Below are 72,089 nucleotides of genomic sequence, written 5' to 3'. Positions count from 1 at the left end.
CAGTGTAATAAGGATCAGGTAGGAATAAGTTATGAAGCCAAACAGATCATACAGTCACGTTGTGAAGACAGAAGATATGGCAAGCATGCAATGACTTCACAATGAGTAACAGTAAGTAAAAGGAAGTGAAGATGAAACCAGTGACTCATTGAAGACAATGATTTGTTGGACCAGTTACAGTTGCTGTGACAATTGTACGTCTGGTTAGGGCGGCTAGGTATTTAAACCAAAGGACACACAGTCCCGGACACCTAGTCCTGAACACGCAGCTCAGGACACCCAGTCCTCACCGTATTCCCCTTGAGCTAAGGTCACACAGACCTCGCCCAATCACTCTGGTAAGTCTTCAAGGTAGACTCCCAAACCTTCACAGACTTCGTTCACTGGCAATCCACAATGCCTCTTGGATGCTCAGAACGCGATGCCTAACCGGCTGGAGGATGCACAGTCCTCAAGTGTAATAAGTCTTCATATCACTCAGACAAGAAGACTTAAGTGATGCCCAATTCTCTCTGGCTCTGGGTGGTTAGGGCTTTTCTCCTCGCTAGGAATTTTCTCTCAAAGGCTTCGAGGTGGGTTGCTCTCAAACGACAAAAGCCGTGCACTGAAATCTGAGCAGCCAACCATTTATGGTTGTGGGGGTGGGCTATTTATAGCCACTTGGCAACCCGACCTGATTTGTCCGAAATGACCCTGGGTCACTAAGGAACTGACACGTGTTCCAATGGTCAGATTTCAAACTCACACGGCAACTTTACTTGGGCTACAAGCAAAGCTGACTTGTCCGACTCTGGACAAGATTTGCTCTCATAGTCTTCGCTCGAAGACATAGGATTTTGAATTAGGCATCACATCAGTCATTCTGACTGGTTCTCTTGGACCCCACTTAACAGTACGGTGGTTCCTATGACTCAGCACAAATGAAAGAAAACTACGAAAGATCTAAGTCTTCGAGTTCCATAGGCTTCACGTGGTGTCTTCTCTTGTCATAGTCTTCAATGTGAATATCTTCATATACCACCATTGACTTCAATGTCTTCGTACATTTTTAGGGGTCATCTCTGGTAGTAAAACCGAATCAATGAGGGACTTCTACCTGTGTTATCCTGCAATTCTCACAAACACATTAGTCCCTCAACTAGGTTTGTCGTCAATACTCCAAAACCAACTAGGGGTGGCACTAGATGCACTTACAGCGTCGCAGCCCCAAACCTTTTAACAAATGACAGCTTAGGTTTCTCTAAACCATAGTTCATACGGTGTCATCTCATCGGAATTATGTGGTGCCCTATTTAAAGTGAATGTGGTTGTTTCTAATGCCTAACCCATAAACTATCATGGTAATTCGATAAGAGACATCATGGTATGCATCATATCCAATAGGGTGCAGTTATGATGTTCGGACACACCATCACACTATGGTGTTCCAGGCTGTATTAGTTGTGAAACAATTTCCACAATGTCTTAATTCTGTGCCAAACTCGTAATTAAGATATTCATCTCTATGATCATATCATAGATATTTTATCCTCTTGTCACGACGATCTCTCACCTTCACCCTGAAATTACTTGAACCTTTCAATAATTCAGACTCGTGATTCCTCAAGTAAATATACGCAACATCTACTCAAATCATCTGTGAAGTAAGAACATAATGATATCCACTACACGCCTCAGCACTCATTGGACTGCACACATCAAAATGTATTACTTCCAACAAGTTGCTTTCTAGTTCCATTTTACTGAAAACGAGGCTTTCAGTCATCTTGCCCATGTGGTATGATTTGCATGTCTCAAGTGATTCAAAATCAAGTGAGTCCAAACGGTCCATTTGCATGGAGTTTCTTCATGCATATACACCAATAGGCATGGTTCGCATGTCTCAAACTTTTCAAAAATGAGTGAGCCCAAAGATCCATCAACATGGAGCTTCTTCATGCGTTTTATACCGATATGACTTATGTGGCAGTGCCACAAGTAGGTGGTACTATCATTACTATCTTATATCTTTTGGCATGAACATGTGTATCACTACGATCGAGATTCAATAAACCATTCATTTTAGGTGCAAGACCATTGAAGGTATTTTTCAAATAAACAAAGTAACCATTATTCTCCTTAAATGAATAATCGTATTGCGATAGACATAATCTAATCATGTCTATGCTGAACGCAAACACCAATCTCGATGGTAGAGGGAGCGTGCGATGCTTGATCACATCAAGCTTGGGAAAAACTTCCAACACATATCGCCAGCTCACCTTTAGCTAGTCTCCGTTTACTCCGCAGCCTTTTATTTCGAGTTTACTAACACTTAGCAGCCGAACCGGTATCTAATACCATGGTGCTACTAGGAGTACTAGTAAAGTACACATTAACACAATGTATATCCAATATACTTCTATCAACCTTGCCAGCCTTCTCATCTACCAAGTATCTAGGGTAATTCTGCTCCAGTGGCTGTTCCCCTTATTACAAAAGCACTTAGTCTCGGGTTTGGGTTCAACCTTGGGTTTCTTCACTAGAGCAGCAGCTGATTTGCCATTTCATGAAGTATCCCTTCTTGCCCTTGCCCTTCTTGAAACTAGTGGTTTCACCAACCATCAACAATTGATGCTCCTTCTTGATTTCTACTTTTGTGGTGTCAAACATCGCGAATATCTCAAGGATCATCATATATGTCCCTGATATATCATAGTTCATCACGAAGCTCTAGCATCTTGGTGGTAATGACTTCGGAGAAACATCACTATCTCATCTGGAAGATCAACTCCCACTCGATTCAAATGATTGTTGTACTCAGACAATCTGAGCACAAGCTCAACAATTGAGCTTTTCTCCCTTAGTTTGCAGGCTAAGAAAATCGTCGGAGGTCTTATACCTCTTGACGTGGGCACGAGCCTGAAATCCCAATTTCAGTCCTCAAAACATCTCACATGTTTCGCGACGTTTCAAAACGTCTTTGGTGCCTCAACTCTAAACCGTTTAACTGAACTATCACGTAGTTATCAAAATGTGTATGTCAGATGTTCGCAACATCCATAGACGACGTTCGAGGTTCAGCACACTGAGCGGTGCATTAAGGTCATAAGCCTTCTATGAAGCAATGAGGGAAATCCTCAGTTTACGGACCTAGTCCGCATAATTGCTACTATCAACTTTCAACTAAATTTTCTCTAGGAACATATCTAGACAGTAGAACTAAAGCGTGAGCCACGACATAATTTGCGAAGACCTTTTGACTATGTTCAGGATAATTAAGTTCATCTTATGAACTCCCACTCAGATAGACATCCCTCTAGTCATCTAAGTGATTACATGATCCGAGTCAACTAGGTCGTGTCCGATCATCACGTGAGACGGACTAGTCATCATCGGTGAACATCTTCATGTTGATCGTATCTACCATACGACTCATGCTCGACCTTTCGGTCCTCCGTGTTCCGAGGCCTTGTCTGTACATGCTAGGCTCGTCAAGTCAACCTAAGTGTTTCGGATGTGTCCCGAGGCCATGTCTGTACATGCTAGGCTCGTCAACACCCGTTGTATTCGAACATTAGAATCTATCACACCCGATCATCACGTGGTGCTTTGAAACAACGAACCTTCGCAACGGTGCACAGTTAGGGGGAACACTTTCTTGAAATTTTAATGAGGGATCATCTTATTTACTACCGTCGTTCTAAGCAAATAAGATGCAAAAACATGATAAACATCACATGCAATCAAAAAGTGACATGATATGGCCAATATCATTTTGCTCCTTTTGATCTCCATCTTCGGGGCTCCATGATCATCGTTGTCACCGGCATGACACCATGATCTCCATTGTCATGATCTCCATCATCGTGTCTTCATGAAGTTGTCTCACCAACTATTACTTCTACTACTACAGCTAACGGTTAGCAATAAAGTAAAGTAATTACATGACGTTTATATTGACACGCAGGTCATAAATAAATTAAGACAACTCCTATGGCTCCTGCCGGTTGTCATACTCATCGACATGCAAGTCGTGATTCCTATTACAAGAACATGATCATATCATACATCACATATATCATTCATCACATCCTTTTGGCCATATCACATCACAAAACACTTGCTGCAAAAACAAGTTAGACATCCTCTAATTGTTGTTGCAAGTTTTTACGTGGCTGCTATAGGTTTCTAGCAAGAACGTTTCTTACCTACGCCAAAACCACAACGTGAATTGCCAATTTCTATTTACCCTTCATAAGGACCCTGTTCATCGAATCCGATCCGACTAAAGTGGGAGAGACAGACACCCACCAGCCACCTTATGCAACTAGTGCATGTCAGTCGGTGGAACCGGTCTCACGTAAGCGTACGTGTAAGGTTGGTCCGGGCCGCTTCATCCCACGATGCCGCCGAATCAAGATAAGACTAGTAACGGCAAGATAATTGACAATATCGACGCCCACAACTATTTTGTGTTCTACTCGTGCGTAGTAACTACGCATAGACCTAGCTCTGATACCACTATTGGGCAACGTAGTAGAAATTCAAAATTTTCTACGCATCACCAAGATCAATCTATGGAGTAATCTAGCAACGAGGGAAGGAGAGTGCATCTACATACCCTTGTAGATCGCTAAGCGGAAGCGTTCAAGTGAACGGGGTTGATGGAGTTGTACTCGTCGTGATCCAAATCACCGATGATCCTAGTGCCGAACGGACGGCACCTCCGTGTTCAACAGACGTACAGCCCGGTGACGTCTCCTACGCCTTGATCCAGCAAGGGGAGAAGGAGAGGTTGGGGAAGACTCCATCCAGCAGCAGCACGACAGCGTGGTGGTGGTGGAGGAGCGCGGGACTCCAGCAGGGCTTCGCCAAGCACTACGAGAGACGAGGAGGGAGAGGGGTAGGGCTGCACCAACAGGAGATTGAATCGCGTGTCTTGGGCAGCCCCAAACCTCAAGTATATATAGGGGGAGGGGAGGGGCTGCGCCCCCACCTAGGGTTCCCTCCCTAGGGGTGGCGGCAGCCCCCAGATCCCATCTGGGTGGTGGCCACAAGGGGGAGAAGGGGAGGCGCACCTAGGGTGGGCCTTAGGGCCCATCTACTCTAGGGTTTGCCCCTTCCCCTCTTGGAGGCGCCTTGGGCCTTGGTGGGAGGCGCCCCAGCCCACCTAGGGACTGGTCCCTTCCCACTATTGGCCCATGTAGGCCTCCTGGGCTGGTGGCCCCACCTGGTGGACCCCCGGACCCCTCCGGTGGTCCCGGTACACTACCGGTGATGCCCCGAACACTTCCGGTGGCCAAAACCATACTCCCTGTATATCAATCTTTACCTCCGGACCATTCCGGAACTCCTTGTGACGTTCGGGATCTCATCCGGGACTCCGAACAACATTCGGTAACCGCGTACATACTTTCCCTATAACCCTAGCGTCATCAAACCTTAAGTGTGTAGACCCTATGGGTTCGGGAAACATGCAGACATGACCGAGACACCTCTCCGGTCAATAACCAACAGCGGGATCTGGATACCCATGTTGGCTCCCACATGCTCCACGATGATCTCATCGGATGAACCACGATGTCAAGGACTTAATCAATCCTGTATACAATTCCCTTTGTCTAGCGGTATGATACTTGCCCGAGATTCGATCGTCGGTATCCCGATACCTTGTTCAATCTCGTTACCGGCAAGTCTCTTTACTCGTTCCGTAACACATCATCCCGTGATCAACTCCTTGATCACATTGTGCACATTATGATGATGTCCTACCGAGTGGGCCCAGAGATACCTCTCCGTTTACACGGAGTGAAAAATCCCAGTCTCGATTCGTGCCAACCCAACAGACACTTTCGGAGATACCTGTAGTGTACCTTTATAGCCACCCAGTTACGTTGTGACGTTTGGCACAACCAAAGCACTCCTACGGTATCCGGGAGTTGCACAATCTCATGGTCTAAGGAAATGATACTTGACATTAGAAAAGCTTTAGCATACGAACTACATGATCTTGTGCTAGGCTTAGGATTGGGTCTTGTCCATCACATCATTCTCCTAATGATGTGATCCCGTTATCAACGACATCCAATGTCCATGGTCAGGAAACTGTAACCATCTATTGATCAACGAGCTAGTCAACTAGAGGCTTACTAGGGACATGGTGTTGTCTATGTATCCACACATGTATCTGAGTTTCCTATCAATACAATTCTAGCATGGATAATAAACGATTATCATGAACAAGGAAATATAATAATAACCAATTTATTATTGCCTCTAGGGCATATTTCCAACACCCAGGTCGTCTACATCCCCTTCCCCAAGTAGCCATCAACATCATCACCTTTCTCCTTCCCCGCGATCCCCACGAGAGGCTACACCGTCCCCCTCCCTTCCGTGCATGTGCTCCGCCAAGGACACCGTCGGAGAACAAGACAGTGCGGGTCTCTTCCTCCTTTTCCTTGCGCCGGAACTAAGGCGTGTGGCCATGGAGGCGAGCCTCTCCGGTGGCGGCGGCAAAGGGCGACCACATGGATCAGGGAGGTGTCGGCAGTTATAGTAGGTCAATGGAGATTGGATAGAGAATGGGAAACTGAAGGTGCCCAGGACTCGCGAGATATTTTTCCACTCCATCTCCTCTCTCCAACCCGCAGACGGAGGTGAGGCACGCACGCCGCGCATAGATGCATCGGTCAGCCAGGGACCCACGCGCACATGCGCTAGCCAACCCGGCGCAGTCCTCGCAACTAACCGCCGGGCCACACGACCATGCAGCCGACAAGCGGACCAGCAGCAGGACCGGCCCACCTGTCATCGCAATAGGAAAGACGCGGGTGCATAAGCCGGGTAAACACGCACCAGCCGAGCCCTGCATAGCTGCTCCCCATAACGCACAACATGGGCAACGTGCAAGGAGCGCCCCCCAGGCATGTTTGACCCGAGAAAAACACCATGGGATGGGAAGCCAGTTCAACTGACGAGCAGGACCTGAAGCAACACTGGCCCACTTGTCATCGGGCCAGCATAGGCGTGGGCGGAAAACCAAGGTATATATGCATTAGCCAAACCTCCACAACGAGCCCACGACACGAGCACGCGGCTGCGCGCGCACCCAAAAATTGGCTACCCAGCCAACCAGAGTCGGCCCGACCCCATAAGTCATTGCCCACTCAAAACTGACCGCGCGGTGAAAACGACAACCCTTATTTTCACCAATGATCCAATGGCCAGCAGCGAAAAAGGACAACGTTGACCAGGATCGAACGGCAATCGAAGGAAGCGATTGGGGGAGCCTTCTCCATGCGAGTTGCCCAGCCTCATTATTGTTTTAAATGATTCCACTATTTCGGAAGAGGTTCCAATTGATTATGAGAACAAAGTTGCTATCTATGATGATTATTGTGATGACTTCTATGTTATAAAGAATAATGATATCCATGAAACTTGTCATCATGGTTTTAATTTTCAATTGGATTATGCCTCACATGATAGTTATTTCGTTAAGTTTGTTCCCACTACTATTGATGAGAAGAAATTCTCTTATGTGGAGAGTAATAAAAATTCTATGCTTGTGCATCATGGAAAGAGTGCTTTATGTGATGGTTATATTGTTGAATTGATTCATGATGCTACTGAAATTTATTATGAGGAAGGAATATATGCTTGTATGAATTGCAATAATATCAAGTTTCATCTCTATGTGCTTAAAGTTTTGAAGTTATGCTTGTTTTGCCTTCCTATACTAGTTGATTATTGTTCCCATAAGTTGTTTTCTCACAGAATCCCTATGCATAGGAAGTGGGTTAGACTTAAATGTGCTAGTAATATTCTTCATGATGCTCTCTTTATGATTCAATTCTTATCTTTTACGTGAGCATCATTGAAATTATCATGCCTAGCTAGGGGCGTTAAACGATAGCGCTTGTTGGGAGGCAACCCAATTTTATTTTTCTTTCTTGCTTTTCGTTCCTGTTTAGTAATAAATTAATCATCTATCCTCTTTTATGATTGTGTTTTTTATGTTTTAATCAGTGTTTGTGCCAAGTAAAGCCTTTTGGATCTTCTTGGGTGATTGCTATTTGATCTTGCTGTAAGAAAACAAAAAGTATGCGCTCACGAGAATAATTTTCATTTTTACCAGAGAGCGATAAAATACCAATTCCACTTGCAGTAGATTAATAAAAAAATTGCCTAGGACTTCCTAATTTCTCAGGATTTTTGGAGTTACAGAAGTATTCGAAACCTACATATTACTACAGACTGTTTTGTTTTTGACAGATTCTGTTTTCTATGTGTTGTTTGCTTATTTTGATGAATCTATGAGTAGTATCGGAGGGTATGAACCACAGAGAAGTTGGAATACAATAGATATTACACCAATATTAATTTGGAATGAGTTCACAACAATACCTAAGTGGTGGTTTTATTTTCTTATACTAACGGAGCTTACGAGTTTTCTGTTAAGTTTTGTGTTGTGAAGTTTTCAAGTTTTGGGTAAAGATTCGATGGACCATGGAATAAGGAGTGGAAAGAGCCTAAGCTTGGGGATGCCCAAGGCACCCCAAGGTAATATTCAAGTACAACTGTCGATGTCAAAACCGCAGATCTCGGGTAGGGGGTCCCGAACTGTGCGTCTAAGGCGGATGGTAACAGGAGGCAGGGGACACGATGTTTACCCAGGTTCGGGCCCTCTTGATGGAGGTAATACCCTACGTCCTGCTTGATTGTTCTTGATGATATGAGTATTACAAGAGTTGATCTACCACGAGATCGTAGAGGCTAAACCCTATAAGCTAGCCTATGGTATGATTATATGTTGTCCTACGGACAAAACCCTCCGGTTTATATAGACACTGGAGGGGGCTAGGGTTACACAGAGTCGGTTACAAGGGAGGAGATCTACATATCCGTATTGCCTAGCTTGCCTTCCACGCCAAGGAGAGTCCCCATCCAGACACGGGACAAAGTCTTCAATCTTGTATCTTCATAGTCCAACAGTCCGACCAAAGGATATAGTCCGGCTGTCCGGAGACCCCCTAATCCAGGACTCCCTCAGTAGCCCCTGAACCAGGCTTCAATGACGATGAGTCCGGTGCGCAGTATTGTCTTCAACATTGCAAGGCTAGTTCCTCCTTCGAATACTTCATGGAAGATTTTGAACACAAGGATAGTGTCCGGCTCTGCAAAACAAGTTCCACATACCACCGTAGAGAGAATAATATTTCCACAAATTTAATCCGCTAACACGTTTTGACAGCATGGCATCACGCCATGGCCCGGTTATTATTCGAACCGATTTTCTCAACCAGCACCGCACATATCGCGAGGTGGTTTTCTTGACACGTCTTGTCAAAGCAGAGATCGTGTTCCCCTTATTACGGGATTCTCATCAATACGGACGTGGGTAACCGAACCGCACCATCAATTACGGCGCTTGGGGAATAAGAGATTTTACCAGGAAAGTGGGGAGGTGCATCTCCTCTTCCACCCTTATAAAGGGATTATGATTCACTCTTTTCACCCACACCTTCTTCCTCCTTGCTTACCCATTCTCGCACACTCGAGCTCCAGCGCCCAAGTTCGTGTCTTTCTTCTCAAACCACTCCAAGCATGTCCGGAGCGGGAGGCAAGTGGATGGTCTCCTCCGTCACGGAGGAGAACATCACAAAGTTACGGGAAGCCGGATATCTGGCCGCGGATATCGCGCACCGGCTGCCAGATGCAGGGCAGATCATCCCTACGCCCGAACCCCATGAGAGGGTAGTTTTTCTTACCCACTTCGTCCGCGGACTGGGATTTCCTCTCCACCCGTTTGTCCGCGGGCTCATGTTCTACTATGGGCTGGATTTTCATGATCTGGCCCCCAATTTCATCCTCAACATTCAGTGTTTATCGTCGTGTGCGAGGCCTTCCTCCGCATCAGGCCCCATTTCAGCCTGTGGCTGGAAACCTTCAGTGTCAAACCGAAGGTGGTGGTTGGCCAGCAAGCAGAGTGCGGAGGTGCCTTGGTGGGCAAAATGCCTAACGTCACCTGGCTCGAAGGCTCCTACGTGGAGACCATAAAGGGCTGGCAATCGGGGTGGTTCTACATCACCGAGCCACGTGACACCAACTGGGTGGCGGCCCCCAAATTTCGACCCGGAATCCCTACGCAACTCACTTATTGGAAAGAGAAGGGCCTGTCCTGGGGTTCTTCGGTAGAGCTGACCGGACTCCAGACCTGCATCAGGAACATGATGAGCAAGAAAATCAAGCTCGTCAACATGGTCCAGGTCATGCTCTTCCGCCGGATTCTCCCGTGTCAACGACGGGCATTCAATTTGTGGGAGTTCGACCCGGCCCAGCACCAGACGCTGCGAGAGCTCTATGACACGACGCACAAGGACATCTGGAGGGTGCTGTTCAAGGGCGCCGAGGTACCTCCTTCCCTCACCGAGGACCGCGGACTCAGCGCAAAGCGCCGTGCCAATCCAGTAAGTTTTGATATCTCACAGGGTATTTATTTGCCCTAGTTAAATCATGTGCGGGATCTAAGCTTCCATGCCATTAACAGGACTGGATAAAGACATCAGAGGAGCTCGATTGCCCAGCCCCCCTTCCTGAAGATCCTGCAGATGCTCTCCTAACAGAGATGCTGGCTCCGACAGCTTACGAGGTGCCGGCGAAGAAAACCAAGAAGAAGGCCACGGGGACCCGAAAGGGTCTCCGGCGCAAGGTTGTATCGGACTCGTCGTCCGATGACTCTGACACGCCCTCCTCCCATGAAAACGAGGAGGGGGACGAGGAAAGTTCTCCCCCCCAGCTGGGGGAGACAAGAAAAGGAAGGCCGACCCAACCGGGAAGGCCGAAGGGTCCAAGAAGGGAAGGACCCTCCCTCTGGACTGCTCCACTACGGCCGCCTACAGCGGCGATGAGTGGCTACCCATGGTCAAGCCCTGGCGAAGTCATAAGTATCCGGACACCATAGTAATTCATGGTATGTTTTATTGCACTGCTTCTCCTCATGCCGAACATGATTATGCAGTCCGTCCCGAGATCATCTCGACGTATCTTCGTCGAGCGGTTCATTGGACTCGTCGGATATGAACAACGGTTCTCTTCCGACCACCTCCATCCCTCGCCCTATCGACAACGTTGAGGTGTTGTCTCGAAAGGCACCGAGCCAAGGGGAGGTGGTCCTGGGGGCGCCTCGAGGTGACCTCCTGGACCCTGGGCGCAAAGGGAGCAAAACTCCCACGGGCTCCGAGTTCGGCCCCCAGCCGAACACTACGCCGGAACCTTCGATGGTTCCGGACTCCGGCAGGCGATCCCTCGTTAAGGGGGGCCAGCCGCCCGCGCCGTTGTCTTCTGTCCATCCAGAGGCACCGGACAACTTGCTGGAAGCGCTTCGCGGCGCTTCCATCGACGAAGAGCACCGCACTATCATGAGTGTGGTGATCGAGAAAGTTTAGTCTGCCAAAAACGAACTGACCGAAGCTTGCGCCAGCATCCTAATAGGCTTTGAGGTAAGCAATCAAAATATAAGAAAATATTACCGCATAGATAGTAGCCCCTGATGCTATGTTCGGCGTTCGAGAAGAAAGGCCAAATAGAGGATCAAATGATGACTCAGGAGTCTAATCAGAATATATCTATGTGTATGTGCATGCTTCACTGCTGGCTGCTGCCGCACGTACTGCGGAGGTCTCTGCACTGAAACAGGACCTGGAGCGGTCCGAGAATGAGCTCAGCCTTACCAGGAGGCAGCTCGAGGAGAGCAAAGGTAAGCAATACCTTGTCTACGCTTTTAAAAAGAAGTTCGGTTTTAAAATAATAGGATCATCATGAATTTGCCAGGGGCCACGACCGAGGTGGCGACCCTAAAGAAGGCGCTGTCCGAGGCCGAAGACAAAGCGGCCAAGGAGCGCATCGAGCGGGAGAAGCAAGAAGCCTGAGTGGGCGAGGTGCAGCAAGAGCTCAAGGCTCTCGCCAAAAAACACGAGTCCTTGGAGCTTGACTTTAAGACACGAGAGTCCGAGATCACGCAGGCGCTTGAAAGTGCCCGGAGCGCCAAGGCTGAAGCCCACAAGGCCCTCCAGGAGATTGATGCGGTGAAGAAGATAGCAACGGGTAAGGCATTCATTATGCAAAGCAAGCATGTGAAGGAAACTTCCCTTTTTCTTACCTGAGTTCGGAGCTCTTCAGGAGCGTTCGCAGATCTTCCCCGCAGTGTACTGGATGCCGCGGAGTATTATCGAGCTGAGGAGGGGAGCTTGACGGAAAAGTTGTTCTGGTCTCAGTATACTGGTACCGAACACCCAATGCCCTTGAGCGACCAGCTGAAGCAACTGGTCGAGCTTCACAAGGTGGCCGAACAGGCCATGAGGGGCCTTATAGTCCGGATGTGGCCTGGCGAGCCCCTGCCCGGCAGCTACTTCGGTCTGGTGAGGCGGTTTGTGGAGGCCTGCCCACAGCTTGAAGTCATAAAGCGGTCCGTCTGCATCGAGGGTGCGCGCAGGGCTTTTGCCCGGGCGAAGGTGCACTGGGCGAAGCTTGACACCGTGAAGCTGGTGAAGGAGGGGCCACCGGAGGGCAAGCAACATCGCTTCCCCGAGATGTATTATGAGAGTGTCCTGAAGGGTTCCCGCCTTGTAGCGGATGAATGTGCCAGGGATGTAATTTTTGAATGAACATGCTTATGTGATCCTGTAATGTGAAACAAGTTCACCTGCGCTATGCAATGCTTTTTTTGAATTTAAAATATTACCTTCTGTGTGTCCGTTTATAAAATCTGAGAGTTGGCCAGTCGTCGGCTTCTGCCCCCATGTAACTAGTACTGGGGTGTTCGGGATAAACTTGAGCACTCTTTACCCCAATTTTGGGTCCTTCAAGGGAGGTTTTCAGCGCAACGAACCAAGCAATCAGACTATAAGGCATTATCACTCTCACTTAGCCATAGAAGTCTACAATTTAAATTTTGGCGAAGCCCCTAGTATTCGGAAGGCCGAATTTGGGCCGCTATACACGCCTAAGCCGGGCAAGGCCGACTCCTCGCCCGAAGTGGAAAAAGTCTTTAAGGACTTGAGACCTCTCGAACAGTGACCAGTCTCTCGACTTATCATGACAGTCAGTTTTCAGCTTTCTCTACTGAGGTGCTCGTCCGAAAGAACCGGGACACAATCGCAGTAGTTCTCCCACCACTACCTTAGCCGATATAGAGGAACATAAGGTACCAAAGCATGGGAGCTAGGCAAACCCAACTATTGACCCAAGACATGATTCGGAGCTGATGCATATAATGCTATAAGTTCGGGGTGCCGCACTGTCAAAAGTGTTCGGACTTCTCGCGTCGTATTATGGGGTAAACGAAAGCCCCTGGCGTACTGACCGTACCCGAATATGCGGGTGCGGATTGTCGCGAATGGACATATAAGAAAAAAGGGGATGAATAATGCAATAATAGACTAATGTTGTACATTGTTATTTAAATAATACGTCGAAGCGTATTGGTACAAGTAGTGCAGTAAGCAGAAAGTGGGACTATTTGACATGTCCTATCCAAGGGCAAGTTGTGTATGGATAGTAGAAAGCGGGTATATCGATTAATATTAGAGACCACCTGAGGGTTCCCGTGTACATCTTAGCTTCTTGCCGCCTTGGTTGTTCCTTCCCATAATGTGTCCGGCAATCGTACTGCCGGAAAGGGTTTCCAGAGAGTTAGGTCCTGAAAGAGAAAAGAAAATGATAAAGGTATACAGCCCCTAGGGCGGTTAAGCCGCATTGCAGGACGTGCCCTGATCGTGCCCCCGCCTATGTCCATGGTATTTTCAGTGCGTAATTATGTACACGCGGCATGGATTTCATCGCTTGACTGGGACTAGGACGGGGGCCGAAATGCTAGGCGAGCTCTGAACGCGCCATGCGATCCTGTTGCAGTTTACTTCGGACTCGCTTGAAGGTGTCGGGGGCTGTATCGCCGAATTAGTGGTTTGCCTTAAAAGGCTGCTTTGTGCTTCTGCTGCAAGGGCCATAGTGTGCTCTTCCATGCGGAGCAAGCGTTCTGTGTTTCCATTTACTGTTATGACCCCCTAGGTCCTGGCATCTTGATCTTGATGTATGCGTAATGCGGTACTGCATTAAATTTTGCAAATGTTGTTCGTCCGAGCAGTGCGTGATAGCCACTGCGAAACGGGACGATATCCAAGATTAACTCCTTGCTTCGGAAGTTGTCCGATGATCCGAAGACCACTTCCAGTGTGATTGAGCCCGTGCAATGGGCCTCTACACCTGGGATGACGCCCTAAAAGGTGGTTTTGGTGGGTTTGATCCTCGAGGGATCGATACCCATTTTTCGCACTGTGTCCTAATAGAGCAGGTTCAGGCTGCTGCCGCTGTCCATAAGGACTCGAGTGAGGGGAAATCCGTCGATGATGGGGTCTAGGACCAGTGCGGCGGATCCGCCATGACGGATACTGGTGGGGTGGTCCCTGCGATCAAAGGTGATTGGACAAGCGGACCATGGCTTGAACTTTGGGGCGACGGGCTCCATCGCGTAGACGTCCCTTAGTGCACGCTTCCACTCCCTCTTGGGAATGTGGGTTGCGTATATCATGCTCACCGTCTTCATTTGTGGGGGGAACCCCTTCTGTCCTCCCGTGTTCGGCGGCCGGGGCTCCTCCTTGTCATCACTATGCAGCCTCTTGTCCTTGTTTTCGGCATTTAACTTGCCGACCTGCTTGAACACCCAGCATTCTTTGTTGGTGTGATTGGCTGGCTTGTCGAGGGTGCCGTGGATTTGACCTGAGCGATCCAGTATGCGATCCAAACTGGATGGAGCCGGAGTACTTCTTTTGAATGGCTTTTCCACTGACCAGATCTAGAGCCTCTGAATCCGGCATTAACTGTCGTATCATCGTTGTTATCACCGTTGTTGCGGCGCTTTGGTCTGTTACGATGTGGTCTGCCGTTGGCATCTTTGGTATCCGAAGTGCCCGGATTCCTTGATGTGTTGTTGCTGCGAGCCAGCCAGCTATCCTCGCCCGCGCAAAAGCGGGTCATGAGTGTCGTGAGGGCTGCCATAGACTTTGGCTTCTCCTGGACAAGGTGGCGGGCAAGCCACTCATCGTGTTTGTTATGCTTGAATGCCGCTAGGGCCTCTGCATCCGGACAGTTGACAATTTGGTTTTTCTTCGTCAGGAACCATGTCCAGAATTGCCTGGCCGATTCCCCTGGCTACTGAGTTATATGGCTCAAGTCATCTGCATCCGGTGGTCGCACATAAGTGCCCTAGAAGTTGTCAAGGAATGCGTCTTCCAAATCCTCCCAACTGCCGACGGAGTCTGCTGGCAAGCTATTCAGCCAATGCCGAGCTGGTTCTTTGAGTTTTAGTGGGAGGTACTTGATGGCATGTATATCGTCACCGCAAGCCATGTGGATGTGAAGGAGGAAATCCTCGATCTATACAGCGGGATCTGTTGTACCATCATACGATTCGATATTAACGGGTTTAAAACCCTCCGGGAATTCGTGATCCATAACTTCATCAGTGAAGCATAGGGGGTGTGCGGCGCCTCTGTGCTGGGCTATATCACGACGTAGTTCATATGAGTCTTGTCTGCTGTATTCGGCCCGGCCGGATATGCATTTGGTGTATCCGGCGCGACGATCATCGTCCCGTGTTGGCGCGCGTGCACGTGACCCGTATATTGACCTTGCAAGTTTTGCCCTGCTGTCCAATACGTCTCACAGGTCCCGTCTGTTGCCCCGGGCCTTGGTATTTTTGATTGAGTGGCGGCGGGGTGCAGGCTGAACTTTAGGCTGAAACGCCTCTCTGGCTCGGCCACGCGGTGGCCGGCCAGCCGCATCATACACTGGTGATGGAGGTTTCAATGCTTCCTCCTTGAGGTGAGGTAGCAACCTGCGTTTTGGGTAACTCTTGGAGGGGCGCTCGAGTTCGTATTCCTCGGCCGCAAGGACTTCGATCCATCTGTCTGCTAGCAAGTCTTGATCAGCTTGAAGCTGTTGTTGCTTTTTCTTCAGGCTATTTGCTGTGGCCATAAGCCGGCGGTTGAAGCGCTCCTGCTCGACGGGATCCTCAGGTATGACAAATTCATCGTCGCCGAGGCTCACCTCCTCTTCGGAGAGGGGCATATAATTTCCTATTCTGGTTTTCCATTTGTTGCCTACTCTGGAGGGCTAGCGTGTTCATCTTCCCGCTCTACATCGTGCTGGAGGGGATTGTGGTTGTCTTCGGCACTATCTGGAGTATTATTATCTCCTGTGCCGGTATCACTACTTTTGTTGTGGCGGGACTTAGAGCGGCGCCGCTGACGTCGGCGCTTGAGTTGCTTCTAGGAGGGGTTATCATCCACTGTCTCGTTGCCATTGCCTTCTTTGGGGGTGTCCACCATGTATATATATCATATGATGAGGTGGCGGTCCAGCGCCCTGTGGGCGGTGGTTCCTGTTCGTCTCCTGCATCGTCGTCCATACCGTCGATGTCTTCGGAGTCGAAGTTGAGCATGTCAGTTAAATCGTCGACAGTGGCTACCAAGTGGGTGGAGGGTGGGCAGCAAATTTCTTCATCGTCTGCATCCCATTCTAGCCGGACATAGTTTGGCCAAGGCTCCCCCGACAAGGAGAGAGACCTTAACAAATTTAGCACATCGCCGAAAGGCGAGTGCCGAAAGATATCCGCGGAGGTGAACTCCATGATCGGCGCCCAGTCGGATTCGATGGGCACGGATGCAGGCGGCTCGGAGTCTGTGGCCGAAGACGAGTCCAGTGGTTTGGCGACACGGCTCTCGTAAGGGGTGAAGTCAGTATCCGGCTCCATCGCCACTGAGAGTGCGACCTCCATGGCGGGGTCTATCCCTCCGCTCTCGGATGGCGCAATTTGCTCCGAATTGACGGCCGGAGTAGCAGATGCGATCTCCCGAACACTGTCCGATGGCAGAGTTACGTCGTGCTCGTCGTGACTATGCGGTGCCCCTGACACGGGCTCGAATCCATCGAAGATCAAGTCTCCGCGGCTGTCGGCAGTGTAGTTTAAGTTTCCGAATCTGACCTGATGGCCAGGGGCGTAGCTCTCGATCTGCTCCAGATGGCCAAGCGAATTGGCCCGAGGTGCGAAGCCATTGAACACAAAGATCGGTCCGTGGAGGAAAACCTCACCCTGGACCGCATCGCTACCGATGATTGAAAGAGCCATCAAGCCTTACGGTGACGACACAGTGGAACTCTCAATGAAAGCACCAATGTCGGTGTCAAAACCGGCGGATCTCGGGTAGGGGGCCTCAAACTATGCGTCTAAGGCGGATGGTAACAGGAGGCAGGGGACACGATGTTTACCCAGGTTCAGGCCCTCTTGATGGAGGTAATACCCTACGTCCTTCTTGATTGTTCTTGATGATATGAGTATTACAAGAGTTGATCTACCACGAGATCGTAGAGGCTACACCCTAGAAGCTACCCTATGGTATGATTGTATGTTGTCCTATGGACTAAATCCTCCAGTTTATATAGACACCGGAGGGGGCTAGGGTTACACAGAGTCGGTTACAAGGGAGGAGATCTACATATCCGTATTGCCTAGCTTGCCTTCCACGCCAAGGAGAGTCCCATCTGGACACAGGACGAAGTCTTCAATCTTGTATCTTCATAGTCCAATAGTCCGGCCAAAGGATATAGTCCGGCTGTCCGGAGACCCCCTAATCCAGGACTCCTTCAACAACCAAGAGCCTAAGCTTGGGGATGCCCCGGAAGGCATCCCCTCTTTCGTCTTCGTTCATCGGTAACTTTACTTGGAGCTGTTCTTCTTTAGGTTCCTGTTTTTCTTTTTTTCTTTTCCTCATCTTGGGGAAGCATTGTTTTGTTCCTGCTTTTTTATTTAATAAAATGTTGTGGGGTGTAAGCCCTGCAGTCTTCAAGGTTCAAAAAACTTTACTTCGAGCTATATTTTTATTCGCTACATGATGTGTGTTTTACTTGGAGCGTCATTTTATTTTATTTAGTTTTGCTTGCTGTTTGAATAAAATACCAAGATCTGAAATTATTAAATGTTAGAGAGTCTTCACATAGTTGCATAATTATTCGACTACTCACCTTCACTTATATCTTTTGGAGTAGTTTGTCATTTGCTCTAGTGCTTCACTTACATCTTTCTAGAGCACGGCGGTGGTTTTATTTTAAAGAAATAGATCAACTCTCGTGCTTCACTTATATTATTTTGAGAGTCTTTAGAACAGCATGGTAGTTTGCTTTGGTTATGAAACTAGTCCTAATATGATGGGCATCCAAGATGGGTATAATAAAAACTTTCATATAAAGTGCATTGAATACTAAGATAAGTTTGATACTTGATGATTGTTTTGAGATATGAAGATGGTGATATTAGAGTCATGCTAGTTGAGTAGTTGTGAATTTGAGAAATACTTGTGTTAAAGTTTGTGATTCGCGTAGCATGCACGTATGGTGAACCGTTATGCGATGAAGTCGGAGCATGATTTATTTATTGATTGTCTTCCTTATGAGTGGCGGTCGGGGACGAGCGATGGTCTTTTCCTACCAAACTATCCCCCTAGGAGCACGCGCATAGTACTTTGTTTCGATAACTAATAGATTTTTGCAATTAGTATGTGAGTTCTTTATGACTAATGTTGAGTCCATGGATTATACGCACTCTCACCCTTCCACCATTGTTAGCCTCTCTAGTACCGCGCAACTTTCGCCGGTACCATAAACCCACCATATACCTTCCTCAAAACAGCCACCATACCTACCTATTATGGCATTTCCATAGCCATTCCGAGATATATTGCCATGTAACTTTCCACCGTTCTGTTTTCTATGACACGCTTCATCATTGTCATATTGCTTTGCATGATCATGTAGTTGACATCGTATTTGTGGCAAATCCACCGTTCATAATTTTTTTCATACATGTCACTCTTGATTCATTGCATATCCCGGTACACCGCCGGAGGCATTCACATAGAGTCATATTTTGTTCTACGTATCGACTTGTAATTCTTGAGTTGTAAGTAAATAAAAGTGTGATGATCATCATTATTAGAGCATTGTCCCAGTGAGGAAAGGATGATGGAGACTATGATTCCCCCACAAGTCGGGATGAGACTCTAGATGAAAAAAAGAGAAAGGCCATAAAAAGGAGAAGGCCCAAAAAAATGAGAGAAAAAGGGAGAAGGGACAATGCTACTATCCTTTTTCCACACTTGTGCTTCAAAGTAGCACCATGATCTTCATGATAGGGTCTCCTATGTTGTCACCTTCATAAACTAGTGGGAATTTTACATTATAGAACTTGGCTTGTATATTCCAATGATGGGCTTCCTCAAAATTGCCCTAGGTCTTCATGAGCAAGCAAGTTGGATGCACACCCACTTAGTTTGTTTTGTTGAGCTTTCATACACTTATAGCTCTAGTGCATCCGTTGCATTGCAATCCCTACTCACTCACATTGATATCTATTGATGGGCATCTCCATCGCCCGTTGATACGCCTAGTTGATGTGAGACTATCTTCTCCTTTTTGTCTTCTCCACAACCACCATTCTATTCCACCATAGTGCTATATCCATGGTTCACGCTCATATATTGAGTGAAGATTGAAAAAGTTTGAGAACGTCAAAAGTATGAAACAATTGCTTGGCTTGTCATCGGGGTTGTGCATGATTTAAATATTTTGTGTGATGAAGATAGAGCATAGCCAGACTATATGATTTTGTAGGGATAACTCTTTTTGGCCATGTTATTTTGAGAAGACATAATTGCTTTGTTAGTATGCTTGAAGTATTATTATTTTTATGTCAATATTAAACTTTTGTTTTGAATCTTATGGATCAGAATATTCTTGCCACAATAAAGAGAACTACATGGATAAATATGTTAGGTAGCATTCCACATCAAAAATTCTGTTTTTATCATTTACCTATTCAAGGACGAGTAGGAATTAAGCTTGGGGATGCTTGATACATCTCCAACGTATCTATAATTTTTTATTGTTCCATGATATTATATTATCAACCTTGGATATTTCATATGCATTTATATGCTATTTTATATGATTTTTGGGACTAACCTATTAACCTAGAGCCTAGTGTCAGTTTCTGTTTTTTCCTTGTTTTGAGTACCGCAGAAAAGGAAAATCAAACAGAGTCTAATTGACCTGAAACTTCACAGAACTTATTTTTGGAACGAAAGCAATCCAGGAGACTTGGAGTAGACGTTAGGGATGCTTCGAGGGAGGCACTAGGCAGGGTGGTGCGCCCTACCCCCTGGGCGCGCCCCCCACCCTCGTGGCCCCTCGTGGCTCCCCTGACTGACTTCTTTCGCCTATATATGTCCATATACCCTAAAAACATCGAGGAGCAGAATAGATTGGGAGTTCCGCCGCCAGAAGCCTCAGTAGCCACCGAAAACTAATCTAGACTCCTTCTGGCACCCTGCCTGAGGGGTGCCGGGGTGCTGATCCACGGGCACCTATGGGACCGGCGGACCGGGTCCCTTTCGGTTCGGCGGGGGCGGAGGTCGCGCAAAGAGCAGATCGAGGCGGGGCACGCGAGCGATTTACCCAGGTTCGGGCCGCACGGATGCGTAAAACCCTACTCCTGCTTTGTGGTCTTGTATTGATTTCTTGCTTGGGAGCGCGGAGTGCTATAGTACACACCAGCGGCTAGCAGGACCGAGCGTGAGTGTTCGAACTGGCTAACCCCCCCTCTACGTTGCACACGGGCCTCCTTTTATATGCTCAAGGGGTCACCGACAGGTGGCAACGGAGGTAAAGGGTAAAAATGGAAAGGTGCTGCGGTAGGTACAGCTACCTGCTATAGTGTATCATACCTAACCCTGACGGCAGGGGACAAGGGCATTAATTGCCTGTCTGTGTCGCCTAAACAGTACCGAAAAGGACCGCTAGGGACGCCACCGTTTGCCACGATGGTTATCTTGTCAGCGCCCGCTTGCCACCTCGCACCCCTAGCTGCACGGCCTCCTGCCACGTGTGCTTGGGAGGGTCCTAGAGCGACACGTTGGCGGGTGTGCTAGAGCGCGGGCACGAAGTGGGGGTTTCCCGCGGCAAGCTCCTTGCCGCGGTTGTCGTCTTGTCGTGTTCGGGAGCTTGTCGCTCACCGGGCCTTGCCGGGACGCGCGGCGCGTCGCGGCAAGTTTTCTTGGTATGCCTTGGTGGCCTTCCCGGCAAGCTCCTCTTGCCGGGGTCTTGTCTTCTTCCCGGCCAGCTTGCCGGGGCCTTGGTTTGAGTACTTTGTTCTTGAATGGTCTTCAAAGGAACCACGGAGGATCTTGGCGGTCACCCGGCAAGCCTTGCCGCGGGATGCTGCGACTGCCCGTGCACAAGTTCGGGATACTAGGGTACCCCTACTCTAGTACACCAACAGGAGCCCCCGGTCCTGGGCCAGACACGGTGCCGAGCGCTGTTGGGCCAGGCCCAAAGCAGTGCACGGGCACGCACGGCCTAGGTTACGCCGTATATCTCTCCGCTTCCACCGCGCACGCCCAGAACGGCACGCGTCAAACGCGGCGTCGTGGGTGACGTGGGCGGCGTGCGCGGGGCTAAGCCCCGCGAGCATGCGTCAGGCTATGATGAAGGGGACGGTTCACGCCCTCCTCCCTAAACGGAGGTAGGCGTGGGGGCGTGGTGCATTTACTGGACGGGGCCGGTGTGCGGTTTTCGAGGCGTCCACTCCCCACGATCACGGGGTGGGGCGAGGCCGCCTCATCCGTCGCCTCGGTTCTGCATCCCCGCCACGCGGCTCCCATGCGCTTGGGGTCGCGGACGGTGGAAGCGGGAAACTGGGCCGTCGTGGGCAGAGGCAGCGGGTCGGCCCCGACTCCCTGCTCTTCCCGTGCCTTGATTCGCTGAGCGGGGCGGCCGAGCCCCCACCTCGCTCCTTTATAAAGAGCGGGAGGGGAGCGCAGAAGCCTGCACTCTCTCATCTCCTCCTTTCTTCAGCTTCTGCTCCCCTTTCTCCCACTCGCCATGGAGAAAGGGAAGCCTGGCCCTTCGTCGGTGGCGGCGAGGGTCGCCGCCAGACAGCGCACCCCTCCCTCTCCCGCGCCCGTGGTGGCAGGGCCAGCCATAAGGGGAAGAGGGAGGGGGCGAGGTCGTGGACGAGGTTGAGGACGAGGTCGAGGCGCTCGGGGAAGAGGCGGACGGGGCGGCGCGCCAGCTTCGCTTCCGCCGGCGGTTCCTCTCCCCACGGCGGTCCATATAGGGGACGACCCTTGCGAGTTCTTCGTCAGGCTGCCGGGCGCCTCGCCGTCGCCTCCGGCTTCCAGCTCCGTTTGCGAGCGCGATGGAGTTGGACCCGCCCGAGACACTGAGACTGCACATGAGGGGCTGTGGGATCAGCGGCATGCGAGTCCGCGTTGTATTCCAAGCCCCTAATGTGATGTATCTTGATCGAGGGTGGAAGACGTTCGCCCGTATCCACAGCCTGATGGAGGGATTTACCCTCCATTTTAAGTTGATGGAGGGCGATCTCCTCTCCGTCAAGGTCTTCGGGTGCTTCGGCACTCGGGCGAAGTGCTGCGTGGACAGCTCCTCCGATAGTGAAGGCTCCCCCTCGAGCGAGAGTGACGAGGAGGAGAGCGACAGCGACGATGAGGGTAGTGGGCGGCGGGATGGCGGGTCCGACTAGGCGTCGGGCGCCGCTTCGTGCGGCACCGGTGACCCCATCATCCGTGTCACCGGCTCCTTGAACTCCCCGGGGCCGTCTCCTTGGGCGGCTGGCGTTGGGAGGCTGCGGAAGGGGAAGAGGGCTGGCGACAAGGCCGTCAGGTCGGAGTACGAGGGCGTGGTGCCCTCGACAGCGTGCTGACGTCCTGCCGCCCCGTCTTCCAACCCCGCTTCCGGCACTGCCATCACCGTCCAGCCTTCGGACAGCCCTCGGGATGTTCTCTTGGTGTCTTCTGGCACCCGTAGCTTCTCTAGGCGCCCCTTTTGCCCTTTTCGCCTCCTTGACCTACCTCCTGAAGAGAGGGACAGGAAAGGGATTACGGGCATCTTATCTTTTTAATTTGTAAGCCTTCGGGCCTTAGCTGCATCTAAAATTTGTAATCCTCTCTTTCATGTTTTTCATCCTCTATGGACTGTACCTGAGTGGGATATTTTTTAATGAAAAGGGGATGCTTGCCGGGTTATTTGTCTCGCGGGTTGAACCCACGCCAAGGAGCAAATCCTTGGTATCCCTTGGACAGACATTTTATTTCCCGGCAATAGGCCCTGCCGCCTTCCCACGTCGCTCGACCTTTCACGCCTTTGACGGAGGCGGGAACGAGGTGGGTGCGGCCACCTCGTTTCATCCCTTTGCTGCCGCGACTACGACCAAACTTGGTCCCGGGAACGAGCCCCAGGGCCTAGAGTTGAGGGAGCACGGCAGTTTCCGGGAAGAAACGCGGTTTCGCATTCCCAGTCCATAAGAGGATGCATGATGAGGGACGAAAGACTTATCTGATATCGCAGCCCCCGGCAATTCTGGCTTGCCGGGGCCCGGGTGCCGGCTCACCCTTCTTCTCCTTTTCGTCCTCAAGCGGTCTGGTCAGGACATGCGAGCCCTGCGAACGAAAGAGAAGCAAAGGGACGGACACTCGACCTCTAAGCTAGGGGTTAGCCGCTGTTAGGCACTATCAACCCTAACCAAGGACGAGACTCGACCTAGCATGCATGCTATAACCCCGGGGTGTCAGCGCTTCATTTACTTGTGCTCAGGGTCTGCGCCTGGCTCTGTACAAAGGATTACATGCAACAGCGGCAAGACTTGTACAGAAGGGTGGTTGCCGGACAGGGTCCGACAACCGCGCCTTACGGGTAAAACTTACGAAGATGCTCGATGTTCCAGGAGTTGCTCACTGGTACGCCATCTTCGGTCTCAAGGCGGACAGCGCCAGGCCTTGTGACGTGTTTCACCCGGTAAGGGCCTTCCCACTTCGGCGTCAACTTGTTGGAATTCTTGGCGGACTGAACGCGCCGAAGAACAAGGTCACCTTCCTCGAGACTTCTGGCGTTAACTTTGCGGCTATGGTAGCGGCGCAAAGCTTGCTGGTAGCGAGCAGCTCGCACAGCAGCCTGAAGACGGTCTTCCTCAAGGAGCAGCGCGTCATCTTGTCGTAGCCGCTCTTGCTCGAGCTCATCACAAGCGAGCACTCGAGGTGACCCGTATACGAGTTCCGTGGGGATAACTGCTTCTGCTCCATAGAATAGAGCAAAAGGTGTCTGTCCAGTGGCTCGATTTGGCGTCGTTCTGATCGACCAAAGAACCATCGGCAGCTCCTCGATCCAGTTTCTTCCGCACTTGTGCAGCCTGTCAAAAGTTCTGGTCTTGAGCCCGCGCAGCACTTCAGCATTTGCCCTCTCCGCTTGACCGTTGCTTCTCGGGTGGGCAACAGAAGCGAAGCAGATCTTGGCGCTGAGATCTTGGACATATTGCATGAAGGTGCGGCTCGTGAATTGTGTACCGTTGTCGGTGATTATCCTGTTAGGGATCCCGAAGCGGCAAACAACCGACCTGAAGAACTTGACGGCTGACTGTGCGGTCACCTTCCTCGCTGGTTCCACTTCCGGCCACTTTGTGAACTTGTCGATTGCAATGTACAAGTACTCAAAGCCCCCGACAGCTCGGGGAAAGGGGCCGAGGATGTCGAGCCCCCAGACCGAAAATGGCCAGGATAAAGGGATCGTTTGGAGAGCTTGAGCTGGCTGGTGTATCTGCTTGGAATGGAACTGGCACGCTTCACACTTGGTTACTTGTGCAGTTGCATCCTGGAGGGCTGTTGGCCAGAAGAAACCTTGCCGGAATGCTTTGCCGACAAGTGCTCTTGCGCCAGTGTGGTGACCACATATGCCTCCGTGTATCTCTGCCAACAGCTTTTGTCCGTCTTCCCGGTGAATACACTTCAATTTCACACCGTTGAGTCTTCTTCTGTACAGTGTCTTGTCGACAAACTGGTACATACTTGACTGCCGGGCTACTCTTTCCGCTTCTTCTTGTTCTTCGGGAAGTTCTCCTGTCTGAAGGAAACGGACAATCTCCTGCGCCCATGTTGGAGCTTGGGGCTCGACAACAAGGACTAAAGGCAAATCTGCTGCTGCGGGAACGTCCGCTTCCACGGCAAGAACCTGCGGCTCTGCCGGAGCTTGACGTTCCCCGACAAGCTTGCCGGAGCAAAACTTATCGGGAGCTTCTGCTTCAACGGAACAAACCCTAGGGCTTGCTGGAGCATCTTGCTCCTCAGCGCTCTTGGTGCTGATCTTGGAGACTGCTGCGGGAATATCCGCTTCTACGGCAAGAACCCGCGGCTCTGCCGGAGCGTGATGTTCCCCGGCAAGCTTGCTGGAGCAAAACTTGTCGGGAGCTTCTGCTTCAACGGAACAAACCCTAGGGTTTGCCGGAGCATCTTGCTCCTCAGCGCTCTTGGTGCTGATCTTGGAGACTGCTGCGGGAATATCCGCTTCTACGGCAAGAACCCGTGGCTCTGCAGGAGCGTGATGTTCCCCGGCAAGCTTGCTGGAGCAAAACTTGTCGGGAGCTTCTGCTTCAACGGAACAAACCCTAGGGTTTGCCGGAGCATCTTGCTCCTCAGCGCTCTTGGCGTCGATCTTGGGGACCTTCTTGGCGGCGGCTTCGGGAAGCTCTGCCGGCAAATAGTCACCAGAAACCAACTTCCTCTTCTTGCTCTGTCCAGTTGATGGCGTTACGGACGGCTGAGTCAGCTTGAGCACAAAGATCCCTGGTTCCACAGGTAACTTAAGTGCGGCACACTTTGACAGGCCATCTGCAATGGTGTTCTGAGCTCTTGGAACGTGCTCCATTTGTAGGCCGTCAAAGTGTTCTTCCAGCTTTCTCACTTCGTCGACGTAAGCTTCCATCAACGGACTCTGATAATTCTTGTTTACTTGGCGGACGACAAGCTGTGAATCACCCCTGACAATGAGCTTCTTGATCCAAGGTCTGCCGCGATCCTGAGACCGGCGAGCAATCCCTCATACTCTGCAGTATTGTTTGTTGCTTGCTCTTTGGGAAAGTGCATCTGGACTACGTACTTGAGGTGCTCTCCGGTGGGTGCGATAAGCAGCACACCAGCGCCGGCGCCTTGCGGCGAAAAGGCACCATCAAAGTACATCAGCCACTCTTTGCTTGCTTCCTTGTCGGGGATGCTTGTTTCTGGAATTTCTTCATCTAGTGTTGGCGTCCATTCTACTATAAATTCTGCCAATGCTCTGCTCTGGATAGTTGAGGTGCTTTCAAACTTGAGGCCAAAGCTTGACAGTTCCAGTGCCCACTCAACAATCCTGTCTGTCGCTTCTGGATTCTGCAGTATCCTCTTCAGCGGAAAGCGAGTGACAACTGTGATCTCATGTGCTTGGAAGTAATGGCGCAGCTTTCTCGAGGCCATGAGAAGGCCGAAGAGCAATTTCTGTACACCAGAGTACCTTGACCTAGCCCCTTGCAGGAGGGAACTGACAAAGTAAACTGGGCGCTGCACCATTTTCTTCTGTGTCTCCTCGTGCATCTGCGCAGATCCATCTTTGTGGGGACCAGAGCTTGCCGGGGAAGCCCCCTGCTTGTTGCTGGATGCGCTTGCCGCGGTTGCTGGCTCATCATCTGCCTCCCTCTCTGCTACTAACGCAGCACTAACCACTTGATTGGTTGCCGCTATGTACAGCAGCAACTTCTCTTGTGGTTTAGGTGCGACAAGTATTGGAGGGGAGGACAGGTATCTCTTCAGGTCTTGCAGCGCAGCCTCCGCTTCCGGATTCCATCTCATTGGACCTGCCTTTTTCAATAATTTGAAAAACGGCAGGGCGTGCTTAGCAGACCGAGAGATAAACCTGCTGAGAGCAGCCACGCAACCGGCAAGTTTCTGTACATCCTTGACGCGCTTTGGTGCTTCAATCTGCTCAATGGCCTTGATCTTGTCGGGATTGGCTTCAATTCCCCGCTGAGACACGAAGAACCCGAGAAGCTTGCCGGAGGGAACTCCAAACACACACTTCTCCGGGTTGAGCTTGAGGCTGATCTTGCGTAGATTTGCAAAGGTCTCGTCTAAATCTTGAATCAGGGTTGCTCTGTCCTTGCTCTTGACCACTATATCATCCATGTAGGCTTCCACATTTCTGTGTATTTGTGGCTCAAGAGCAACATGGACTACTCTTGCAAATGTCGAACCAGCATTTTTTAATCCGAAAGGCATCCGTACGAAACAGTACGTGCCACATGGAGTAATAAATGCGGTCTTCTCTTCATCCTCTTCTTCCATGAAGATCTGATGATACCCTGAGTATGCGTCAAGAAATGAAAGCAAATCACATCCGGCTGTGGATTCAACAATCTGGTCAATGCGCGGCAAAGGAAATGGGTCTTTGGGACAAGCTTTGTTAACATCGGTAAAATCGATACAAAGCCTCCATTTCCCGTTTGCCTTGCGCACGACTACAGGATTGGCCAACCACGTGGGATGGAGCACTCCTCTGACAAGGCCTGCTGCTTCCAGTTTCTTGATCTCTCCCGCAATGAATTCTTGGCGCTCCACTGCCTGCTTCCTGACTTTCTGCCTGACGGGCCGCGCATGAGGACAAACGGCAAGGTGGTGCTCAATCACTTTCCTGGGAACACCGGGGATGTCCGACGGCTGCCATGCAAACACGTCGACATTCGCCCGCAGGAAAGTAACGAGCGCGCTTTCCTATTTAGGGTCGAGCGTGGCACTGATGGTGAAGGTACCACCAGTGCCGTCCTCCTTGGCGGATGCCTTCTTCGTCTCTGGCGGAGCTGCCATCGTCTTCTTGCACTTGCCGGTGGAGCTCGATGGTGCGTCCTCAACGGCAGCACAGCACTCCGAAGAGGTGCGCTTGCCGGAGTGGGCATCAGAACTCTTGCCGGACTTGCCGGTGGAGCTCGATGGTGCGTCCTCGACGGCAGCGCAGCACTCCGAAGAGGTGCGCTTGCCAGAGTGGGCATCAGAACTCTTGCCGGACTTGGTCTTCTTCCCCCCGGGAGCTTCGGCGGCAAGTGGATTGCGATCCGCCGTGGCTGCTGCTTCCCGGTAGATCTTGTCGGCACAGATAAGAGCATCCTTCTTGTCGCCAGGGATAGAAATGACGCTTATCGGGCCTGGCATCTTCAGCATGTTATATGCGTAGTGAGAGGCTGCCATGAACTTGGCGAGTGCTGGGCGGCCAAGTATCCCATTGTAGGGCAATGGGATATCGGCAACATCGAATGTGACCTTCTCAGTCCTGAAGTTTAGCTCGCTGCCAAATGTTACCGACAGCGTGACCTTCCCCTTTGGCTTGCTCCTTCCCGGATTGATTCCTTGGAATGTGCCGGTCTCTTCGAGCTCGCTGTCAGGGATTTGGAGTTTCTGGAGTACAGCGGAGGAGATCAGGTTCAAGCCGGCCCCGCCGTCAACTAACATCTTAGTGACCTTGAGGTTGCGGATAGTTGGTGAAACCAACATCGGCAGGCACCCGACCGCGGTTGTGCGATCAGGGTGGTCCTCAATGTCAAAGATGATAGGCGTGCTGGACCATTTCAGAAGCTTGCGCGATTCGACAGGTGGTTCCGCTGCATTGACTTCCCGCGCCCACTGCTTGAGTTGGCGGTGTGAAGTGTGCAGAGAAGCACCGCCGTCGACGCACAAGACCTCTGTGGCTTTCTGAAACTCCTGTTCACTGGTCTCAACATCATCCATGTCTTCGTCGTCGTCATCTTCATCGTTGTCGCGGCCGCGGGGAGGCCTGTCTCCTTGCCGCTGCTTGGCCTTGTCGCGGCGTCCTCCCCGTCCGGCGCGCTTCTTGCCGGATTCTTCAGCACCCCCTTGGGCCCTCTCCTTGTCGCGCCGCTCGTACTCAGCTTTTTGTTGCTGGACAAGCTGCTTGACTTTCTTGCAGCTCCGGAGGTCATGGCCCTTGGTGCGGTGAATCTTGCAGTATTGGTTGTCGTAGCCGTCCTGCTTGTCGGCGGCCGCCACAGTCTGGCAGTTGGTGCATGCGGCAACCTCCTTGCCGGAGCTACTGACCTGGCTCGCTTGGCGCCGCCGTCGCTGCTGGACTGCTCAACGACCAGCACCTCTTTGTTCTGCTTCTTCCTGTTGTTGCGCCGCCGGTTTTTCTTTGCTGGGGCGGCATCCTCGCTGTCAGACCCCCTGCTCCAGTGCTTTCTCCGGGGAACTTCCTCCCTTCCTCTGCGCGTGCGCACTTGTCGGCCAGGGCATATAGCTCGCTGGCGTCCCGAATCTTGCACATCGCCATCTCCTCCCGCATCCCGCGGTTACGCACGTTCTAATGGAACGCGCTGATTACCGCGGCAGGGTGGATATTTGGGATGTTGTGCTGTACACGGCTGAACCTCTGGATATACTTGCGCAGGGGCTCCCCTTCCTTCTGGACGAGCAGGTGAAGGTCACTCTCTTGGCCATGAGGTTTGTGGCCGCCTGTGAAGGCGCCAACAAACTGATGGCACAGGTCTGCCCAGGAGGATACGGAGTTGTCCGGCAAGTGCATGAGCCAGGACCTGACGTTGGGCTTAAGCACCAGCGGGAAGTAGTTGGCAAGGATCTTATCATCCCGCCCCCCAGCAGCCTGCACCGCGATGGTGTAGATGCTGAGGAACTCCGACGGATGCGACTTGCCATCGTACTTCTTTGGTACATCTGGTTTGAAATTCTTTGTACTGGGCCACTGGACTTGCCGCAGCTCACGAGTGAATGCAGGGCAGCCTACCGCGTGCGGCAAGTCGCCTTGTTCCCCTGGCGCATGCATGTCAACAAAGGGCCCAGCGCGCTGGTCTGATTGACGCCGCGCTTCTCTCCGGCGCTCGATGCGAGTACGAGCGTCTTCTTGTTGTCGTTCTCGAAGAACTTGGCACTGATCGCGACGAGCTCGCGGATCTGACGACGCGGTGGAGTCGCTGTCGAGGTGGACCCGGCGAGTCGGCGATCTTGGCCTTCAGGGTGGAGAGTGCACAGTAGTTGCACCCCCACCAGTCTCGTCGTCTCCGGCTCGTGCCTGGCTGTCTTGCCGCGGCCGAGACGTGCTCGACTGCCGTGGAGTGTCGCCGTTGGCGAAGCCGATGAGACTCTGGATAGTGGCCCTCCAGTCGTTGATCTTGTCCGCCGCTGGAGGGTAGTCTAGGAGCAACTGAGCTCGCGCCAGAGCTTCTGTTGCGGTGGCGGGTGGCGGTGGCGAACGGTGTGAGGAGCGGGATATGCTCGGACTTCTAACTATGTTAGAAGGAGTAGTATCTCGTCCAGGCGACCGTGTCTCGCTCGCGCCAGCAGGTTGACGTGCATGGTGGTCCTGAGCGCTCTGAGATCCACTAGCTCGATCTTGATCTAGCGAACGCATGGTACCATGAGTACCATGACGCTGCCGGTCCCGCGCCTCCTGAGATGGGCGCGGTGCATGCACGGACGCCGAGGTCTTGGAGTGCGCCCGGTCATTGTGGGAGCCGGCTACGCCACTGATGGGCAGCGCAGCCTTGCCCTGGGACCTAGCAGCACCGTGAGTTCCCTCGTCGACGCGTGTCCTTCCGCCGGCGCCTGCCCCACCAACCGTTTGCTCCGGCGGTGGCTGGCTCGGCGCAGATGGAGCAGCTGCCCCCGAAACTTTCTTCTTCGGCGGCATGTTGATGAAGATGATGAAGATCTAGCTCGCGAGAACCTCGGATCTGGTTCACACAACCTCGACGCCCCCTACCTGGCGCGCCAAAGATGCCGGGGTGCTGATCCACGGGCACCTATGGGACCGGCGGACCGGGTCCCTTTCGGTTCGGCGGGGGCGGAGGTCGCGCAAAGAGCAGATCGAGGCGGGGCACGCGAGCGATTTACCCAGGTTCGGGCCGCACGGATGCGTAAAACCCTACTCCTGCTTTGTGGTCTTGTATTGATTTCTTGCTCGGGAGCGCGGAGTGCTACAGTACACACCGGCGGCTAGCAGGACCGAGCGTGAGTGTTCGAACTGGCTAACCCCCCTCTACGTTGCACACGGGCCTCCTTTTATATGCTCAAGGGGTCACCGACAGGTGGCAACGGAGGTAAAGGGTAAAAATGGAAAGGTGCTGCGGTAGGTACAGCTACCTGCTACAGTGTATCATACCTAACCCTGACGGCAGGGGACAAGGGCATTAATTGCCCGTCTGTGTCGCCTAAACAGTACCGAAAAGGACCGCTAGGGACGCCACCGTTTGCCACGATGGTTATCTTGTCAGCGCCCGCTTGCCACCTCGCACCCCTAGCTGCACGGCCTCCTGCCACGTGTGCTTGGGAGGGTCCTAGAGCGACACGTTGGCGGGTGTGCTGGAGCGCGGGCACGAAGTGGGGGTTTCCTGCGGCAAGCTCCTTGCCGCGATTGTCGTCTTGTCATGTTCGGGAGCTTGTCGCTCACCGGGCCTTGCCGGGACGCGCGGCGCGTCGCGGCAAGTTTTCTTGGTATGCCTTGGTGGCCTTCCCGGCAAGCTCCTCTTGCCGGGGTCTTGTCTTCTTCCTGGCCAGCTTGCCGGGGCCTTGGTTTGAGTACTTTGTTCTTGAATGGTCATCAAAGGAACCACGGAGGATCTTGGCGGTCACCCGGCAAGCCTTGCCGCGGGATGCTGCGACTGCCCGTGCACAAGTTCGGGATACTAGGGTACCCCTACTCTAGTACACCGACAAGGGGGGAATCCCTCTCCGGTGGCCATCTTCATCATCTCGGCGCTCTACATGACGAGGAGGGAGTAGTTATCCCTCAGGGCTGAGGGTATGTACCAGTAGCTATGTGTTTGATCTCTCTCTCTCTCTCTCGTGTTCTTGAGGTGATACGATCTTGATGTATCGCAAGCTTTGCTATTATTGTTGGATCTTATGATGGTTCTCCCCTTCTACTCTCTTGTGATGAATTAAGTTTTCCCTTTGAAGTTATCTTATCGGATTGAGTCTTTGAGGATTTGAGAACACTTCACGTATGTCTTGCACGTGCTTATCTGTGGTGACAATGGGATATGATGTGATCCACTTGATGTATGTTTTGGTGATCAATTTGCGAGTTCCATGACCTCGTGAACTTATGCATAGGGGTTGGCACATGTTTTCGTCTTGACTCTCCGGTAGAAACTTTGGGGCACTCTTTGAAGTACTTTGTGTTGGTTGAATAGGTGAATCTGAGATTGTGTGATGCATATCGTATAATCATACCCACGGATACTTGAGGTGACATTGGAGTATCTAGGTGACATTAGGGTTTTGATTGATTTTTGTCTTAAGGTGTTATTCTAGTACGAACTCTATGATAGATTGAACGGAAAGAATAGCTTTGTTTTATTTTACTACGGACTCTTGAATAGATCGATGAAGGTGTCAAAACTGGCGGATCTCGGGTAGGGGGTCTCGAACTGTGCGTCTAGGCCGGATGGTAACAGGAGGCAGGGGACACAATGTTTTACCTAGGTTTGGGCCCTCTTGATGGAGGTAAAACCCTACGTCCTGCTTGATTGATATTGATGATATGGGTAGTACAAGAGTAGATCTACCACGAGATCAGAGAGGCTAAACCCTTGAAGCTAGCCTATGGTATGATTGTATGTTATGGTTGTTGTCCTACGGACTAAAACCCATCAGTTTATATAGACACCAGAGAGGGTTAGGGTTACATAAGGTCGGTTACAAAGGAGGAGATATCCATATCCGTATTGCCTAGCTTGCCTTCCACGCCAAGTAGAGTCCCATCCGGACACGAGACGAAGTCTTCAATCTTGTATCTTCATAGTCTAACAGTTTGGCCAATGGAGATAGGCCGGCTGTCCGGAGACCCCCTAATCCAGGACTCCCTCAGTAGCCCCTCAACCAGGCTTCAATGATGATGAGTCCGACGCGCAGTATTGTCTTTGGCATTGCAAGGCGGGTTCCTTCTCCGAATATATCACAGAAGAATTTGAATACGAGGATAGTGTTTGACCCTGCAAAATAAGTTCCACATTCCACCGTAGAGAGAATAATATTTTCGCAGATCTTATTTCCTGGCTTGTTTTGGCAGCATGACGTTATGTCATGGCCCGGTAATTATTCGAACCGTTTCCTTTAACTAGCCCCGCACATAACGCGAGGCAGTTTTTCGACACGTCTTGTCAAAGCAGAGATCGTGTCCCCTTATTACGGGATTCTCATCAATACGGGCGTGGGTAACCCAACCGCGCCATCAATTGCGGCACTTGGGGGATAAGCGAGTTTTACTAGGCAAGTGGGGACGCTTAGCTCCGTCCGCCCATGTAAAGGGATAAGGATTCACCTTTCTATCCACGCCCTCTTCCTCCTTTGCTCATCCGTTTTCGCACACTCGAGCTCTAGCGCCCAAGTACACACTTCCCACCTCAACCTTCTCCAACCATGTCCGGAGCGGGAGGCAGGTGGATGGTCTCCTCCGTCACGGAGGGAGACATCAAGAAACTGAGGAGAGCCAGATACCTGCCCGACGACATCGCGCACCGGCTCCCAGATGAGGGGCAGCTCAGCCCCACCCCCAGGCCCCATGAGAGGGTAGTATTCCTCACCCATTTCCTCCGCGGACTGGGATTCCCTCTCCATCCATTCGTCCGGGGGCTCATGTTCTATTACGGCCTGGATTTCCATGATCTGGCCCCGAACTTCATCCTCAACATCTCGGCATTTATCGTCGTGTGCGAGGCCTTCCTCCGCATCAAGCCCCACTTCGACTTATGGCTGAAGACCTTCAATGTCAAGCCGAAGGTGGTGGGCGGCCACTAGGCGGAGTGCGGAGGCGCCATGGTGGGCAAGATGCCCAACGTAACATGGCTCGAGGGCTCCTTTGTGGAAACCATAAAGGGGTGGCAATCGGGGTGGTTCTACATCACCGAGCCGCGCGACCCTGTATGGGCAGCGGCCCCCGAGTTCCGATCTGGCATCCCCATGCGGCTCACCTCCTGGAAAGAGAAGGGCCTGTCCTGGGGTAGTTCGGAAGAGCTGACCGGACTCCAAACATGTATTCAAAACATGGTGAACAAGAAGCTCAAGCTTGTCAACATAGTCCAAGTTATGCTCATCCGCCGGATCCTCCCGTGCCAACAACGGGAGTTCAACTTGTGGGAGTTCGACCTGGCGCAGCACCGAACTCTGAACAGGCTCTTCGACACGACTCATGAAGATTCCTGGAGGGTGCTTTTCAAAAGTGTCGAGGTCCCCCCTCCTATTACTGAGGATCGCGGATTCAGCGCGAAGCGCTAAGCTAGTGCGGTAAGCTGCTTTACCTTTCACAGGATACTTATTTTTTATAGATTGACTCTATGCGGGATCTAAACTCCCGTACCTTTGACAGGACTGGCAGAAGATGGCCGGACAGATCGACTGTCCGGCTCCTTTGCCCGAAGGCCCCGCAGACGCTCTTCTGGTGAAGATGTTGACTCCGGCCCCTTATACGGTGCCGGAGAAGACCAAGAAGGCCAAGGGAACCCGAAAGAGTTCCCAACGCCAGGCGTCGTCGGACTCACCGTCCGATGACTCTGCGGCGCACTCTTCCCCCGAAGACGAGGAAGAAGAAGAGGATGCTCCCCCACCGACTGGGGGAGACAGGAAAAGGAAGGCCGCCCCAACTGGGGGGCCGAAGGGTCCAAGAAGGGAAGGACTCTCCTTCCGAACAGCTCCACCTCCGCCGACGAAGGCGAAGACGAGTGGTTGCCCAGGGCCAAGCCCCGGGGAGATCGTAAGTATTCAGATACCAGAGTAACCGATAGGATTCCTTTGTTGCACTGCTTTCCCTAATGCCGAACACAATTATGCAGGCCGCCACGAGCTAGTATCGATGTATCATCGGACGGCTCCTTGGGCTTGTTGGACATGGATAGCGATCCAGTCCCAAGCGCCACCTCCCCTCATCCTGCCGACGATGTCGAGGTGTTGTCTCAAGAGGCACCAGATCGAGGGGAGACAGTCCTGGAGGCGCCTCAAGGCGACCGTCCGGACTCTGGGAGCCGAGGGGACGGGGCCCCTGAGAGCTCCGAGTTCGGCCCTCAGCCGAACACCGCGCCGGAACCTCCAGCGGTTTCAGGCTCGGGCAGGCGGCCTCCTTCTAAGAGGGGCAAGACGCCTGTGCCGGTGACCTCTATCCATCCAGAGGCGCCGGACAATCTGCTGGAAGCGCTTCGCAGCGCTTCCATCGACGAGGAGCACCGCACTATCATGAGTGTGGTGATCCAGAAGGTTCAGTCTGCCAAGAGCGGATTGACTGAAGCCTATGCCAGCCTTCTAACAGGCTTCGAGGTAAGTGTTTTAAAATGTAGTAGAAATATTACCGCATAGACAGTAGCCCCTGATGCTTTGTTCGGTGTTCACAAAGAAAAGCCGAACAGAGGATCAAATAATATCGCAGGAGTCTAATATAAGTATGTCAATATGCATATGCAGGCTTCGTTGTTGGCGTCCGCCGCACTGACTGCGAAGGTCGCCGTACTGAAGCAGGACCTCGAGGGGTCCAGGAAAGAGCTCGGCCTTGCCAAGAGGCAGCTCGAGGAGAACAAGGGTAAGTAATACCCTGTCTATAGATATGTATATATAAAAGAAGACGCGATTGCAAAATGACAGGATCAACGTATATTTGCCAGGGGCCACAACCAAGGTAGCGACCCTGAAGCAAGCGCTAACCATGGCCAAGGATATAGCGGCCAAGGAGCGCACCGAGCGAGAGAAGCACGAGGCTCGGGTGGGCGAGGTGCAGGAAGAGCTCCAGGCTCTCGTGGCGAAGCACGAGGCGTTGGAGCTTGACTCAAAGACGTGGGAGTCTGAGCTTGCCGCGGCCCTCGAGAGCGCAGGAAGTGCCAAGGCCGAAGCCCAAAAGGCCCTCCAGGAGATCGACGCAATGAAGAAGATAGCGGCGGGTAAGGCTTTCTATATGCAAAGCAAGCATGTAAAAGTAAATTACCGATTACTTACCCGAATCCGGAGCTCTCCAGGAGCATTCGCAGATTTGCCCCGCAGCGTGTCCGATGCCGCACAATTTTACCAGGCCGAGGATGGAAGCTCAACGGAGAAGTTGTTCTGGTCTCAGTATGCTGAGGCCGAACACCCGGTGCCAATGAGCGACCAGCTGAAGCAGATGGTCGAGCTACATAAGGCGGCCGATCGGGCCATGAAGAGCTTTATAGTCCGGCAGTGGCCTGGTGACGCCCTTCCGAACAGCTTCTTCGTCCTAGTGAGGCGGCTTGTGGATGCCTGCCCATGGCTGGAGGTCGTCAAGCGATCTGTCTGCATTGAAGGTGCATGCCGGGCTTTCGCCCGTGTGAAATTGCAGTGGGTCAAGCTAGACGCCGTAAAGCTGATTAAGGAGGGTCCGCCGGAGGGCAAGGAGCACCGCCACCCCGAGATGTACTACGAGGGTGTTCTGTCGGGTGCCCGACTTATCGCGGATGCGTGTTCAAAAGATGTAATATTTGAATGAGACTTGCTCGTTTTATCCTGTATTTATGAAAAACTTGTTTCATATGCGCTATGCAACGCTTGTTTGAATTTAAAATATTACCTTCTGTTTGGCTGTTTATCCAACTGAGAGATGGCTAGTCCTCGGCTTCTGCCCCCATGCCACGAGTGTTGGGGTGTTCGGGATAAACCTGAGCACTCTTGTTCCCATGTTTGGGTCCTTCGAGGGAGGTGCTCAGCACAGCGAACAAGGCAACCGGACTAATAATGCTTTATCACTCTCACTTAGCCAGAGAATTCTATAATTTTAAATTTCGGCGAAGCCCCTGGTATTCGGAAGGCCGAATTTGGGGCGCGATACATGCCTTTAAGCCGGACAGGGCCAGCCCCTCGCTCTAAGCGGCATAAGTCTTTAGGGACTCGAAAACCTTGCCGAACAGCGACCAGTCTCTCGCCTTATCATGACAGTCAGTTTTAGCTTTCTCTACTGAGGTGCTGAACCCAGCAGAATGGGGGCACAATCGCAGTAGTTCTCCTAGCGCTACCTTAGCCGATAGAGCGGAACGTAAGGTACCAAAACATAAGAGCCGGGCAAACCCAACATTTGACCAAAGACATGATTCGGAGCTGATGCATATAATGCTATAAGTTCGGGGTGCCGCACTTGTGAAAGTGTTCGGACTTTTCACACCGTATTGTGGGGTACGTAAGCCCCTGGTGTATTGGTCGTACCAGAGTGTACGGTTGCAAGGTGTCATTAATGAACACACACACACACATATATATGACAAGAATGCAATAATAGTCGTAATGTCATGCATTGTTTATTCAAAAAATTGCGTTAAAGCAGAATGATACAGATAGTGCGATAAGCAAAGAGTAGGAGTATGTCCCTTCCAAGGGCAAGCTGAGGAATAATATTAAATCGAATATTTCGCTTGTTACTGTAATCCACCTGTGAATTCCGTGGTATGACGTAGCTGTCTGCCTCCTTGGTTGCTGCATCATGTGTTCGGCGATAGTGCTGCCGGACAGTGTTTCCAGAGATTAAGGTCCTGAAAAAAAGGAAGATAACCAAACGGGAAGCCCCTAGTGCGGTTTAAGCCGCGTGTTGGGGCGTGCCCCAGTTGTGCCCCCCTCCCCATCTGTGCCCATGGTATTTTTTAATGCGTAATTATGTACGCGCGGCACAAGTTTCACCGTTGGGCTGGGATTGGGTTTGTCGGCGTTCTGGGAACGGGGGTCCCCAGACTTGCCTGCCTGCGGCCTGCGGCATGGCTCAAAGGGGGCCCAGCACGGCCCATCTTCACCAACACAAGACTCAAGACCCTCGCGGGGCAGACGACACGGAGCTTCCTCAAGCGCGGCCTCGTCAGGCTGGCCCGCGAGGAGGCGGAGAGATCAAGGCGGGGTACCTCGCGAGGTGCCCGTGATGCAAGCCATGACGACTCGGGGTACCAGGCGGGTGCCAGCCCGCGCGGCGTCCTCCTTTCCTCTTTGGTGCAAAGGGAGCAAGCGCAGCCGCGGAGTACCGAGGCATCAGGCAAAGGTTGCCATTTCGGTGCAACGAGACCAAGACTAGACGGACTACGAGACGGAGGTCACCGTGGAGCCCAAGACGGCGTCAACACCAGAGCTTTGCGCATGCGAAGACTTCTTTTGTCAGGATAGCTAGTACTTGCTGCCCCCCTTCAAATTAGCCCGCCATTGTTGGCTCCCTTCCCGCTCGATATTTGGGAGGAGGACCGGGGCCTCTATAAATAGGACCAGCCGCCCACAGAGCAAGAGGTCGGTCATTGGTTAGGTTGAAAGCAGAGAGAGAGAGGTGACTGAACTCCCCTAGCAGTTCATCGCCCCAACCAAGAACAGACCCTCGCGAGGCTGTTCTTCCTTGTATTGTTCATCAACATCAGCCCAAGAGGCAATCCACCCACCACACACTGGAGTGGGGTATTACACCACAACAGTGGCCCGAACCAGTATTAACCTTGTGTCTCTTGCGCTGTTCTTTTAGTAGTTTAGATCTTTGCGAGACGGTGAGGTAGAAGGCGTAATCTCCGCGCGCACCCCAGTGCTCGAACCTTAAGGGTCTGCCGGAACCCGAAATCCGACATTTGGCGCGCCAGGTAGGGGTGCGCCGGAATTCGTCTTCCACCACTCCGTGCCCCGTCGCGTCTTCATCGCCATGCCCGGCGACCAGGAGGGCAACCCTGACCCATGGGCTGCGTGGACCGCCCGCGCGGAACCACTCGCCTTGGGCAACCCCGTGCCCCAGGCAGCTCGCGGTCCGCAGGGCGCTACGGGCCGCGGGCAACACGGGCAGACTTCGACAACTCTTACACCGCGGCAGGCACGGTCGGCAGCAAGGGCCTCCAATCACGCCGCGACCACGACACCGTACACCCGCCGGGAGCAGGCGAACTCGAGGGCCGGGCTCACGGTGGCCCGAGAGCTGCTATGGTGCAGACTGCTGGAGGGCGGCCACGACATGCTGCTGGAGCGAGGGGCGGAGCTCCTGGGCTTCGCCGCCTCGGGGGCTCACCCCTTCTCTACCCAGCTCCCGTCTCAAGCCCAGGGCGACCCGCGCAGGGGCCCCGCGTGCGCCCGCGGGCTCCAAGGCTACTCCGACGCCGGCGAAGCTGTCAGCACCGGACCGGCGGCGGCGCTGCCCCCGCCCCAGGCCCGTGAAGAAGAAGGACTCAACGCGACCCGCGGCCCCAGTGGGCGGCCACGCTGCCACCCCGCAGCGGGCGTGATAGGCGGAGCCGCCTGGCATGCGGGGCATTACGGCGTGGCATTCGGGATGACGGCGCCAGAGGAATACGTGCCCCTCATGATGGACCAAGGACACCCTCACGAGAACGGACAAGGCTCGCTCCTCAGCCCAAGCTGGGTGGACGAGGCGCTAGAATCCGAGCCTTTCCAGGAGCCCCGGAACGGTCCCACTAGCCACGCTGGAGGCAATGATTATCGAGCACCGCTAATTCTTCAGGAGCAGGTATACGCTAACCATGGATCGCAGGAGGTGCAGGTCGCCGCAGCAAGCAGCGGCCCCGCTCCCACAGTCTCCTACCCCTCGGGAGGAGGGCGCAGGGGGCTGCAGGAGAGGGGCCGAGATCCGGCATCACCACCGCGACGTTCGGAGCAAGGTGTTCTCAGGAGGTAGGCCCTCTACTGGGGAGGTGCCTCAGGGCCTGCCCCTGGTGGAGGACCCGTGGTCGTTGGGGGAACCGCTGGCGACCGCTCTACCCCATCGGGCGGCGTCCTGGGTTCCGGTCGTTGCTGGTGGCACTAGAGTGTGGCGCAAGGCGGGGCCCCCGTCTGGCGATATGAAGCAAGGCCAGTACCTGTGAAGAAGGCCCGGTGCCTGTGAAGCTCGCCGCCCCGTGACACTCTCACGTAATAATGAGTGGGGCTGTACACGCCCCGGAGTCTTAGGGGTGCCGGCCTCAGGCCCTGGGGCTCCCTCCCATGCCCAGTGGACAGCACTTAGCTCCGCGCTGGTGAGAAGACGTCCAAGACTAGATTAGGTGCCGGACACGGCCTTTTGCCTGCTTTCATTGCCTTTCCCTTTGGCTGTATCTTTTCCCCCGCTGGATTTAAGTTGGATTCGAATTTGAGATTTGCGTGTGTTCAGGGAAGGGGTGCTTATTCTCGCTCGAGCCTTTTCTCGCGTTCTGGTTACCGCTTCGTCACAGCTGCCTCCCCTCGCGAGCCCCTCGCGAGTCGGGTCAGGCCTGGCTCGTGCGCAGCCCAGCTGCCGCTGTTGCTCCCTCTCGGGAGGATTTTCGGGTGCCTGTGGAGGGTGTCCTGTTAAGAAAAGGCCCAGTGCCTGTGAAGCAAGGCGAGTGCCTGTGAAGCTATCACGTTTGCGAAAAGGCCCAGAGCCTGTGAAGCAAGGCGAGTGCCTATGAAGCTATCGTGTTTGCGAAAAGGCCCAGAGCCTGTGAAGCAACGCGAGTGCCTGTGAAGCTATCGCGTTTGCGAAAAGGCCCAGAGCCTGTGAAGCAAGGCGAGTGCCTGTGAAGCTATCACGTTTGCGAAAAGGCCCAGAGCCTGTGAAGCAAGGCGAGTGCCTGTGAAGCTATCGCGTTTGTGAAAAGGCCCAGAGCCTATGAAGCAAGGCGAGTGCCTGTCAAGCTATCCCGTTTGGGAAAAGGCCCAGAGCCTGTGAAGCAAGGCGAATGCCTGTGAAGTTGTCGCGCTCAAGAGAAGGCCCGGAGCCTGTGAAGAAGGCCAACGCCTGTGAAGCTCCCCGCCGGCGGCACTCTCATATCCAACGGATTCAACTAAAGAACACCAAAGGCGTCACGCCCTCCTACAGGCTGCTTCGGGGCTTGCGCGAAACAAAGGTAAACCAGCCGACCACCAGGCGCGGGCGCTCGTGCAATATGACGACTACTAATACGATGAACACAGGTTTTACATGAGGGGCTTCCCCTCCCAAAATGCTCTTACAGCCATCAGGTCAAAAACCTGAGTTCTATTCATGCAGGGTAAAAAGACAGGAGTGATACACATTCAGTCGGACCAATCTCCCAATGCGTCCTCGGAAGCACCTCCCGAGCCTTCGCTGGCGTCGCCGAATTCACCATCGTCGTCTGCGCCGCCGCCAGCGGCGTCGGGGCTGTTCGCCGCACCACCCTCGTCAGCACCCATGATCGCGTCGTCATCGTACGAAGCAAAGGCCCTGACAAGGGCGTCCACGTTGTCTTCCACCCGGTGCGCCAGATCGCCTCGGATGGCCTGGGGAACTGGGGCGATGACGGCGTCGAAATCGAAACGGGAATCCATGTTCAGGAGATGACTGAAGACACGGGATAAGGCGCGCCCGAGCAGGGCGCGGCTCCTCTCTTCCACCAACCTGTCGGCCCTGGCAGACCGCGCCTCTAGCTGCGTCACTACGGCGGTGAAGAACTGAAAGTTGCCAGCATAGTTGGCTATGTGCGGCTCGCCAACAGCCGCCTCACAGATGTTGCCCAAGGCTGTGCTAGCTCTCTCCCGGAGCGTGGCGAGCATGGGGCCGTGCACGTGCTCCAGGACCTGCTGCTGACATATCTCATCCGTGTTCTGACGCGCGCCGCCCTCAGCCTCCTCCACCCGCTGATGAAGACGGAGCATCTCGGCCTGGGTGGCGGCTAACTCCCCTTGCGCTACCTCAAGGGCAGCTCGGGAGGCGTCGGCCAGCCGCGTCGCCTCCTCCCGCTTGTCCCTCAAAGCTGCGGTCCTCCCTTCATCTTCGACCCGGATCAACTCCAGCCTCCCCTCGAACTCGCGCTCGAGGTCTTGGCGCGCCAACATCACCCGACGTCCGACCTCTTCCAGGACACGAGCTTCCCGTGCGGCGACATCGTCCTCTGCCTACGTCACCAAGCGCTCCCTCGTCTCCAGCCGCTCGTACTCGCGGGAGCGTTCGGCAGCTTCCATTGTCAATGCTTCTTCACGCTTCTGGAGCTCAGCTGGGTCGCCAGAGGCCACCCGCATCGACGCAAGGGCCGACTCGCGCAGCTCCGCTTGCTCCTCCAGCGAGTGGCACCAGGCTAGGAGCTCCCGAGCCCGCTCCTCCGCCGCCACTCGCCGTCGGTCAGCTCTCCGGGTCTCGTCGGCAGCCTGGGATCGGGCCACCCGAGAGGCCTCTAGCGACGCCTTCACCTCTTCATCGTCAAGATCACGCTGACGGCGCGCGAGGGCGATGGCGGCCTCCAGCTCGCCCGTCCCTGCAGCCAGGCGCAGGCCTTCGGCCTCCAGGCGCGCGTGTTCGTCAGCAAGTTCCTCCCCAAGCAAGTTCACCGCGTCAGTCGCCCTTCGAAGGAACCCTTGGCGGTGAGCGCGGCGCTCCCGGGCGCGCTCAAGCACGTCTTCCACCCCATCATCTGCCCCAAGCAAGCGCCGGGGGCCACGGATCATCGTTCCCCCTCCGGGCAGGGGGCTGGGGGCTGCCACCCTCGCGACGGCCGGGCGCGCCGCACCAGAAGCCCCGCCTGGAACCAGCCCGTCTCCAGATGAAGGGCGCAGGGGGCGCCTCAACCAGTCACAGTCCACGACCAGACGAGAAGCCCACGGCAGGCTGGCTATGCCCCGAGAGGGCCCGCGAAGGAAAACCGGGGGGAACGAAGGGCCGCGGTGCGCCTTGGGAGGGTCCACCCCTTCACTCGCCATCACCACAAGGGCAGAGCTGCTCGGAGCACTTGAGGACGGTAGAGGGGGCGAAGCCAAGGGAGGCGGCACCTCGGCTACTCCCGCGAGCTCGGCCGGAAGGGGCCTGCGAAGCAAGGATCAGTGAAAGCAACAAGAGGATCAGGAGCCAGAAAGGGAGAAGACTTACTCGTCAGTAGCGAAGTACTTCCTGCGCTTCAGCATGCGACAAGGGAAGTCATCACCCAGGGCCTCCCTTTTCCTCCGGAAGGCCTCAAAGTCCACGCAAAAGCGGCCCAAGAGAAGAGCGCAAGGATCAACCTGCGACGAAGACGGAGCATCAGAGCGGCCCGCGTCAGGGGCGCCTGCCTGGCGCATGCCGTCCATCACCTCGCCAGAAGACGCGGCTGGGGCCTTCGAGGCCTCAGCCCCGGGCGCTGGGAGCGGCCGCTTGCCGCCCTCAGCCTCAGCAGCACGGGTCTCAGGAGTTGTCCCCTCGGGAGCGTTACCCGGCGCCGTCCCCTCATCAGGAGCCCCCTCGGCCTCCGGTGCCTCCTGCCTCCCTGCTCCGCCATTTGAGGAGTCGCCTTGGACGATTGGAAGGGCAGTCACCACCACTGGATTCTCACGAGGTCCCTGGAGGCCGGTGGGGCGCAGCCCCCACTCATCAAAGACAGGCATCTGCTTCACGAAGTCGACCCTGCTCTGGCAGAGATACAGCAAGGCCCCTCCTTGCCGGACGCTGCTGGGGTTGGGGTCCCCGGCCAAGGTCAAGAGCGCCGACCTCAGCACCTCAGGAGCCAGGTCCTCTTCCTGGAGCCTCATGCTGTCCTCGCGCCCACGGAGGGCCCACATCCGGCGAGAGTGGCGTTGAAGGGGAGCAACACGGCATAACAGAAACTCCTTCACCACCTTGGGCACTGTCACGCCAAGCTTCCTCAGGAGCGCGAAGCGGCTCCAGACGAAGACGAGACGGGGGCTCTTGAGTGTCTCCTGGCCCTAACCCGAATTGGGGACGGCAGGCGAGGTCGGCTCCGATAGCAGGGGGCTGGGCACCCCTACATCCACATACAACCACCGCTCGCGGAACCCAACCGCGGGCAGGGGGAGTTTGAAGTCAATCCCAGAGGCCGCAGTCTCAGGTTCGGCAGCGAAGCTCACGCACGCCCAGCATTGGGCAGGGTCGACGAGATGCAGCGAGAAGAAGTGGCGCAACAAGGCAACCGAAGGAGGGATGCCCACCATGGCTTCGCAAATGAAGGCGAAGACCGAAAGGAGGGTGATGGACTCAGGACTTAGATGCATCATGTGGATCTAATAGTGGGAAAGCACGACGTTGAAGAAATCAGAAAAGGGGGGAACCAGACCCGCCCACAGGGCGTCGGTAAAAATATGGGACCTCGGTGGCTATCCTGTCGATGGAGAAGTGGGGCGCGGGCCAGGCCCTCGTCCTCCCACACTCATTGAAGATGGTGGCCAGAGCCAAGCTGTCCTTGCCCAGGCGCTCTTGATTGAGTATGGTCGACTGGCCGATGGCGGGGGCCGCCGATGGCAGCACACAAGACGAAGGCATGGGTTTCTTCCCTCTCTCCTTCTTCGTCGGAGTCATGGCGATGGGAAGGAGGGGGAAGATTCGAGATTGGATTGGAGGCAGGAGCTGGCGTCGGAAGGGAAGAAGAACAGGGGCGCTCGAGCAACAAGAAAGGGGGTGGCTGTGTACAACTACAAGTCCACCTAGCGAGGCACAGAATAAGGGGGCGTGGGGGAACAGTGCCGCCCATGTCCAATCAACCACCACGCGGCGCCCAAGGCCGCAGGCTGTTAGGGCCCGCGGCGCTTCGCCCTTGCCCTTTCGCCTCCCAGCACGGCCAAGTCCGGGCACGCCTTGGGCCCGGGGGCTACTGTCGGCGTTCTGGGAACGGGGGTCCCCAGACTTGCCTGCCTGCAGCCTGCGGCATGGCTCAAAGGGGGCCCAACACGGCCCATCTTCACCAACACAAGACTCAAGACCCTCGCGAGGGGCCAAGCCTCGCGGGGCGGACGACACGGAGCTTCCTCAGGCGCGGCCTCGTCAGGCTGGCTCGCGAGGAGGCAGAGAGATCAAGGCGGGGTACCTTGCGAGGTGCCCGTGATGCAAGCCATGATGACTCGGGGTACCAGGCGGGTGCCAGCCCGCGCAGCGTCCTCCTTTCCTCTTTGGTGCAAAGGGAGCAAGCGCAGCCGTGGAGTACCGAGGCATCAGGCAAAGGTTGCCATTTCGGTGCAACGAGACCAAGACCAGATGGTCTACGAGACGGAGGTCACCGTGGAGCCTAAGACGGCGTCATCACCAGAGCTTTGCGCATGCGAAGACTGCTTTTGTCAAGATAGCTAGTACTTGCTGTCCCCGTTCAAATTAGCCCGCCATTGTTGGCTCCCTTCCCGCTCGATATTTGGGAAGAGGACCGGGGCCTCTATAAATAGGACTAGCCGCCCACAGAGCAAGAGGTCGGTCATTGGTTAGGTTGAAAGCAGAGAGAGAGAGGTGACTGAACTCCCCTAGTAGTTCATCGCCCCAACCAAGAACAGACCCTCGCGAGGCTGTTCTTCCTTGTATTGTTCATCATCATCAGCCCAAGAGGCAATCCACCCACCACACACTGGAGTAGGGTATTACACCACAACGGTGGCCCGAACCAGTATAAACCTTGTGTCTCTTGCGTTGTTCTTTCAGTAGTTTAGATCTTTGCGAGACGGTGAGGTAGAAGGCGTAATCTCCGTGCGCACCCCAGTGTTCGAACCTTAAGGGTCTGCCGGAACCCGAAATCCGACAGGGTTGGTCGCCGTATTTCTACGCGAGCTCAGATCGCCGGGTGGTCTATTTGCTGATTGCTCCGAGTGCGCTTGAAGGTGTCCGGGCTTTGAAGCGCCAAACTAGTTGATTGCCTTGAGAGGCTGCTTTGCGCTTCTGCTGCGAGGGCTACGGTGTGCTCCTCTGTTCGGAGAGAGTGCTCTGTGTTTCCATTAACTGTAATAACTCCGCGAGGTCCTGGCATCTTGAGCTTGAGGTATGCATAATTCGGTACCGCATTGAATCTGGCAAATGCGGTTCGCCCGAGCAGCGCGTGATAACCACTGCGGAACGGGACTATATCGAAGATTAACTCTTCGCTTCGGAAGTTATCCGGGGATCCGAAGACCACTTCCAGTGTAATTGAGCCTGTGCAATGGGCCTCTACACCTGGAATGACGCCTTTAAAGGTCGTTTTTGTGGGTTTGATCCTTGAGGGGTCTATACCCATTTTGCGCACTGTGTCCTGATAAAGCAGGTTCAGGCTGCTGCCGCCATCCATCAGGACTCGAGTGAGGTGAAATCCGTCAATGATTGGGTCTAGGACCAGTGCGGCGAATCCGCCATGACGGATACTAGTGGGGTGGTCCCTACAATCGAAGGTGATCGGACAGGAGGACCAAGGGTTGAACTTTGGGGCGACTGGCTCCAACGCATATACGTCCCTGAGCGCACGCTTCCGCTCCCTCTTGGGGATGTGGGTTGCATATATCATGTTCACCGTCCGCACTTGCGGGGGAAACCTCTTCTGTCCTCTAGTGTGCGGCTGCCGGGGCTCCTCCTCGTCATCGCTATGTGGCCCCTTGTCCTTGTTTTCGGCAATTAACTTGCCGGCCTGCTTGAACACCCAACAATCCCTGTTGGTGTGATTGGCTGGCTTGTCTGGGGTGCCGTGTATTTGACACGAGCGATCGAGTATACGGTCCAAGCTGGACGGACCCGGCGTACTTTGTTTGAATGGCTTTTTCCGCTGACCGGGTTTAGAGCCTTTGAATCCGGCATTGACTGCCGTATCCTCGGTATTTTCGCTGTTAATGCGGCGCTTATGTTTGTTGCGACGTGACCTGCTATTGCCGTCCTTGGTATCTGAGGTACCATGGTTCTTTGATATGTTATTACTGCGAGCCAGCCAGGTGTCTTCTCCCGCACAAAAGCGGGTCATGAGCGTCGTGAGAGCTGCCATATATTTCGGCTTTTCCTGACCAAGGTGTCGGGCTAGCCACTCGTCTCGGATGTTGTGTTTGAAAGCCGCTAAGGCCTCCGCATCCGGGCAGTCGACGATTTGATTTTTCTTTGTAAGAAACCGAGTCCAGAATTGCCTGGCCGACTCTTCTGGCTGCTGAATTATGTGGCTCAAGTCGTCGGCGTCTGGTGGTCGCACATAAGTGCCCTGAAAGTTGTCGAGGAATGCGGCTTCCAGATCTTCCGAACAGCTAATGGAGTCCGCTGGCAAGCTGTTAAGCCAATGCCGCGCTGGTCCTTTGAGCTTTAGTGGGAGGTATTTGATGGCGTGTAAGTCATCACCGCGGGGCATGTGGATGTGGAGGAGGAAATCCTCAATCCATACTGCGGGATCTGTTGTGCCGTCGTATGATTCAATATTGAAAGCACAAGTGCTCCCTAGGTGGTTTTGGTAATTAATGACAACATATCTCTTGTTGGACTAATGTTTCTATCTAGTATGTTTCAAATGAGTTCAACAATAGAGTGGCATGGACTAAAGGTTGTGGGAAATTCTCCAAGATGCTAAGGACAAAGGATTGGCTAAAGCTTAAAGCTCAAGACTCTTCATTTTACATTTTAGTGATCCAAGATCACATTGAGTCCATAGGAAAAGCCAATACTATCAAGGAGGGATGAGGTGTTGCTTAATGAGCCTCTTGCTTCAAGTGCTTGATGATATGCTCCAAAATCCTCAGCTACTTTCCCACTTCCACATATGACCTAAACCCAAGCCAAACTCGGACCTACCGATTATTTCTATCCGGCGCCACCGAGTTTCACTTGTCATAGTCGCTGCCAAAACCCTAATCAATTCGGTCTCACCGATGGGATCTCGGTCTCACCGAGATGGGCTTGCAAACTCTCTGTTACCTACTGCGATATTTTCGGTCCCACTGAGATATGCAATTGGCCCCACCGAGTTTGCTTGGCCAACTCTCTGTTTCACTTATTACCCAAATCGGTCCCACCGAGTTTGAGTAATCGGTCAAACCGAGTTTTGGATTTACCCTAACCCTAGCACATCGGTCCCACCGAGTTGATCCAGTCGGTCCCACCGAAAACCCTAACGGTCACTAGGTTTACTATTTCGGTCCGACCGAGTTTGTTGATTCGATCCCACCGAGATTGGTAAATTGTGTGTAACGGTTAGATTTTGTGTGGAGGCTATATATACCCCTCCACCCACTCTTCACTCGTGGAGAGAGCAATCAGACTAAGCCTACACTTCCAGCATCCTATTTCTGAGAGAGAACTACCTACTCATGTGTTGAGGCCAAGATATTCCATTCCTACCATATGAATCTTGATCTCTAGCCTTCCCCAAGTTGCTCCACCCAAATCTTCTTTCCACCAAATCCAAATCCTGTGAGAGAGAGTTGAGTGTTGGGGAGACTATCATTTGAAGCACAAGCACAAGGAGTTCATCATGAACACACCATTTGTTACTTCTTGGAGAGTGGTGTCTCCTAGATTGGCTAGGTGTCACTTGGGAGCCTCCGACAAGATTGTGGAGTTGAACCAAGGAGTTTGTAAGGGCAAGGAGATCGCCTACTTCGTGAAGATCTACCGCTAGTGAGGCAAGTCCTTCGTGGGCGATGGCCATGGTGGGATAGACAAGGTTGCTTCTTCGTGGACCCTTCGTGGGTGGAGCCCTCCGTGGACTCGCGCAACCGTTACCCTTCGTGGGTTGAAGTCTCCATCAACGTGGATGTAGGATAGCACCACCTATCCGAACCACGGGAAAAACATCCGTGTCTCCAATTGCGTTTGAATTCTCCAAACCCTTCCCTTTACATTCTTGCAAGTTGCATGATTTACTTTCCGCTTCCTATATACTCTTTGCATGCTTGCTTGATATGTATTGTGAATGTTGAAATTGTGCCTAAACTCCACTTAAACCGAAAAAGCTTAAAAACTGCAACTTTAGCATTAAGTGTCTAATCACACCCCTCTAGACACATCTACTTCAAGGTCCTACAAGTGGTATCAGAGCTTTGGTCTCCATTGCCTTGGTTTAATCACCATTGGAGGAAGATGGATGTGTCTACTTTAGGGAGTCTTAGACATAGAGTGCCTATTCTTGATGGAGAGTATTTTCATGAGTGGAAAAATGAGATGCTTGTAATTTTCAATCAATATCATTTGAACAAGTATATTGCTAGCCCTTGTGCACCTCATATTGATCCTTTGCATCCTACCCTAGATGAAGATATTGACATAATTTGCAATCTTAGAACTATTGAGCTCATCATTAGAGGATTGCCCAAAAATTTGATTGCTAGTTTGCCTACTCTTAATTGTGCCTATACTATATGGAAATTTCTTGAGGAATGATTTCCCGATTATTCCTTGAAAAAGTTGGATGAAATTCTCCATAAATCTATTGCCTTGAGTAAGATGAACTCTAGTGATCCTAGTTTTGGTGATTGTCTATTTGAGCTTACCAATCTCAAGCGTGCTAAAGGAGATGTTGGAATCATTATATCCGAAGCTATAATAATTCATAAAGGTGACCACTTTGATGATCATTTATCTAATGAATTACCCTCTCTAGGAAATGATGAGTCACAAGATCATGGTGAACATGGATACTATGATGATGATGATAGTGACTTCGATCTTGATGATGCAATGAGACATTTTGGTCTTATGGCAAATCTTCGGGGATATGTGTCAGGAGGAAAGGAATGGGTTCTTGATAGTGGATGTACTGATCATATGACCGGAGATCAAGAGATGTTCCGTGAGCTTGCTGAAAATGATGGCCCTCGAAAATATGTCACCTTTGGTGATAATTCAAAGGGTAAAGTAGTTGGCCTTGGTAAGGTGGCCATCTCACATGATAGTTCCATTCAAAATGCCATGCTCGTTGAATCTCTCGGCTACAACTTACTTTCAGTATCTAGACTTGCTGATTTCGGTTTGAATGTCCTATTTACTAAGGTAGATTGCCAAGTGTTTCGTCGAGACAATCATAAAATGGTCTTTACCGGTATGCGTAGAGGTGATCTTTACATTGTCGATTTCTCTGAAAAGGCACAACCTAAAACTTGCTTTATTGCTAAATCCTCAAAAGGTTGGTTGTGGCATAGACGACTAGGTCACGTTGGCATGAGAAACCTTGACAAGCTTATTAAAGGAAATCATATCCTTGGAGTTAACGATGTCATATTTGATAAGGATATACTTTGCAGTGCTTGTCAAGCAGGTAAACAGGTTGGAGGAAGGCATCCCGTGAAGAACATCATGACCACAAGGAGGCCACTCGAGCTACTTCATATGGATCTTTTTGGTCCCAACGCCTACAAGAGTCTCGGTGGAAATTCTTTTGGTCTTGTTATAGTTGATGATTTTTCAAGATTTACGTGGGTGTTCTTTCTTGATGACAAGTCGCAGGTCCAGAAGATCTTCAAAAACTTTGCTAGGAAGGCCCAAAATCAGTTTGACGTGAAGATCAAGAAGGTTCGGAGTGACAACAGAACGGAGTTCAAGAACGCAAATGTGGACACCTTTCTTGACAAAAAAGGGATTTCACACGAGTTCTCGGCTACGTACACACCTCAACAAAATGGAGTTGTTGAGAGGAAGAACTGGACGCTCATCAAAATGGAAAGAACGATGCTTGATGAGTACAAGACGCCGAAGCACTTTTGGGCAGAATCGGTTGAGACAGCTTGTCATGCAACAAATCGCTTGTATCTTCACAAGCTACTCGGCAAGACGGCATACGAGCTCCTCACCGGTAACAAACCTCAAGTTGGATACTTTCGAGTATTCGGCTCAAAGTGCTACATTCTTGACAAGCATCGTCGTTCAAAGTTTGCTCCTAAATCTCATGAAGGTTTTATACTTGGTTATGGCTCAAACTCTCACACTTACCGTGTCTACAACAATTTCACCCGAAAGGTTGAAGAGACGGTAGATGTGAAGTTTGATGAATCTAATGGCTCGCAAGTAGAGCAATTGCCAATCGATGTAGGAGACAAAGACCCTTCAGAAGCAATCCAAGACTTGCCTATTGGCAAAATTCGTCCAACGGAGGTGAAGGAGAGTACCTCGTCCGTCCAAGTGGAAGCTTCTACTTCACGACAAGGTGAACCAAGAATTGATACGGAAGCATCCACAAGTGGGACACACCAAGATGAAGAAGACGAGGAAGTGCATCAAGACGAACATCAACAACCTCCTTCTCCACCATGACAAGAGAACGACAACGTCAACAATGAAGAAGGCCAAGAAGAAGAACAAGATGAAGAAGATGTTCAACGAAGACCCAAGCAAAAGCTCTCATGAATTCGAGCAAGAATTGCCAAAGATCATCCCGTCGAGCAAATCTACAATGATATACAAACCGGGAGAATCACTCGCTCAAAAACTCATTTAGCTAACTTTTGTGAAAACTATTCATTCATCTCTAGCATTGAACCTATGAAGGTTGAAGAAGCATTGGAAGATCCGGATTGGATAAACGCTATGCATGAAGAGCTACACAACTTTGAGAGAAACCAAGTTTGGACATTGGTTGAGAAGCCCGACAACAACCACAACATCATTGGTACCAAATGGGTGTTTCGCAACAAGCAAGATGAAGATGGACAAGTGGTTCGCAACAAAGCACGTCTCGTCGCCCAAGGGTACACACAATTCGAAGGTATGGACTATGGTGAGACATATGCTCCCGTTGCTAGACTTGAGTCCATTCGCATCTTACTTGCCTATGCTAATCACCATAATATCACCTTGTACCAAATGGACATTAAAAGTGCTTTTCTAAATGGTGAAATAGAGGAGGAACTTTATGTCAAACAACCTCCCGGCTTTATCAATCCTAAGAAACCAAATCATGTTTACAAACTTCACAAAGCTCTTTATGGTCTTAAACAAGCTCCTAGAGCATGGTATAAATGCTTGACCAAGTTCCTTATTGCAAGTGGTTTTGAAATTGGTAAAATTGATTCTACTCTTTTTACTAAAAGGGTTAATGGAGAACTATTTGTATGCCAAATTTATGTTGATGATATCATATTTGGTTCAACTAACCCTCTCTTTAGTGAAAAGTTTGGAAAGCTAATGTCAGAGAAGTTTGAGATGTCTATGATGAGTGAACTCAAATTCTTTCTCGGTTTGCAAATCAAGCAAACTAAGGAAGGTACATTTGTCTCTCAACTGAAGTACACCAAGGACTTATTCAAGAAGTTCAATATGCAAGAATGCAAAGGTATGCCTACACCCATGCCTACTCGTGGACATCTTGATTTGACCAAAGATGGTGAACCGGTTGATCAAAAGGTTTATCGCTCTATGATTGGTTCTTTGTTATACCTATGTGCTTCACGTCCCGACATTATGCTAAGTGTGTGCATGTGTGCACGATATCAATCTGCTCCTAAAGAATGTCATCTTAAGGCCGTAAAAAGGATAGTGAGATACTTAATTCATACACCAAACTTTGGCATTTGGTATCCTAAGAGGTCTTCCTTTGATCTTGTTGGCTATTCCGACTCGGATTATGCCGGAGACAAGGTTGATAGAAAGTCCACTTCGGGTACTTGTCAATTTCTTGGTAGATCCATTGTGTCTTGGTCTTCCAAGAAACAAAACTCGGTATCCTTATCCACCGCCGAAGCGGAATACATCGCCGCTGGTTCATGTTGTGCTCAATTACTTTGGATGACCCAAACTCTTAAAGATTATGGGATCTATGTGAAACATGTTCCACTGCTTTGTGACAATGAAAGTGCTATCAAAATTGGTCATAATCCTGTACAACATTCTCGAACTAAGCATATTGAAGTTCGTCATCATTTCATTCGAGACCATGTTGCTAAGGGTGACATTGATCTTAAGCATGTTCGCACCGATAAGCAATTAGCGGATATATTTACTAAACCTCTTGATGAGAAAGTATTTTGCAGGTTGAGAGGTGAATTGAACATTATTGATGCTTCGAACTTGGAGTAGGAACTCCATTGGATACATGCAAGACATGAGCTTATGACTAATCCATGATATATCTCTTATGATGACTATCTTATGTCTTGGATATATTTGTACCTTGCATGTTGTCTAACCCATGTAGGTGCTTGGTTGCATCTAATTCCATGAGATTGCGACTCACTCACATCTTGAGCAATCTCTACATCACCAAGTCTCTACACAATGGTGGTTGAATACAAGGAAGCACAAAACCATTCAAACATATCCTTTGACAAATTCTATGTTGAGCTTCATGATTGTCATTTTTGGATACACAAGTGCTCTTCCTTGCAAGAACTAACCCATGTAGGTAGATGAACTCAAACTCCAAGTGGTGCTCCCAACTCTTGATGAGCTACATCAACCTTGAGCACCCACACAAGTTCAACTACATGAGCAAGAACCACACCACCACCCAAGGTATGTTATTCCATCTTAGAGAAGCTTTACTCCAAGACATGAGTCAAAGCAACTCAACAAGATGTGAATACATCAAGATGCTTAAACGAAAAATGGTAACCCCATTTTGAGCTTAAACGATGAGTATGACCTATGATCAAGTGTTCTCACTTGACTCCTAAGTCAATATACTCTAACATAGGTGACTATGTCACCGCCCAACTCTAGGTGAAGTTCTCTTGTGTTCTTCATCTAGATCTTTCAGTTTCTTCTCTTTTCTTTTTGTTTTTGTTCTGAATTTTCTGCATTTAATTCATTGCAAATCTTTGTGAGATCCTCATGTTTAGTGAGCTGAGGTGACAAGTGTTTTTCTCTATGTTGAACTCGGTTTCACCGACTTGCCACTCGGTGCCACCGACTTCACAACAGGAAAAACAGTTTGCCACTTGTTCTATATTTCTTCTGATCCAGCTCTACTCAATGAATCTTGTCCTCTACAAGCATCACAGTTTTATCCATTGCTTTGTGCTGAGTCTCAAGGACCAAACCTATACGACGGATTCCAGAAAGCCCTTCTTGGAAATTGATGTCAAAGGGGGAGAGAGAGATCACATCAAAGCTTATCACCTACAAGGGAGAAAGTATTAAGGGGGAGAAAGAGATTTCCAGGGGGAGAGAATACTCAAGGATCCCAGATGCTTGATGTTCAACAGGAGAGATGTCACATGTCTTTTTGGGGGAAAGACATGTTCATATGTGCTTATTTGCATTAAGTCCTATCCATTTGTATCTTTCAGCTCTGATTTTCTGTTCCCTATCTTCTCCCAATATCCCATGTAAGATTCAGGGGGAGCAAGACACCTAAGGGAAAGAAATCAGTCAAATTCATTGCATATCTTTACTCTTGGGGACATGTTGAATCCATTGTGGTACCTTGTACTCACTCTCTACATGTCATCCCAGTCTTGGTACTCTTGTGGCTTCTTTGGTTTGCTCTGGCTAGTGGAGGTACCTGTGTTATCTAACCTTGTTTGTGTAGGTTCATTCCATCCTAAGCCAGCTAAAGACCACAAGGTAAGTGTATGCATCAAAATCATGAGTATGAGGAATTCTTGCTTATGTACATACTGTTTGCAAGAAGGACTCATGAGCATGAAGGTATTTTCCTTGATAATCTTTTGCTCTGATGCATATGGCCAAGATACATGTAACACATTGCCTACTCTGTCATGGTTATGCTCTCACATGCCTCTATATTTCACATTTACATGAGTGCATACATGTAGGGGGAGCCTATGCTTGTTACATGTCCTTCCAAAGCTTTACTTGTTGTTCTTTATATCTTTATCTAAAGCTTTGATGTACGTTGCCATCAATTACCAAAAAGGGAAAGATTGAAAGCACAAGTGCTCCCTAGGTGGTTTTGGTAATTAATGACAACATATCTCTTGTTGGACTAACGTTTCTATCTAGTATGTTTCAGATGAGTTCAACAATGGAGTGGCATGGACTAAAGGTTGTGGGAAATTCTCCAATATGCTAAGGATAAAGGATTGGCTAAAGCTTAAAGCTCAAGACTCTTCATTTTACATTTTAGTGATCCATGATCACATTGAGTCCATAGGAAAAGCCAATACTATCAAGGAGGGATGAGGTGTTGCTTAATGAGCCTCTTGCTTCAAGTGCTTGATGATATGCTCCAAAATCCTCAGCTACTTTCCCACTTCCACATATGACCTAAACCCAAGCCAAACTCGGACCTACCGATTATTTCTATCCGGCGCCACCGAGTTTCACTTGTCATAGTCGCTGCCAAAACCCTAATCAATTCGGTCTCACCGATGGGATCTCGGTCTCACCGAGATGGGCTTGCAAACTCTCTGTTACCTACTGCAATATTTTCGGTCCCACCGAGATATGCAATTGGCCCCATCGAGTTTGCTTGGCCAACTCTCTGTTTCACTTATTACCCAAATCGGTCCCATCGAGTTTGAGTAATCGGTCAAACCAAGTTTTGGATTTACCCTAACCCTAGCACATCGGTCCCACCGAGTTGATCCAGTCGGTCCCACCGAAAACCCTAATGGTCACTAGGTTTACTATTTCGGTCCGACCGAGTTTGTTGATTCGGTCCCACCGAGATTGGTAAATTGTGTGTAACGGTTAGATTTTGTGTGGAGGCTATATATACCCCTCCACCCACTCTTCACTCGTGGAGAGAGCAATCAGACTAAGCCTACACTTCCAGCATCCTATTTCTGAGAGAGAACTACCTACTCATGTGTTGAGGCCAAGATATTCCATTCCTACCATATGAATCTTGATCTCTAGCCTTCCCCAAGTTGCTTTCCACCCAAATCTTCTTTCCACCAAATCCAAATCCTGTGAGAGAGAGTTGAGTGTTGGGGAGACTATCATTTGAAGCACAAGAGCATGGAGTTCATCATCAACACACCATTTGTTACTTCTTGGAGAGTGGTGTCTCCTAGATTGGCTAGGTGTCACTTGGGAGCCTCCGAGAAGATTGTGGAGTTGAACCAAGGAGTTTGTAAGGGCAAGGAGATCGCCTACTTCGTGAAGATCTACCGCTAGTGAGGCAAGTCCTTCGTGGGCGATGGCCATGGTGGGATAGACAAGGTTGCTTCTTCATCGACCCTTCGTGGGTGGAGCCCTCTGTGGACTCGCGCAACCGTTACCCTTCGTGGGTTGAAGTCTCCATCAACGTGGATGTAGGATAGCACCACCTATCCAAACCACGGGAAAAACATCCATGTCTCCAATTGCGTTTGAATTCTCCAAACCCTTCCCTTTACATTCTTGCAAGTTACATGCTTTACTTTCCGCTGCCTATATACTCTTTGCATGCTTGCTTGATATGTATTGTGAATGTTGAAATTGTGCCTAAACTCCACTTAAACCGAAAAAGCTTAAAAACTGCAACTTTAGCATTAAGTGTCTAATCACACCCCTCTAGACACATCTACTTCAAGGTCCTAGAAATATTTACAGGTTTGAAACCTTCTGGGAATTGATGTTCCATTACTTCGTCTGTGAAGCATAAGGGGTGTGCGGCGCCTCTGTATTGGGCTATATTGCGACGCGGCTCGAATGGGTCTTGCCCGCTGTGTTTGGCCCGGCCGGATTTGCTTTTATTGTATCCGGCGTGACGTTTATCATCTCGCAGAGTGGTGCGCCGTCGTGATCCGTAGATCGATCTTGCATGCTTTGCTTTGTCCTCCAATATGTCTTGAAGGTCTGGCGTATCTCACCATGCCTTTTTATTTGAATGGCGTCGGGGTGGAGGCTGAGCTTTTGGCTGGAATGCCTCTCTATCGCGGCCACGAGGTGGCCGATCAGCCGTATCATACGCTTCTTCCTCCAGTCGGGGTAGTAACCTGCACTTTGGGTAATTCTTGGAGGGGCGCTCGAGTTTATATTCCTCGGCTGCGAGGACTTTAGTCCATCTGTCAGCTAGCAGATCATGATCAGCTTGAAGCTGCGGTTGCTTTTTCTTCAGGCTATTTGCCGTGGCCATAAGCCGGCGCTTGAAGCGCTCTTGTTCGACGGTATCCTCTGGTACAGCGAATTCATCGTCGCCAAGGCTTGCCTCGTCTTCGGAGGGGGGGGGGTAATTGTCATCCTCCTCCTCTCCGTCTGCCGCTCTCTCAGGAGAGCTGGCTCCTTCATCCTCCTGCTCTAAATTTTGCTGGAGGGGATTGTTGTTGTCTTCGGCACTATCCGAAGTGTTATTATCTCCTGTGCCGGTATCACCACTTTTGCTTTGGCGGGACTTAGAGCGGCGCCGCTGACATTGGCGCTTGGGTTGCTTCTTGGAGGGGTCATCCTCCGCTATCCCGTCGCCATTGCCTTCGTCGGGTGTATCCACCATGTATATGTCATATGACGAGGTGGCTTTCCAGTGCCCTATAGGCGCTGGTTCATGTTCGTCTCCTACATTGTCGTCCATACCGTCGATGTCTTCGGAGTCGAAGTCGAGCATGTCGGTTAAATCATCGACAGTGGCTACGAAGTGGGTGGTGGGTGGGCGTCGAATTTCTTCGTCGTCCACATCCCAATCCGGTTGGCCATAGTCCGGCTAGGGCTCTCTTGACAAATAGAGAGACCTTAGTGAATTCAGAATGTCGCCGAAGGGCGTGTGTTGAAAGATATCTGCGGCGGTGAATTCCATGATCGGCGCCCAATCGGATTCGATTGGCAGGGGCGCGGATGGTTCGGAGTCCGGAAAAGAGTCCGGCACCTTGGAGTCACGGGCTGCGCAGAGGGTTAGGCTGGTGTTTGGCTCGATCGCCGTTGAGACTGCAGCCCCTGAGGCGGTGTCTAACCACCCGTCCTTGATTGGTGCAGTGGGCTCCGGGCTAAGGATCGGAGCTGATGCGGGCGCGACCTCTGGGGTACTATTCGGCGGCAGAGCTAGGTCATACCCATCGTGACAGTGCGGCGCGCCCGGCTGTGGCTCGAATCCGTCGAAGATCAAGTCTCCGCGGATGTCGGCCATGTAGTTTAAACTTCCAAACCTGACCTGATGGCCAGGGGCGTAGCTTTCAATCTACTCCAGATGGCCAAGTGAATTAGCCCGCAGTGCAAAGCCGCCGAATGCGAAGATCTGTCCGGGGAGAAAAGTCTCACCCTGGACCGCATCGCTATCGATGATAGTAGGAGCCATCAAGCCTAACGGCGACGACACAGAGGAACTCTCAATGAAAGCACCAATGTCGGTGTCAAAACCGGCGGATCTCGGGTAGGGGGTCCCGAACTGTGTGTCTAGGCCGGATGGTAACAGGAGGCAGGGGACACAATGTTTTACCCAGGTTCGGGCCCTCTTGATGGAGGTAAAACCCTACGTCCTGCTTGATTGATATTGATGATATGGGTAGTACAAGAGTAGATCTACCATGAGATCAGAGAGGCTAAACCCTAGAAGCTAGCCTATGGTATGATTGTATGTTATGGTTGTTGTCCTACGGACTAAAACCCTTCGGTTTATATAGACACCGGAGAGGGTTAGGGTTACATAAGGTCGGTTACAAAGGAGGAGATATCCATATCCGTATTGCCTAGCTTGCCTTGCACACCAAGTAGAGTCCCATCCGGACACGAGACGAAGTCTTCAATATTGTATCTTCATAGTCTAACAGTCCAGCCAATGGAGATAGTCCGGCTGTCCGGAGACCCCCTAATCCAGGACTCCCTCAATCGATCAAAAAGGATAGCTTTGAGGTGGTTTCGTACCCTACAATAATATCTTCGTTTGTTCTCCACTATTAGTGACTTTGGAGTGACTCTTTGTTGCATGTTGAGTGATAGTTATATGATCCAATTGTGTTATTATTGTTGAGAGAACTTGCACTAGTGGAAGTATGAACCCTAGGCCTTGTTTACGAGCATTGCAATACCGTTTGTGCTCACTTTTACCATTAGTTACCTTGCTGTTTTTATATTTCAGATTACAAAAACCTATGTCTACCATCCATATTGCCCTTGTATCACCATCTCTTCGCCGAACTAGTGCACCTACACAATTTACCATTGTATTGGGTGTGTTGGGGACACAAGAGACTCTTTGTTATTTGGTTGCAGGGTTATTTGAGAGAGACCATCTTCATCCTATGCCTCCCACGGATTGATAAACCTTAGGTCATCCACTTGAGGGAAATTTGCTACTATCCTACAAACCTCTGCACTTGGAGGCCCAACAACGTCTACAAGAAGAAGGTTGTGTAGTAGACATCAATACTTAATAACAGCATGGCCTGTGTGAATAATTACTTTGGAATCAACAATATAAGGTCTAAACTTGTCACAAGCAAACACCACCGCTAAGAATTCTTTTTCAGTAGTAGCATAGTTCCTTTGAGCACCGTCTAGAGTTTTACTAGCATAATGAATAACATTAAGTTTCTTATCAACTCTTTGTCCTAGAACAACACCAACAACATAATCACTAGCATCACACATAATTTCAAAAGGCAAGTTCCAATCAGGTGGTTGAACAATAGGTGCACAAATTAAGGCTTTCTTGAGTGTTTCAAAGGCTTCTAAACAATCATCATCAAAAACAAAGGGAATATCCTTTTGCAAGAGACTAGTGGGAGGCCTAGAAATTTTAGAAAAGTCTTTGATAAATCTCCTATCGAAACTAGCATGACCTAAGAGACTACGAATACCTTTTATATCTTTAGGACATGGCATTTTGTCAATTGCATCAACCTTAGCTTGGTCCACTTCAATACCTCTTTCGGAAATTTTATGACCCAAGACAATGCCTTCATAACCATAAAGTGGCACTTCTCCCAATTCAAGACAAGATTTGTTTGTTCACATCTCTGCAAAACTCGATCAAGATTGCTTAAACAATCATCAAAAGACTTCCCATAAACAGAAAAGTCATCCATGAAAACCTCAACAATCTTTTCACAAAAGTTAGAGAATATAACATTCATACATCTTTGAAAGGTAGCAGGTGCATTACATAAACCAAAAGGCATACGTCTATAAGCATAGGTTCCAAAAGGACAAGTAAAAGTGGTCTTTTCTTGATCAGGTTAAGAAACAGGTATTTGTGAAAAGCCAGAAATATCCATCAAGGAAGCAAAAATGTATGTGCTTAGATAATCTTTCAAGCATTTGATCAATAGAAGGCAAAGGGTGATGCTCTTTTCTAGCTGCTTTGTTTAATTTTCTAAGATCTATTACCATTCTATAACCTGTAACAATATTTTGTGGAATAAGTTCATCTTGGGGAGCACAGTATTTTTTTGCCTACGATCACGCAAGATCTATCTAGGAGATGCATAGCAATTAGAGGGGAGAGGTGTCTATGTAGCCTCGTAGACTGAAAGTGGAAGCGTTTAGTAACACGGTTGATGTAGTCGAACGTCTTCACGATCCAACCGATCCAAGTACCGAACACACGGCACCTCCGCGATCAACACACATTCAGCTCGATGACGTCCCTCAAACTCTTGATCTAGTTGAGCCCGAGGGAGAGTTCCGTAAGCGCGATGGCGTGGTGACGGTGATGATGAAGTTACCGACGCAGCACTTCACCTAAGCACTACAACGATATGATCGAGGTGTGTAACTATGGAGGGGGGCATCGCACATGGCTAAAAGATCAACTTGTGTGTTCTAGGGGTGCCCCCTTGCCCCCGTATATAAAGGAGGGAGGGGGCGTCTGGCCCTAGGGGCATGCCCAAGGAGAGGGAGTCCTACTAGGACTACTAGTCCTAGTAGGATTCCTCCACAAGGAAGAGAGGGGGCAGGAAGGAGAGGGAGAGGGAGTAGGAAAGGGGGGCGCCCCCCTTCCCTTGTCCAATTCAGACTGCAAGGGGGGGCGACCTGCCCTGGCTGCCCTCCTCTCTCTCCAATAAGGCCCATGGTGGCCCATTAGTTCCCCCGTGGGGTTCCGGTAACCCCTCCGACACTCCATTTTTACCCGAAACTATCCGGAGCAATTCTGGTGTCCGAATAACAAGGTCCAATATGTCAATCTTTATGTCTCGACCATTTCAAGACTCCTTGTCATTTCCGTGATCTCATCCGGGACTCCGAACAAACTTCGGTACATCAAATCACATAACTCATAATACAAATCGTCATTGAATGTTAAGCGTGCGGACCCTACGGGTTCGAGAACTATGTAGACATGACCGCGACACATCTTCAGTCAATAACCAATAGCGTAACCTAGATGCTCATATTGGCTCCTACATATTCTACGAAGATCTTTATCGGTCAAAATGCATAACAACATACGTTGTTCCCTTTGTCATCGGTAAGTTACTTGCCCGAGATTCGATCATCGGTATCATCATACCTAGTTCAATCTCGTCACTGGCAAGTCTCTTTACTCTTTCCATAATGCATCATCCCGTAACTAACTCATTAGTCACATTGCTTGCAAGGCTTATAGTGATGTGCATTACCGAGAGGGCCCAGAGATACCTCTCCGATACACGGAGTGACAAATCCTAATCTCGATCTATGCCAACTCAACAAACACCATAGGAGACACCTGTAGAGCATCTTTATAATCACCCAATTACGTTGTGACATTTGATACCACACTAAGTGTTCCTCCGGTATTCGGGAGTTGCATAAAATCATAGTCATAGGAACGTGTATAAGTCATGAAGAAAGCAATAGCAATAAACTAAACGATCATAGTGCTAAGCTAATGGATGGGTCTTGTCCATCACATCATTCTCTAACGATGTGATCTCGTTCATCAAATGACAACACATGTCTATGGTTAGGAAACTTAACCATGTTTCATTAACGAGCTAGTCTAGTAGAGGCATACTAGGGACACTCTGTTTGTCTATGTATTCACACATGTTCTAAGTTTCTGGTTAATACAATTCTAGCATGCATAATAATAATTTATCATGATATAAGGAAATATAAACAACAACTTTATTATTGCCTCTAGGGCATATTTCCTTAAGCCTCCCACTTGCACTAGAGTCAATAATCTGGATTACACAGTAATGATTCTAACACCCATGGAGTCTTGGTGCTGATCATCTTTTGCTCGTGAGAGAGACTTAGTCAACGGGTCTGCAACATTCAGATCCGTATGTATCTTGCAAATCTCTATGTCTCCCTCCTTGACTTGATCGCGGATGGAATTGAAGCATCTCTTGATGTGCTTGGTTCTCTTGTGAAATCTGGATTCCTTTGCCAAGGCAATTTCACCAGTATTGTCACAAAAGATTTTCATTGGACCCGATGCACTAGGTATTACACCTAGATCGGATATGAACTCCTTCATCCAGAATCCTTCATTTGCTGCTTCTGAAGTAGCTATGTACTCTGCTTCACACGTAGATCCCGCCATGACGCTCTGCTTAGAACTGCACCAACTGACAGCTCCACCATTCAATAAAAAATATGTATCCGGTTTGTGACTTAGAGGCATCCGGATCAGTGTGAAAGCTTGCATCGACGTAACCGTTTACAATGAGCTCTTTGTCACCTCCATAAACAAGAAACATATCCTTAGTCCTTTTTAGGTATTTCAGGATGTTTTTGACCGCTGTCCAGTGATCCACTCCTAGATTTCTTTGGTACCTCCTTGCTAAACTAATAGCAAGGCACACATCAGGTCTGGTACACAGCATAGCCTACATGATAGAACCTATGGCTGAGGCATAGGGAATGACTTTCATTTTCTCTCTATCTTCTGCAGTGGTCGGGCATTGAGTCTGACTCAACTTCACACCTTGTAACACATGCAAGAACCCTTTCTTTGCCTGATCCATTTTGAACTTCTTCAAAACTTTATCAAGGTATGTGCTTTGTGAAAGTCCAATTAAGCGTCTTGATCTATCTCTATAGATCTTGATGCCCAATATATAAGCAACTTCACTGAGGTCTTTCATTGAAAATTTCTTATTCAAGTATCCTTTTATGCAATTCCGAAATTTAGTATAATTTCCGATCAACAATATGTCATCCACATATAATATCAGAAATGCTACGGAGCTCCCACTCACTTTCTTGTAAATACAGGATTCTCCAAAAGTCTGTATAAAACCATATGCTTTGATCACACTATCAAAGCGCATATTCCAACTCCGAGATGCTTGCACCAGTCCATAAATGGATCGCTGGAGCTTGCACACTTTGTTAGCACCTTTAGGATCGCCAAAACCTTCCGGTTGCATCATATACAACTCTTCTTTAAGAAATCCATTAAGGAAAGCAGTTTTGACGTCCATTTGCCAAATTTCATAATCATAAAATGCGGCAATTGCTAACATGATTCAGACAGACTTAAGCATCGCTACAGATGAGAAGGTCTCATTGTAGTCAACTCCTTGAACTTGTCGAAAACCTTTCACAACAAGTCGAGCTTTGTAGACAGTAATATTACCATCAACATCAGTCTTCTTCTTGAAGATCCATTTATTCTCTATGGCTTGCCGATCATCGGGCAAGTCAACCAAAGTCCACACTTTGTTCTCATACATGGATCCCACCTCAGATTTCATGGCCTCAAGCCATTTCACGGAATCTGGGCTCATCGTCGCTTCCTCATAGTTCGTAGGTTCGTCATGGTCAAGTAACATGACCTCCAGAACAGGATTACTGTACCACTCTAGTGCGGATCTTGCTCTGGTTGACCTACGAGGTTCGGTAGTAACTTGATCAAAAGTTTCATGATCATCATCATTAGATTCCTCACTAATTGGTGTAGGAATCACTGGAACTGATTTCCATGATGAACTACTTCCTAATAAGGGAGAAGGTATAGTTACCTCATCAAGTTCTAGCCACTGCTAGCCCCCCTCTCCCTGGTCCATTTGGCCTAGCTAGCCACTGCGCCAGCTGGCCTAGCCTTGGCCTATATGGCCCCCTCACCCAGTGACCTAACCGAACTCCTCCCCCACAATCCCCACAACCCCCCTCGCCTGGATCTGGATAGCGGCCCGGCGCACCCCGACCCCGCCGCCTCGTCCCTGCACCCCGTCGCACGTCTCCGCCGTCGCCTCCCCGTATCCTCCCCACACCGGACCTCCTCGACCTCCTCCCCGATGGCTTACACCGAGCCACGCCGACCCTCTTCCCGTCAACGCCCGTGAGGCCTCCCGTCCTTCCCCGTCTCCCCCTTTTCTCTCTCGCGCCGCGGCCATCGCGCCCCTGACCGGGTCTGGACACGCCCGCGGTCACCACGCCCCTCCCCTTCGCCCCCATGCTCTTCTTCCCACGGCCGCGCCCTTGCTAGCGCCGCTACCTTGGACCGCCGCCCTCCGCTGCTCCCTGCGCACAGCCCACGCTCGCCCACACCGCCTGTGCTCGACGCCTCTGCCACACATCGCTCTCAGGTGCGTGCCCCTACCTGCCCGAGTTGCCGCTCCTCCCGCTAGTCGTTGTGGCCAGCCCTGCCGGCCTCGCCCAGGCCTCACGCTGCCCTGCCTCCGTCCGCCACTGCCGGCCGCCTCTGCCCTCACTAGCGCGTGCGCTCGCACCACCCGTGCCGCGCACAGCAGTCCCATGCTGCACCCGCTCGCTGTCGTCGCTTGGTCCGGTCCGAGCCCGCCTCGCCGTGGCCTCCCTCCTACCGCTGCCATCGGCCGTCGCCCACCCCGGCCGCGCCCGCGCCGGCCGGCTGCATCGGCCATGCCGCTCGGCCCCGCTCCAACCGCACCTCATGCCCACTCGCCCGTAACCGCTGCCCGTTAGCCCGTTTGTGGCCTGGGACAATGACACGTGGGCCTAGCCCCAGTAAAACGGAAAATGAATTAAATGAAAAGAAAATAATAATTGTTAAATTAATTAGTTGATTAATTAATCTAATTAAGTTTGCTTAAATTAAATTAAAGTTAATTAATCTGTTAAGTTAGAACTAATTAACATAGCTATCTCCGGTGACTCACAGGGGGGCCCACTGGTCAATTTGACCAGTCAATAGTCAAACTTTGACTACTGACTCAGCCCCTGTCCCACCAGTCAGCCCCAAGTGTACACCTCTAGGTACACTTATGTGTACCCATAGGATTTAACTATTTAAATTTCAAAATAATATTAGTTCTAGAAAATGTATTAAAACTTTGAGAATTAATATAAAATAAATCATAACTCGGATGAAAATGTTTTGTACATGAAAGTTGCTCAGAACGATGAGATGAATCCGAATACGCAGCCCGTTCGTCCGCCACGCGTCCCTAGCATAGCGAACATGCAACAATCCACCTCCATTTCATCTGCCCGAAAACGTCAAACACCGGGAATACTTTCCCAGATGTTGCCCCCTTCGCCGATATCGCCTACCACTGCGTTAGGGCACACCTAGCGCCGTTACTTGTCATACCATACATCGTCATGCATATGTTTGCATTGTATTCACTGTTTCTTCCCCCTCTTCTCTCCGGTAGACTACGAGACTGACGCCACTGCTGGTGCCCCGATCGACTATTGTGTTGACGACCCCTCCTTCTTGCCAGAGCAACCAGGCAAGCCCCCCCTTGATCACCAGATATCGCCTATTATTCTCTCTACTGCTTGTAGTAGAGTAGTATAGCATGTTACTGCTTTCTGTTAATCCTATCCCGATGCATAGCCTGTCTTTGCTACTACTGTTGTTACTTTTACCTGCAATCCTAAATGCTTAGTATAGGATGCTAGTATTCCATCACTGGCCCTACATTCTTGTCCATTTGCCATGCTATACTATCGGGTCGTGATCACTCGGGAGGTGATCACGGGTATATACTTATATACATAATATGTGATACTTGGTGACTAAAGTCGGGTCGGCTTGTAGAGTACCCGCAAGTGATTCTGATGTGGGGGTTGAAGGGACAGGTGGTTCCATCCCGGTAGAGGTGGGCATGGGTTCCCGACGACCCCCGACTGTTACTTTGTGGCGGAGCGACAGGGCAGGTTGAGACCACTTAGGAGAGAGGTGGGCCTGGCCCTGGTCGACGTCTGCGGTCACTTCAAAATAACACGCTTAACGAGATCTTGGTATTTGATCTGAGTCTGGCCATTGGCCTATATGCACTAACCAACTACGCGGGAACATTTATGGGCACTCGATGTCGTGGTATCAGTCGAAGCCTTCTTGACGTCAGCGACTGAGTGGTGCGCACCGGATTGGACTCGAATGCCTGCTCTTGTATTAGGGAGGCTAGGTCTGCTTCCTGCCGCCCACGCAACATGCAGGTGTGCAATGGGCGATGGGCCCAGACCCCTGCGCGATAGGATTTAGACCGGCGTACTGACCTCTCTACTGTGCCTAGGTGGGGCTGCGACGTGTTGATCTTCCGAGGTCGGGCATGACCCAGGAAAGTGTGTCCAGCCAAAGGGGATCGAGCGTGTTGGGAAATGTGATGCACCCCTGCAGGGAAGTTTCTCTATTCGAATAGCCGTGCCCCTCGGTAAAAGGATGACCCGGAGTTGTACCTTGACCTTATGACAACTAGAACCAGATACTTAATAAAACACACCCTTCCAAGTGCCAGATACAACCCGGTGATCGCTCTCTCACAAGGCGACGAGGAGAGGATTGTCGGGTAGGATTATGCTATAGGATGATACTTGGTGAACTTACCATCTATTCTCTTCTACTACTTCAAGATGGAAGCTGCCAGAAGCGTAGTCTTCGATAGGACTAGCTAGCCCCCTCTTATTCTGGCATTCTGCAGTTCAGTCCACAGATACTACCCATTTCATTGATACCAAATGCATATGTAGTGTAGATCCTTGCTTGCGAGTACTTTGGATGCTTTGCTTGAGGGCAAGCGAGGTCTAAACTTGGGAGAGTTGATACATTCATTTTGCATCATACTTTTATATTGATATTTATTGCATTATGGTCTATTATTACACATTATATCACAATACGTATGACATTTCTCTCTTATTTTATAAGGTTTACATGAAGAGGGAGAATGCCGACACCTGGAATTCTGGACTAGAAAAGGAGCAAATATTAGAGACCTATTCTGCACAACTCCAAAAGTCCTGAAACTTCACGGAGAATATTTTTGGAATATATAAAAAATATTGGGCGAAGAAAGTACCCGAGGGGGGCCACCTGCCATCTACTAGGGTGGAGGGCGCGCCCCCGTCCTTGTGTGCCACCTGGCAGGCCCCCAATGCCCATCTTCTACTATATGGTGTTTTTTGACCTGGAAAAAATATCAGGAGGAAGCTTTAGGGATGAAGCGCCGCCGTCTCGAGGCAGAACCTGGGCAAAACCAATCTAGGGCTCCAGCGGAGCTCTTCTGCCGGGGAAAATTCCCTCTAGGAGGGGGAAATTGAAGCCATCGTCATCACCAACGATCCTCTCATCGAGAGGGGGTCAATCTCCATCAAAAACTTCATCAGTGCTACTTCTTGAGCTTGCGTTGGTTTTTCCCTTGAAGAGGAAAGGGTGATGCAGCAAAGTAGAGTAAGTATTTCCCTCAGTTTTGAGAACCAAGGTATCAATCCAGTAGGAGGCAATGAACAAGTCACTGAATACCTACACAAACAATCAAAAAACTTGCACCCAACGCGATAAAGGGGTTGTCAATCCCTTCACGGTTACTCGCAAAAGTGAGATCTGATAGAGATAGATAAACGGTAAAGTAAATATTTTTGGTGTTTTTGGTTTATAGATCGGAAAGTAAAAGATTGCAAAGGAAGTAAATCAGAAACTAAAATTGTAGATCGGAAACTTATATGATGGAAAATAGACCCAGGGGGCATAGGTTTCACTAGAGGCTTCTCTCAAGATAGAAAATTATACGGTGGGTGAACAAATTACTGTCGAGCAATTGATAGAAAAGCGCAAAGTAATCACGATATCTAAGGCAATGATCATGAATATAGGCATCACATCCGTGTCAAGTAGACCGAAACGATTCTGCATCTACTACTATTACTCCACACATCGACCGCTATCCAGCATGCATCTAGAGTATTAAGTTCATAAAGAACGGAGTAACGCATTAAGTAAGATAACATGATGTAGAGGAATTAAGTCAAACAATATGATGAAAATCCCATCTTTATATCCTCGATGGCAATAATACAATATGTTCCTTGTTGCCCCTACTATCACTCGGAAAGGACACCGCAAGATTGAACCCAATCTAATCACTTCTCCCATTGCAAGAAAAACCAATCTAGTTGGCTAAACCAAATCGATAGTTCGAAGAGACTTGCAAAGATATCAAATAATGCATATAAGAATTTAGAGAAGATTCAAATAATGTTCACAGATAAGCTGATAATAAATCCACAATTCATCAGATCTCGGCAAACACACCGCAAAAAAGTATTACATCAAATAGATCTGCAAGAACATCGAGGAGAACATGGTATTGAGAATCAAAGAGAAAGAAGAAGCCGTCTAGCTACTAGCTATGCACCCATAGGTCTGAGGTAAACTACTCACACTTCATCGGAAGGGCAATGGTGTTGATGTAGAAGCCCTGCGTGATCGAATCCCCCTCCGGTAGGACGCCGGAAAAGGCCCCTAGATGGGATCTCACGGGTACAGAAGGTTGCGGCGGTGGAAAAGTGTTTTCATGGCTTTTCTGACTTGCACTCCAAGTCCTCTGGATGTCTTCTGGTCCAAGAAAAATCACCACGAAAGTTTTATTCCGTTTGGACTTTGTTTGGTATTCCTTTTCTGTGAAACTCTAAAACAAGGAAAAAAAACAAAAACTTGCACTGGGCTCTAGGTTAGTAGGTTAGTCCCAAAAATAATATAAAATAGCATATTAACGCATATAAAACATCCAAAATAGATAATATAATAGCATGGAACAATCAAAAATTATAGATACATTGGAGATGTATCAAGCATCCCCAAGCTTAATTCTTGCTCGTCGTGGAGTAGGTAAATGATAAAAACAGAATTTTTGATGTGGAATGCTACCTAACATATTTATCCATGTAATTTCTTTATTGTGGCATGAATGTTCAGATCCGTATGATTCAAAACAAAAGTTTAATGTTGACATAAAAACAATAATACTTCAAGCATACTAACAAGGCAATTATGTCTTCTCAAAATAGCACGGCCAAAGAAAGCTTATCCCTACAAAATCATATAGTCTGGCTATGCTCCATCTTCATCACACAAAATATTCAAATCATGCACAACCCCGATGACAATCCAAGCAATTGTTTCATACTTTTGATGTTCTCAAACTATTTCAAATTTCACGCAATACATGAGCGTGAGCCATGGACATAACACTATAGGTGGAATAGACGGTGGTTGTGGAGAAGACAAAAAGAGGGAGATACTCTCACATCAACTAGGCATATCTACAGGCTATGGAGATGCCCATCAATAGACATCGATGTGAGTGAGTAGGGATTGCCATGCAATGGATGCATTAGAGTGATAAGTTTATGGAAGCTCAAAAAGAAACTAAGTGGGTGTGCATCCAACTTGCTTGCTCATGAAGACCTAGGGAAATTTAAGGAAGCTGTAACATCCCAAAATTCTAAATTTTGGAATGTTATATCAAATAAATAGTTTTGATTGATTGTGGTGTGGTTGCTTGTGTGAAATTGAGTGAAATCTGAAACTTTTTGAAAGTTAAATGAGAGGGAATAAAAGGACTTTCCCAAACTTTCACCTTGAATTTCTAATCATGAATTCAAATTCATTTCATCACAAATCCCTAGAGACAAGATGATATGACTTCTTCCATTTAAATAAATAAAAAAGGGTTTTGAAAAGATATGAATTCCATTTGAAAATATTTCAAATTCAGAAACTTTAAGCAACTCAATGATTTTCATGAGAGAAGATAAAATGACTTCTTCAAACATATGAAATATAAGTTCGGAGTTTCAAAGAACCAAATTTAAAAGTCCCTTTGAAATTATTTTTCAATTTGGAGTTATTTGGGTTTTATTCTGTCAGGACCCCTATTCCAAGTCACATCGATCTAGCCAGTAACACCTCATATCACATTGCGGCCTCACGCATGGTATCCCCACGGGTGTCGCCTTACCATGGCCCGGGACCGTTTGCGCCTTTTGGCTCACGTATATGATAGTGTCGCTAGCATCCATATGATAGAGAACCCGGGCCGACATGCCTAGTCGTGAACCCAAAGCGGCACAGACCTATGGAGACAGGCATACATGAATCACATCGAGCATGTCGGTCAACAGCATGTGAATCCGGGCTGTAGCACTGAGCTAACAGGACTCTGGGGAACCCGGGCTGTAGCAGGCTAGGCAGGACTCCAGATGTCACCGCGTGACATTTCCCCGAAGGGACGGACATAGGAACAAAGTGACACACATGCCGGCCAGTCAAGTGTCCTGAGCAGTAGTGCTGGGCTAGCAGGACTTCGGTGAACCGGACTGTAGCGGACTACTATGGCTCAAGGAGTACTAGACTACATTTCCCCATAAGAGAGGCTGCCAAGGATAAACAACTATATTGTCGGATCCCACACATACCAAGCATTTCAATCATACACACAATATGCTCGATATGTGCAAATACAACATGGCATCACAACAAAACTCTACAAGTCAAGTACTTTATTTAAAGGCTCCAGAGAGCCATACATAACATGTTCATACAGGTAGGGGTCACATGACCCGACACCCAAGTCATACAAGCATACAAGCACATGCGGAAGCAAATAGTCTGAGTACAGACACAAGAAAGAAAGAAGGCTTGTCGAAGCCTGTCTATCTACATAAGGCCCTCCATGGCCAGAATCACCACCTAGGTGGCAAGTTACTCATCGACGTCGAGGTCTACATAAAACCCATCGGAGGGGGCGGTGTTGTCGTCTGAAAACAGTAATTAAAGCAAACATGAGTACAAAGGTACTCAGCAAGTCTTACAACAGAACCTACTATACATGCTCATTCTCAAGAAGGTGGTGGAGTTATTGCAGCAAGCCAGCTTTGACTCTTGGCTAAGCTATCCTACGAGACGCCACTAGTAAAATAGTTTTCGCACACGAGTCCACTAATCACCAACACAATACTCCACCGGGGATCCTCCCTCGTCATCCTACGAGAGGGCCATCCTCGGTACTCACACTTATCTTGAGTCTTTTAGAGGTAACCATTAACTTGTCTATGAACTGTATAGGCAACCAAGTAGTCCTTTACCGTGGACGCGGCTATTCGAATAGATGATGTTAACCCTACAGGGGTGTACTTCTTCATACACGCTCTCACCACTTACCGTCGTTTACACGACATGTACTCGGCAACCTTCAAGCGGAAGCCCAACAAGGGTGTCGGCCACGGCCTACCTAAACACTCAAGTTTCTAGTCCAGGTTTAACGCCTATCCAGGGTCCATCCGCAGGGAGTCCGGCCGAGGTTTCCACATACGGCCCCGAACAATGTGAACAGGGTTGCCGAGACACCAAACGGGTGACTCGGTACACCGTGCCACAGTGTATCTACCGCATCATAGCCCACCCCTAGGGTCAGCGCTACACACGGCCGCCAACACATAACCTACAAACACCAGAAACTAGTTGCAACTCCTGGACAGAGTACTAGGGTGATTAAGAAGCCGAGAGGGTCAATTAAGGACCCCAATGCATGGTAGTAGCTGATTCTTAAATCACACATACATATCTCAGTTCTTAGGGACGGCCTCAATGAAACAACCCACCATGTACTCCTACATGGCCTCTCATCGATACCTTTACCAAATCATGTTCAACACATCTCTCACATTACCGACATAATCATTTCACTCCAGCCCATCACCCAGATGAACCAGACCTGACACAACTCTAAGCATAGCAGGCATAGCAAGGTAGGAAACACATACATGGCTCAATCAACTCGTACACATGCTAGCGGGTTTCATCTAGTTACTGTGGCAATGACAGGTCATGCAGAGGATAAGGGTTCAGCTACCGTAGCACACAGCAGTTTGAAACGTTGTTGTCTTAATGCAGTAAATGAGAGCAGAGGCGAGAACATGGGGTTGTATCGATATGATCAATGGGGCTGCTTGCCTGATGGAGTGGTAGTAGGGTACTGCCCTTCAGTTGGATACTCGGTGATATCCTCGGAGGCAGAACCTACCATGAAAGACACACAAAATATAATCAACACATGGCAATATGCAACAATATGATGCATGCTATGACAAGGAAAAATGATGTGTCCTGCCTAATGCAACGTGAAACAAGTTGAAATGGGTCCATTTGAATCAAAGATTCAAATGGAAGCTTATGTTCTTATGCATAATAAGTGTATTAGCTTGTTTCACCTAAACAATAAGGTTAGAGTGTTTTGTCATGCATGAAACCATGACAGGTGGAAAGATTGAATTTTTCTGATCATTTTTCATTTATAATTTGCTTGATTTGGAGCTATGGTTGATTTTCTATGATTTTTAGAAGTTTTGGCTATTTTCTGGAATTTCCTATATAAGAATAAATCCAGAAAATAAATAACTGCGTCAGCACTGCGTCACTGTGACGTCAACGAGTCAAAGGCGCCAGCCCAGGTCAAACCTGACGGCTGGGACCCACACGTCAGTGAAACAACTAATTAACAGGGTTAAGTTAATACTAACTAAACTGTCAGTGGGGCCTAGGCCCGCATGTCAGTGACCTATTGGGTTAACAAAAAGTTGATTAGTGCTAAGCTAAAATTAGC

Source organism: Triticum urartu, chromosome 4A, assembly GCF_056163025.1.
Source record: "Triticum urartu cultivar PI428250 chromosome 4A, HENAU_Tu73, whole genome shotgun sequence".
NCBI lineage: Eukaryota > Viridiplantae > Streptophyta > Magnoliopsida > Poales > Poaceae > Triticum > Triticum urartu.
Note: the sequence above shows the minus strand (reverse complement) of the source record.